General features: G+C 40.0%; 2 protein-coding genes across 4 annotated transcripts in view; both read left to right on the top strand.

Moving 5' to 3' along the window:
• Positions 1 to 11756, top strand: part of LOC139763454 (rhomboid-related protein 3-like) — a 425782-nt gene extending 414026 nt beyond the window's left edge. For all 3 annotated transcript variants that reach the window (XM_071689520.1, XM_071689519.1, XM_071689518.1), the window contains 5 exons: positions 1079 to 1191; positions 2435 to 2552; positions 9510 to 9652; positions 9857 to 10125; positions 10372 to 11756. In XM_071689520.1, the coding sequence (XP_071545621.1) occupies positions 1079 to 1191; positions 2435 to 2552; positions 9510 to 9652; positions 9857 to 10125; positions 10372 to 10640 (912 nt within the window). In that variant the 3' untranslated portion in view covers positions 10641 to 11756. The remainder of the gene's footprint in view (positions 1 to 1078; positions 1192 to 2434; positions 2553 to 9509; positions 9653 to 9856; positions 10126 to 10371) is intronic.
• Positions 11757 to 16909: 5153 nt separating this feature from the next.
• On the top strand, positions 16910 to 63576 carry LOC139763452 (thimet oligopeptidase-like). The gene is made up of 14 exons (XM_071689517.1): positions 16910 to 17099; positions 17762 to 17935; positions 19207 to 19346; positions 20722 to 20840; positions 23968 to 24137; positions 25476 to 25588; positions 29107 to 29326; positions 32637 to 32741; positions 38337 to 38459; positions 39003 to 39140; positions 58555 to 58629; positions 60421 to 60597; positions 62213 to 62473; positions 63136 to 63576. The coding sequence occupies exons 1-14, from the start codon at positions 16959 to 16961 to the stop codon at positions 63334 to 63336; spliced, it is 2157 nt and encodes a 718-aa protein (XP_071545618.1). The 5' UTR covers positions 16910 to 16958; the 3' UTR covers positions 63337 to 63576.
• Positions 63577 to 72089: the final 8513 nt, after the last annotated feature.

Below are 72089 nucleotides of genomic sequence, written 5' to 3'. Positions count from 1 at the left end.
CCTTCTTTTTTTTTTTTTTGTTATAGAATTATGACCTGCTTACGAAAAACGGAAATGGTGTTTGGAATACATTGAAGCTGACGAGAGTTTCCTGGATAGATAATAGACGCTGTTTTATTCTTTACACCGACATAATGCCCATGTTTCATATTTTTTTTCCCTCAGTTACGTACCGGTTTTAAATGGTAACGAGTTCAAGTTCATAATTTCACTTCCGGAGTATTGTCTGCATCATCATAATATGGAAGTAATGCGTAAGGCTTTGTAGAGTTGAAACTGAAATGAAATGTTTACCTTTTCATGTTCAGACGAGGAGGTGGCAGATATGCCTATACAAATCAATCATTTATCTTTTCTTTTTTGGAGGGAAGAACCTGATCAATTTCTCATTTTATGATGGCCTGGGCCTATGGTTTAATATGGTGTAATTGAATTATCAGCTCAAGTCGCAATGCACTCGATTACAGCGCGTGAACTAACCCGTCTGAATATATTGGCTTGCAGACGATGCAGACCCCGCGCGCGAAAATAGTCTCAGTTGGTGTCTGGCAGTGGTTGGGTGTGGACGTTACCCCCCCTTCTTGTTTCTTGTGTTATAGTGTTTGTTAAGTTTGTACAGTTTATTTTGTTCTGTTGCGTTTCTATGTTTTTCTGAGTGGACATGCAAGGAGTGGACAAGTGCTTGACATCGATTAGATATTACTTGACGAAATTATGTAAGACATATCGACAATGCGAGAAGCGAACGACTAATACATTGTCACCGATGGTTGTACTAGGTAAGGAAGGATACCTCCCGTGACTCATGTTTGTTCTATGTCAATGGTATTAGGAGGCATAAGGTAGCTGTTGAATGCGAATATCTGTCGAGTTTGCCGATTTTATTTTTAGCCTGTGTCTAACCTGCTGCTGCTGGTGTTTGAACAGAAACTAGAGCGCTATGGCACGTCTCCCATGTGAACCCTCTTTTCGATTGATGAATTTATGTCTCGCGGTATTGACGGCTGCAGCCGATCAACGTTGTCTCGTGGTTCTGATCGGAGTTTTGACTGTAATTTCTCTCTCTCTTCCTTGGCAGATGAGTGGGAAACGAAGTCGGTCGTTCAAATGTGCCGTACACCATCGAGATCGCCAGGTCAGCTCTGAGACCGATTTCCATCTCCTCCTCCACGAACCTCCGATATTTAACAAGTAAGTAATGTTGTGTTGTAGTGATGACGATGGTTTGTTTTAGTGTGGTGGTGGTAGGAGGCGAACAGGCCTGGTGTGCTGACTTAAAAAGTTTCAGTGAGACTGCTCATATTTTCCCAAGGCATTGGTTTTGTTAGATATAAAAAGTATTTTTCCAAAATGTGTCTCGCTCCGATATGCCACGGGTTTAATGATTTCTGTCCCATGGCACCCCCCCTTTTTTTTTTTTTGTAAGTGAAGTTAAGGTTTAGGGTTACTGTTTTAAAGTAAGCAGCGTCACTCAATTCTCCTGGTCACAGGTGAATACTGTAGTGATGTATCACATAACATGAATCATGATATATGTCTTACTAACTTGACCAAGTCTTAAACATCACGCAATTGAGCAGCCACACTCAACACGCAACCTAGCTCTGACCAGGTCTGCCAACCTCCGTCGATCAATTCTAAGATGGCAGGAGCCTGCCAATTGTCTGCCCACACATCCCGTAACGTCAGCAAGGGTTTTACTTCTCCCTCGATGAACTCCTCGAAGGTTGGAGGTCCAAGACCCATTTTTTACCCAGGGGGCAATAACTCTGAACATTTGACACTTTTGCTTTCATGTTGGCACTCTTGGAATGTTTGGCTCTGGGCTGCCTTGTAAGGTTTGGCAATGTTAGTCGACCACTCACGAGGGAGATAGGAACATGTGTTATCGTGTTTTACAGTGTGCCGGTAGTAGATATGTATTATCTATTGCCTTATTTCCTACTCCGAAGATGTGAAAGAAGTGCCACGGCTGGTGTGAGGTGCTGCCGTAAGAGCTTGCGGTGCGTGGTGTTTTTTTCATGGTTACCAGAGGTCTCGGAATATCATATCATATATACATGTGTGTAGTTATATTGGATCACCTGAGGATTCGCGCGCGCGCGCACCCCCTCTTCCCCCCCTCCTTCAGCGTTCCGCTAAGTTAGGGTAGGTTCGATTTGGTTAAGGGGTCACGACGCACCTCCTGGCCTTTAATTAGATCATCTAACCTAACATGACCTAAAGAACGTTAGTGGAAGGAGGGGCCTAAGGAACGTTAGTGAAAGGGGGGGAGGCTAAAGAACGTTAGTGGAGGGGGGGGGGGCCTAAAGAACGTAAGTGGAGGGGGCGAAAATCAAACTTCCCGATGATCTTTTGTTTTTTTTTTATATTTAGTATGGAATGTAATACTGTATGACCGAGATTGCTAACCCTCGCCTCTTATGTTCCCCAGAATGGTTCGTCTGATCGCCGACGAGTTCTTGACGGAGGAACGCGATCGGAAGTACTACGCTGATCACTACAGGTGCTGGCCGCCGCCCCTCTTCATCATCGCCGTCACCCTCGTGCAGGTCAGTGTTGATGTTGATTGTATCGTGCTCCTGCAGGAGTGCCTGGAGGAGGACTGGTAGGGATGGTACTGGGTGGTAGATTGACGGACTGACCGGGTTCTCTCTGTTGTCGGCTTGTAGGATGGATGGTAGGTCTCTGCAGGCTATGTCGCGAGGACTGAGCTGTGTTCTGTAGGCTTGCAGGATGCCTAGGATGTCTCTGCAAGCCAGGAGAAGGATTGGTAGGTCTCTGTAAGGGTGGTAGAAGGAGTGGTGGGTCTTCGCAGACTGATAGAGGGATTGATGGTTCTCCGCAGACCAATAGGACTGGTTGGTCTCTGTAGGCCAGTAGAAGGACTGGTTGGTCTCTGTAGGCCAGTAGAAGGACTGGTTGGTCTCTGTAGGCCAGTAGAAGGACGGGTTGGTCTCTGTAGGCCAGTAGAAGGACGGGTTGGCCTCTACAGGCCAATGTAAGGACGTAGGTTTATGGGCAAGTAGTGTCTGGATTCTACAATTCGGTGAAAACTGCCAGGTTTCGACAGGTCACTTAGGAAGCCACCAGCTCTTCACTAGCCACTTGGCTGCAACGTCTCTACAGTCTAGTTGTAGAAAGTGCCAGGTCAGAATGGGGTGCCAAGGTCTTCAGGTCAGTGAGGGTGCCTGTGTTGGATCGCTGCTGGCCAGTAGAAGGGGTACCAGGTCCTAAGTGTATGTATATGTATAAGTACGTATAGAAGAATATCAGGTCTAAAGAGCCGTTGTGATGTCATGACAGGTGTCAGTAAAAGGTGACAGAGGTTTTAGGAATAGTACCACGTCTTACAGGTCACATGTAACTTCCAGGTCTTGTACGGGTCGGTACAGGTCATGAGTAATAGTTGTAACTGGTCTTATACATGACTGTGTTCATAATTTCATGGGTCGCACAGGTCATTAGTTCGGTATCCTAAGCACGTGACCTCGAACAGGTCACGTATTGTGTATACCGGATGTCTCTAAGACCCCGTGTCAGTCGTACAATAACTAACATGTGATAGTCAAAAGTTATAGTAAGGAGGATTAATGGGTGACACTAGGGATAATAGTGGGACACAGTAAGGGCCCCCCCTTAGCAATGTCTCGTCATATTCCACGAGAGATGTGCCAGATCTCGTAGATGCAAAGTGCCGTATCACGTCAAGAGCCAGGTCTCATTTAGGTCGGATGCCATCAGCAGGTGGGGTGTGCCAGGTCAACCGCACAGGTTTGAGGAGGGTGGGTGGGTGGGTCGTACCAGGTCCTGTGTACAGGTTAAGGGGGTCCCGCCTTATTTGAAGGGGAGGTTTATTGTCCGTACTCAAAGTCTCTGCGGCTAACGGCTCGGTAAAAGCAGAAGTTACCGTGTTGAGTTTAGTATGTCAGGTCATGTATTTCCTTCTACCCCTGTAGGGGTGGTGTCAGCTTGGCTTGCCCTCGCTAATATGGGTCTTACTCATACGATTGAGCCAGGTGCTGCTGGCTGACATCATCGGGGGAGAGGAGAGAGAGGGGGTGGTTTGGGGACCCATGTTGAACATGTATTGGCTACGTTACACGAACAAGGATGCCCTGTGTTCGCATCCCCCGGCGCCTGCGTGGAAATCAGGATGCCCTACCCGTTGCTCCTCGTTTCGGCCGTCACATACGAGATAACCTTTTACACCACTCCGGTGCGCTGGGAGTTGAGGTAGGTACACATGGCCTTTCAATCGTGTTTACGTTTAGCTTTGGTACTGCGTTCGCTTTTAGCCTTTTAGCCTACTGCTGTGACGTTTGAGGACGGTAGTGTGTGTGAAAGAGAGAGAGAGAAATAATAAGAACCTGCATTTTTTAAAACCAGCTTCCTCCTAGTCGGTCAAGGAGTAGTTCTATTGATCGAGACGGCGTCCAAATATCCCTCCGAGGCGGTTCGTTGCTTGGATACCGAGTGTAAACAAACCAGTGCTTCATTAGCCAGCGAGCGGGATTCGATTAGCGTGTGTCGGACGGGGGGGTTTCGTATGTTGATCTCGCCCCAGTGTGTCGTACAGCTACATAGTAAATGAGTCGCTTCTTTTGAGTTCTTCGGTACCGCCGGACGTGTTCCCCGGGAGAATCACTCCTGCTTCGTTCTCCCATTCATACTTCTCGGCGGCCAGAGAAGTGCACTTTTCCCAGAACTGGCCGAGTATAGAAAACAAAAAAACAAAAGAGGAGCGTGTTAGGTGTGTTGGGGTGGGAGAGGAGGGGGCGCTGGGCTGTGCGTTCTCGTCTGCGTCCTGATAGAAAAGGTCCAAATATTTATCTCACGGTGTAGCGCGTCACTTGGCGAACCCTGCCTCAAGTAGTTGCAATATCTGTGCGTTTTTGGGTGTGTGTTTTTCATTTCCATAGTTACCCATTCTGAAGCCATTGCGCCCCGTGTTGACGCCATGCGAAGATTTCGATATGAATCTCGTTGATTTGATTACATTTATAAATCTTACATGGATTATTATTCATCAGATATGTTTTACCTTCCACATTTATGTTGGTGGGACACACGTCCGCCTTAAATTATCTGTCGGTTTATCAGATGTTGTCTTGGGCGTGTTGTCCGGGGCGACTGTATATGGCATGAAACCTTGCAAGGTCTCCGCCCACCCACCCACCCACCTGCGCCTCCCGCTGTAGCTTGAAAGGTTTCCCCCGTCACCCACCCACCCTACGCCTTAATAGACTCCATTTTCCATTTCATATTTTTTAATGTCATTCGTAGCATAATGAAGTAGGGTTAGGTTCGGATGAAATCTGAGGGAATGTAATGCCTTTCTTTACGTATGAATACGTTTGTAAATTTGGGTTTGTGAGTGCGAGACTTTGTTCATGCGTGTTGGAGGAGGGGATTGATGTGTGACTCCTGGTTTATCAGTGAGGTGAACGGGGGGGGGGAGGGTGGGTGCGCTTTCCTTCCTACATTCCCCCGCCCCGCCCCGCCCCGCCCCCCCTTTACCCGTGTCAGTGTCCCTACGCTTCCGGTAGTTGGTTCCAGGTCGTCATGACATGACCCCCGCCCCCCCCCCTCTACCTGTGTCTCCCTCCCACACTCCCGCTCTTACACACCTCTCTCTCTCTCTGACCCCACACCCCCCCTCTCTGCCATATCCCTCACCCCATCACACCTCTCAGACCCCTTCGTATAAGTTTCAGCCCTACGACCCACCCCTCTTTCTCCCCCCCCATGTCCTTCCCCCTCCCACACACACACACACACTTTTAACCCCCTCCCACACATTGCTCTGACCCCCCTGCCCATGGCACACACCTCCCACGTCACCTGCACACTCCTTTGACCCTCTCCCATATATCTCCCCCAGTACACATCTGGCATCCATGTCTCCCCACACTCCTTTCTGACCCCCCTCCCATGTCTGCCCACCCCCACACTTTTCTGACCCCCCTCCCATGTATATCCCCACCGACGCACCACACAGAGACCCCATGTCTCTCACCTCCACGCACCCCTATGACCCCGTCTCTCACCCCCTTCCTACACACACACACACACACCTCTGACCCCTTTCCATGTCCCCCCGTCCCACACATTTGACCCCTCCCATGCTATCATTACCCAACCACACGCTCCTCTTCAACCCCTGCCCACTTCTCTGTAATCAGGGGTGCGCTCCGTACCAGTACACTACCCCCTCCCTGTATGTCCAACCCCCCAACCCCACTTCAGCGACTGCCGGTCCCCTTTCCTCATGCTTGCGCTCCACCCAGTTCACTTCCGTACATGTACTGCCCTGAACTAGTAACATCGCACACCCTGTACTGTTTTCCCGTGGTCTTGGAATGTGTGTGTGTTTGTGTGTGTGTGTGTGTGTGGTGTGTGTGTGTGGTGTGTGTGTGTGTGTGTGTGTGTGTGTGTGTGTGTGTGTGTGTGTGTAAAGTATTACACTTAGAATGATTATTACGATTATATCCGTTCCTGAGAATCTAAACCATCCCCTCTGAATTGACGACGGGCGTTGTTGATGCGTGGAACGCTTCGTGAAAAGGCGCACGGATGCGTCACAGAAGGACGCGGGCGATGTTGTGTTAGCGAAGCCAAACGCGCACAACAGGCGCAGAGGTTATAACCTAATCCAGCCTGGGCTTATCCCAAATGATCCCCGGCTATCCGGAGCCGTGGTTAATCCAGCATACCAAGGTCCTTTTGGTACCTCCTCTGCGTCAGGTGGTACGCGCGAGCGTGATGCGTGCGTGTGTTAGGGGGGGGGGGAGCTTGGCCGGGGTCCGGCAGGAGTGCGTCTAAACCCAGCTGTTCCGACTCGTACATTCCGTCTTGTAGAAAATACACTAATTATTCAGAAGTACAGGGCTTCCGTCCGCATGTTTGGTGTCGAATGGGTTTAAGGTCGTGTGCGTATATGGTTGACTGTGGCGTGGGTGTCGTGTGGGTAGAGGGAGGGGCGTACCGAGGTGTAGCAATAAAACGGAGTGGGAGGAGCATGGCGTATCACCTGGCAGGGCACGCGCCTCTCACCCCGCGTCCTAGGGTCGTTCACACTGTCATAACCGTCTTTGTTCACCTCCGACGATATGAGATAGGTCCCAAGGCATTTCGGGACGTTGATTAAATCCACATGGTGTCCCGCACTCGGGACGGAATTGTCCCCAGACCGTACGTGGCCCAGCGGGCGCGCGTCTGCCACCCTGCCGTCAGATGGTAGGCGTATGAGGGTGGGTCGGGCTAGCCTAGCAGACACACTCCAGACTTTAACATGCCACCCAGCCATACGGTGTCTCTCTGTCTCTCTCTCTCTAGGTAGGGTGTTGGTGGTCCGGGGGTTGGACGTGCAGTCAGTGTCCAGCCCGTTATGATGAGGCCACCGGTGAGCAGGTCAGTGAGACGTGTTGACGAGCAATAAACACTGGTATTGTAACCACTAGGCCACAGACCCTTCCTCCCTCCCCGCACGTCGCTCCAGCCTACCACGTTCCCATACTGCGAACATGTTATCGCTAGGCTTTATTTGGCCTTATTTCTTTCGATATTTACGATCGAATCTATTTTTTTTCTTGGATCTATTGTTTTCAGTTTATGGTTTTATTGATGGGTAGTGTATTTTTTTTTTCGGGGGGGAAGGGTTTGTTTGGGTTAGGCAGCCACCATGTTCTGTGGTGAGCGGCTGTACCAACCTCGCGCCGCTCCAAGTTGACCACTAAAAGCAATTCGCTCCACTTTGCTTCGGGCGTCTGCTCTAGTTATGCTTTTCTACGATTTCTTTTCACCGCGAGGAAAGTCACAGTTCACGATTTTACGTTTCGGTGTTTCTCGGGTGAATTATGGCGTGTTTTCCCACCCCGAGTTAAATGGAATGTATCACATAACGGTGTTTCTCCGTGTTCCACTGAACGTTAGCGGGATGGGAAGGGGAGGAGGGGAGAGTTGCCGGCACCTGATCGGTGTGAATGTTACGTCACGACCGTGGATGTGATGCTTACGAAGTTTACCCTACGTGGCATTTAGCTAATGACATCGCGCTCTGAATACCTTGCCATCCTGTGTAGGTGTTTTTTTTTTTTTTCTTTCTACGTCCGCAAATAAGCCTCAGAGCATGAATGTTGTCGGTAAATAAACACGTAAACTCTCAACTAATTTTAAATGTAGCTTTTGGATATGTGTGTGTGTGTGTACGTGTTTCACAGCGAATATTTTATAGGTGAGTTTCGTGTTACTCTCAAATGGCAACAGACCAGACGTGGAAAAAAAAAAAAAGGAGGGAGTCGGTTTATCTTGCATAATGACAGCCAGTCGTGGTAAGCACGTCTGGAGCCCGTCTTTACCTCAGTGCCAAACTGAATGTCACCATCAGTCGCAGGGGGGATGTAAGCCCTCGCCATAAATATTCGTTCACCGCTATCCACTCCCTACGTATAGGAGACTTGGCTTGAGGAGGTGGGAGGGAGGGGGGTTGGTTTTCTTTCCCCCTCCCTCCCTCCGTCCCTCCCTCTGTTTCAGAACTTCCGTGTGTGGGAACGGATCGCTCGCCCGTGCCCAGGTCTTTATCCTGTCGTTGTTGCGTTGGCCTGTCGTTTGAAGATGTTAGCCTCCGCCACCGTGAGCGGTAATGGCCCAAGGTTGGAGGGGGAGGTGGTGATGCGAGGGGGGGTTGGTCATCCTTCTGGACAAGGCACACGCGCGCCACCACCAACGGGGGGGGAAAAAAACAGACCTCGACGACGTCACACGCCGTATTGTACTGGGGTATTCCGGCTGGTCCCAGTAGACTTGGCCGACACACGGATGGAGTTTAGTCGGCGACGGCAAGCCTCGCGCGAGACTCGCCCCGCGTGAGGTGGGAGCAAGCGATGGTGCCAGGGCCCCGTGGGTGCCAGCTGTACCCCGCCGCCCATGGTACCCACCCACTGGCACTTCCGCCCATGTTTTGTGCCACTGTTTTACGCCATGACGAATTACGTGCGGGGTTGACCAGCCCTGGGGTCAGGTCAGGAGGGGGCAGGCCAAAAATCCGGTGCCCCGCCCCACACAGCCCCGCAACCCGTCCACTCCGAACTTCTAACTGCATTCGTGTTTATTTCTGGCTGTGACACGTGTTTTGTAGCGTAGCGCCAGGAAATATTGAGTAAACCCGTTTTGCTCCTTTTTGTCATCGAGATGGAGGCTGTGCCTTTCAACAGTGCACGAAACTGGTTGGCAAAAATTGGACGATAACTGTGTGAAAATGGCGACAAATCGTAAGGCTAGTGGCGTGGCGCGCGGCTTGGCAAGGGCTGCTCCTTGTGCATGACATCAGCTGGGTTGGTTGGCGCCATCGGGGGTCACCCAGGTATGCCGGCCGCCATCCTTCCTCAAGCTGCAGACACTCATTTATACACATTTATACACATTCATTTCGGTGTATACATTTGAATGGAACATGTGTAGCGAGTGCGATGACTGACGGAGTGTTTTTTCTTTTTCCTTCGCTTCAGCTCGGGGTGTTCGCGTACTACACCATCACCACGGGGGAGATGAACGTGGCTGGGCCAGTCGCCGTGGATTCCCTTTTCATCTACCGCCCAGACAAACGCCATCACGTCTGGAGGTTTATATTCTACGCCTTTCTACACGCTGGGTAAGTCCTTACCACACCCATGTCTTGGTTCATGATGAGTAATGGCGGGGCAGAATATTGGTATATAGTTTATGAATACATTCCAACACTGGTGATAGACCAGTGCTTGGCTGGGTTTATTTTGCCTTTCGTGTGGGTTTCCAAGTTAATGTGTGAAGTAATATGGCGAGAAGTGTTGACTAACTGGGTTGTTTCGGTTGGCAGATGGGTGCATTTAGCGTTCAACCTCCTGGTGCAGCTGCTGGTAGGCCTCCCGTTGGAGATGGTGCACGGCTCGGCCCGCATCGGGACTGTGTACCTGGCGGGCGTCCTGGCCGGGTCTCTCGGCACCTCGGTCTTCGACGCCGATGTGTACCTGGTGGGGGCGTCGGGTGGGGTGTACGCCCTCCTGGCCGCCCACTTAGCCAACGTCCTCATTAATTACAATAACATGCAGTTCGGCATATTGAGACTCATCGGCGTTTTTTTTGTCGGTAAGCTTCCTGTGGCATTGTTTTTATTTTGTTATATATGGCGATATCTTTTTAATATAGATAATCCTTGCTGCTTTTAGAAAAAAGACTTGGGTAACACCAGGACTCTCTTAGAAATTGATCATAGTGTAACATATACAAAACTATATTGTGTATGTATGTATATATACGTATGTATATTATTATTATAGAAGTATAGGTTTGAATTTTTTTCAATTACGCACTCATCGTTCCTTCCTCCTACAGCGAGCGCCGATGTGGGTTTCGCCATATACGACCGATACGCGCACGAAACGGTGGGATTGCCCGTGTCCTACGTGGCTCACCTTACTGGGGCGTTAGCGGGGCTGACACTCGGCCTGGTCGTCCTCAAGAACTTCGAGCAGCGGCTTCACGAGCAGCTCTTGTGGTGGGTCGCCCTTGGAGTCTACGCGGCGTGCACGCTCTTCGCTGTGTTGTTTAACCTATTCCACCCGTACCCTTACGTAGGCGTCGCCCAAGGACTACTCCTGTAGGTGGGCCTCGAGGGTGTGAGGTGGTGTGGGTCGAGGGTGAGGTTGTTCCGAGTGTGCTGGGTTGGTCGCCCTTCCTCAGAACCTCCAAGTGCTATAACGTGATCTCCCGTGGTTAGGAGATCTTAGGTATTATAGGTCTCAAGGATGAGAGGTTCATACGCTCGAGGTCGGGTCCAACCCCCCCGCTAACCCCATTTATGGTGCTGTGACTGAAGCCAAAGTTAATCCGATCATACTGGTGAAATTGACTAGTGTATGGACTCTATATAAATCCAAGGTATTGAGCCTACCTTTTTTTACTCAGAGAGAGAGAGAGAGAGGAGATTGTTATTTATTAGTGTCATAGATCTGCTTGTACAGTTTTACATTAATTATATTCCATGCTTGTTTTTTTTTTTATATATATTACCTAGTCAAACGAACATTTCCAAAGGAGTTTTTCTTCTCTACCTCTATATAATTCTTATAAAATGGCCGGCCGACTTTTTTTTTTTTTTTTTTTTAAATGTCGTCGCCCGCCGCTACTCTAGTCTCGGATTTTCCCGGGGAGGTGAAACATGTATTGGAGGGGGAGGTACCGTCACCACCACCACCACCACTCCTGCACCAGCAGTGTTGGCGGGGGTGTTGGGGGTGAGGAGGTGGTATCGTACCTCTCGACAATAGTCTCAAGTCATTCTTACCGTTACTAGCCGGTCGTGGGGCGGCCAGGTTGTCGCTTTTCCTCAATCACTATTCCAACGGACGTGTACATAGCCACAAGTGGCGGCTAGGTTTGCCCCGGCCGTGCTGGGAGAAAAAAAAAAGTTTGCTTTTTTGCATTCATAGTCCATTCCTTATATTGTTTGAAACTTTGAATATTTATAGGCTTTGTGAAGGAAATTTTTTCCTTGCTATGTTCATTTGGTTTCTAGTCTATTTTTCATAAAGTCTTGAAAATGTTAAAGTTTTCATATTGTTTCGTATTTCAGTCAGTTTCCTTCAATTTACTGTCATAAATGTATAGACGACATAGATGTATGATGTATATTTTTACGTTTTGTATGTTTCTACATGTCCAAATATTGTGTAAGAAGAATGTTATTTATATCAGTAAATTCTTTCTATAAAACTTAATTTTGTTGTTTCCATATCCCCCAAAAACCTGGTGTTTTTATGATTGGTAAAATGAAACTTAAGTAAATTCTTGATTAGAGAGAGGAATATGAGACATTTGACATCCTAGTAAACTTTAGTAACTTATTGATTACAGTGAGGAACGAGACACTTGATATCCTAGTCAACTTAAGGAAATTCTTGATTACAGAGAGGAATGAGACATTTGACATCCTAGTAAACTTTAGTAACTTCTTGATTACAGAGAGGAATATGAGACATTTGACAACCTAGTCAACTTCAGTAACTTCTTGATTACAGTGAGGAATATGAGACATTTGACATCCTAGTAGACTTAAGTAACTTCTTGATTACAGAGAGGAATATGACACATTTGACATCCTAGTAGACTTAAGTAACTTCTTGATTACAGAGAGGAATATGACACATTTGACATCCTAGTCAACTAAGTACCTTCTTGATTACATTGAGGAATATGAGACATTTGACGTCCTAGTATGATTACAGAGAGGAATATGAGACATTTGGTATCCTAGTATGATTACAGAGAGGAATATGAGACACTTGACATCATAGTAAACTTTAAGTAACTTCTTGATTACAGAGAGGAATATGAGACATTTGACATCCTAGTATTATATATTCAGTATGTATGCTAATTCTTTAGCACAGAAGTAAGTGAACAATGAATATATTATTGAAGTCAATAGAATAAAAAATAGAAAACCTTTCCCTTGACATTTTACTACAAATATTGAGCTATTAATGTCAAAAGTATTTTTGACGGAGATGTATTAAGGTTTGGTACCTAAATTGGGAAGTTGATGTAGCCACTTGCCACAGGGTGGGCGAACAGAACAACTCCTCTATCAATACCTCCCCCCATTATGGTACCGAAACTGGGGTCCGTAAAAACACAGACAGACAGACATGAAAGAGGCGACAATAAGTGGGGGTTGAACATTTACTTTTGATACACTATGAGATATTTATACGAGTCCAAAATGAACCTTTGTCACCTATGCCTTTGGCGTGTCACATCAAGGGTCTCCAGTAGTTTACGAGAGCTGATTAGCGTGGTAATATATAAATACTTTGCACTACAATAATAAGAGATACAAAGATTTGGCTTAAATTATAAGTAGCCATACAATGTCTGGCGTAGCAGCACGTCAAGTACAGGCACAAGGTTAAATACTTTCATTGCTAAACATTACCTACGTAAGCAAGGGCAACAAAAAAGAGCTTCTCACGAAGGTATTATAGCAACACATGGCCCATTCCTGTGGGTTAAAGAAACTCTACCATGTTTACAAAGCTTTGGCCCAACGCTGCCGAAGGGTATGAGGAAGTCGGTGCTTGAAATATCTGCAGAACTATGGAACCCAGCGGAGGATTATGGGGCCAGCAGCAGTGGCAATTTGGCACGGGGGTCTGAGGAATGTCTGGCCACAAGTTCAGCATTTTCTTTGACTGTAAAATGGTTCTTATAAAAGGTTATCCTATTCACCCACACCTACTAACCCTTTATTCATACACGTAAGTCTTATTCTTCATAAATCATGTGAAAACTATTTTCAAACAGCAATTTTTTCAAAGTATGAAATAAAAATATATATATATCTATTCTAGAATTAGCAGTAATGTTCGCAAATAGAATTATATTATCCGTGCATTGAAAATCTACCACGAGGGATATGAAAGTCACCATATGTAAGGCATTGTTGCCATTCCATACGGGAACCAAAACAAGTGCTAGAAATTTTTTAATTAGATAAAAAATGGAACAATATTGAAAATTAAGGTGTAATTTAAATTCTAATTATTAATTGCATTATTCTGGGCTTCATCGGTGTATCAAAAGAGAGATGAACCTTTTCAATTCTGCTTTAACCTTACGTTCGTACCCCTTTGCTATTTGTTGCTGTGACATATTTCCTCGTGTATGCTTGAAGAGTTTTTGTTAACGTCCTCCAACACGTCTGCCCATTTATCTAAGCTGAGACCGAGTGCAAGAATTCCACCAAAGCTAAGGTAAGCATTTAACATTCAAACCCGGCCGTGGAATACTGTCCGATAAGCAAACGAGCCAAGAAGACAAGTTTGGTTTCTCTGGTCGCCATTTCACCCAATGGGCAACCCAGGAATGTTCCAGGGGTCTAATCTCTTTTATCAGCTTTTATCGTATGTAGATTTTGCTGCGGATTGCATATATAACAAGTGGTACAGGTTATTGTTAGTCATAGTTAAGAGATCAAAGTCACACGGGGGGAAAAAAATGGCTTCTGTCATCCTGGCGTTAATGTCTACGGTGGTGAAACATAATTATTCAAAAATACTTCTGGCACGGAGCACGCAACTCTGTCAACAAACATTAAATTGCTTTATTTTCTTTTCGGCTTTGAGAAAAGAAAATGGCTATATTGAAATAGTTTCGAAGGCATATCCTCAGAGTTAAAAGCATGTTATTAAAACTTTCCTTTTCCGTTGTCAACGTATTTGGATTCCTTTGCCAGCTCGAAATTTCGGCCTTTCATGAAATTTGTAAATTTTTGAGTAAATACAAAGGAAAATTACATGACACGTGCTTGAGATGAGTCGCGTTCACCCACTGGATTCATCCTCATAATATGATATACTAATTCGGGGAATTTGATGAAAAACTAGATTTTAAACTTCATCGTGTAGAACATTTGGTCATCAGTAGGCATTATAACTGTAATGATTGGCTAGTGTTAATAGTCCATAGTTTATATGGTTTACCCTCGGTACAATTATGCTTTAAGGATTATGTCATGTAATTTAGCTCTTGATTGCTGGTGACACACGCGGTATTAAATAGATATGCCGTAGATCATACTCATGAAATTCTTGTACACATATAGCTATATTAGATATTCGATTACTATTGATAAGATATATGACCAAGGAACGTTTCCCATTTAGAACTGACCTTTTGAAACCCATCAACACTTTGGTGAAAGTTTAGACGCCAGATATGGTTATGACAGCACCCAAGAGTTGCTTGATTACAAACACCATCTCCCTCCACTCGTAGTAATTGCCGCTGAAACTGACGGGAAATATATAAAAAGTTTTTCTTCTAACATAGATCTCCTCTTATTTGTGATAGAAATAGATACCGTGGAATGTGCTGATATTTTGGGCGACTGCTTTTTTAAAGTTCGGGGTTCCTGGCTTGCTTAGAATCTGGAGATATTTAGAGGACGGGGGGGTTTCAATTCCAACTATTCTGGCTAGAGCCAGATGGTCCAGACGCCTGGCTAACCTCAGCCCGCACAACTGACACCCTCCTGCAGAAGTTGCTACCACGAACACGTAAACACATTCACATTTTCACTCGATAACCAGAAGGATTACCGTCACTCAGCAATGGATTTATCAGCTTTAAAGGAAACGTTAATGCCAAGAGAGAGAGAGAGTGTGTTAAGTTGCCTCCCTTTTCCTGTGGCTAGTGCCATGATTGTACTGTACCTCAAAAAGTTTGGGTGTCGTGTTTGAAAGATAAAGCTTAGCTGTCTTGAAAGTAATTATAGGTATAGGTTTAGCTTCGCGTTATCACTGTCATTATGGCTAAAAATATATGTTCGTAGGTACTCTCCAAGTTGCTACAAGTTTAGTGCAATGAAGGTGTTCGGCAAATGTTGAAAAAGACATTAATTGCTACATCGTGAGCAACAGGTCATATAACCAGCAGTATATTACTACCAAATCTTCGGTCAATCGGGTTATAAGAATTGAGCGGCAGTTCAGCTTCCGATGAAAGGTTATTGCGGGTCACAAGAGACAGAAATTGCCCTTCATCTACACGATATTATAATAAACGCAGCCCCGCGTCTTCTACCATACTCCCAATCATGTGATTCGTATGGTTTAGCGGCCTATTGTGAAGGTTATGCAGGCAGACCCTTGTGACGCACTGGTAAGGAAACTTAGCTCTTTTATTTTACTTGAGAATGCCTGAAGACCACTGTATTTTGTCAGTACACTGAATTAGTTATGTGCCAGACTGGTTGACATTATCAGCCAGAATGTAAAAGTTTTAATCTGGCTGTTGAAGTTGCTTTCTGTGTAAATTTAACTTAAACTTTCTAGTCAACAAAGAATTGAAATAATTTCGTACATTGTACTATGATTCAACAATATAGAGATGGAGGGTCGCTTTTTTTTTTTATGTATACCGAGTTTTAAAATTTTGGGAGCGTTTTTACCGTACGTATGAGCATTATCTCTTATCAGTCCATGAAATAAAACCTCTACCAACGAAAATGACATTGAAGTCAGGGAAACTAAGCAAAGTGGAGTTTTCTGACCACAAAGTCACCTCATGGAGAACTGTCAAATTAACAAAAACTTTCATTTTTTGGTTTTCGTATATTTAATCTCAAGATTGGTATGAAATTGACTTATGTTTGGATCTTGAGCTTCCTCTTCTGCTTTAGTAACAGGTTGATAATACTACATTGATATGTTACAGAAAGCATGACAAGCTGCAAACTTATTTATTGACTGTCAGGGTTAGAATAAGGTCTATGGAGTAAGAATATATATATTGTATTAAGTCATAACGTGAATGAACCTTATCCAAATACATTAATTCAACGCAGCTCAGCGTAACCTGTAAATGAATTATAAAAATCGAGTTGTTTGATGGAGTTTCATGTTAGATGATGACGAAGTTACAGATAAACAGATAAGCATTGTAAGTTGATAATATAATGTCCACTGGCTTGCTAATCATAACATTTCTTATGTATTGCTTTGCCATTTGATACGTTTATTCATTAAAAAGTACACCATTTAGGTGATGAAAATAACTACTATTATGTTTGTCATCCCATTACTTTTGTTAATTAATAGATTAATTATGATGTAAGATATAATCATAGAAAAACGTGCGAGTGCGCATCATCCTCATCTGCTGTCTGTAGACAACATTGTATCGGAATCCCTCCCTCCTCGGTCGACTTTGGCTTCGTAAAATTTAGGTATGCGGGAAGATCTCTCCTTTTAGTGACATTCCGATCATTCCTAGTATGTAAATTAGATTGACAATCTCGTAAATCTAAGGAATTTTCAAGGTGGAGGCTGTGGCAGGAGAATTAAAGGAACTTTCTCTCCTGGACGGATGCTTGAGCCGTGGGATCCCCACCATCACCTGCCAGAGGCTGCCGTGGACAGATGAGTGTTGTGTACAGTGCCTTTCGTAGTATTCCTCTCGTATCTAAGACGGTGAGAGCCTGTCCGTCTACTGCCAATTTTTCAAGGTTACTCAAGGGCAGCAGAAAATCGGAATCCAGTTTCATCTGTAGATTACTTAGTGTAAGTTGAGCACTGTATGGCTCCCCCACAGGCTATCATAAATCCCTCTCGGCAATAACACATGGACTTAATCATCTTGTTCCATATTTTTTTTATTATTGTCCTGATGTATGGAAATGACATTCTATAATTGTGATCACCGTTGCTGTGCGTGTGTAATGAGAACTGTGGATAGAGTGAGTGCGTATTATCCAGTTGGCGGAGAGTGACCAATTGGAGAAACTTGCATTGCGTACACGTAAGAGGTAAGTTTTCTAGTTGACGGATGCCACCTTTGCAGGTGATAGAAATCAACGAAGCTTTCAGTAGTGCATCCTATAGGGGGGGGTGAGATTTTGATGTGTAGTACCTGTAACAACACCAATGTTAAAGTTTTTTGTGAAGTGGGCAGGGCTGTGAAGTGGAGGAAAATCGTGGGGAAAGACACTCAGAATCAAGAATAGACAGTATTTTATATATATATATATATATATATATATATATATATATATATATATAAATTTTTAAAGCTGTCTAATAGTTCTAATATTGTTCTTATTTTTTATGTTGCAGTAGCCTTTTTCGTGATTGCAGGGATGTATCATTCTCCATCACCCTTTAGAAAATTATTGCTCAGAATTTCAAAAGTTATGGCAGCAGTATTTATTCTTATCATTTTACAGATAACTAGCATCATGCCTACACCTCAGGGAATCAATGGGTTGTATGACTTTCGAAAAGTTACTCCAGATGATATAGAGAAGCAGACAGATGCTCTTATTCATAGGCAACGAACAGCTTATGATAGCATTGGTTCAACACCACTTGACAAAGTGACATATGAAAATGTCATAAAGGTAAGGAAAATCCTGAGGAAATGATCTTTTATTTTGAAAGGTGTAAATGTATTTCATAAGATTGTATTTGTGTTTATTAGATGGCCAGTTTGTGTTTTGAGTCAGTCCCATTCCTGCTACACAAATCTTCAAATGAAGACTCCCAGAGATTAAGGGTTCACTGGGTACTTCATGTTTAGTTTTGGAAGGCAGCTTCAAGTTCAAGTTATTCAAGTTATGCCTCATAGGCATCTTTGGTAACTCGTATTAAAGTAGCATTATTAGATTTATTTTTATGCCAAATTGTTTTCTACAGCTTTAGGGAGATAGTATCAGACACAGACAAAACAGTAGGCTCAATTGCACACTCGCATTCTCTCAGTATCTATATCATGCACCAAAAGTAGAGCCTGTTACAGTATTTACAGCCAAGCACCACAGAGTAAATCTGCAGATTGATGACATTAGGCCCTCCTGTGATCCATTATGATCCATTTCATTCTATACAGTGCATTTCATATTCGAGCATAGTGAGTTCCACTTAGAACCAGAGCATACTGGTTTTTCTCAAAAGACACAACACTTATGTAGTATTGATGAATTTCAGATTATTGACTTTATTTTTGTCCCTTTTTATGCTAAAAAGTGATAAATGACAGTCATTTCCAGCACTTTACAAATTCCACAAAATATAGCAATCAATCCAAATGAGCAACTTTTTACTTGTTCTCCTTTGTTTTGAGAGCTATAGACTTTTTTTCCATAATGTGATTAGGGAATCTTTTTAGTTCTTTGTTTGTTCATGATTGTATGCACAAAAGCTTATGTCTAGAGGCAAGTGGATTCTGCTATCTGGACATTGGGCTTAAGACAACAGATCTGTATTTCCCACTCTTCCTCCCACTGATTTTAGATATCTGTAATTTGTTGGTGCAGTTTTTACTAGCAGTATTGATCTAAGTTGGATTTTAGAAAGCAGTTTTCAGAATTATTTGCAGTGTTACTTGAGAATGAATTCACTGCACTTTGTAGCTTCAACATTCCATTTAGCAAAAGTTATTCTCCCCTTTAAAAAAAATGGTTTACTTAGCATATATTGATACATTTTTAATGGAATAGAGTTTCTTTGAAGCAGGATTGATATGCAGTACCTTCTATTCATATCACATGAGGGGCAGCTGTTGGTAAAAGATTTGAAATTTTCTTACACCTTAAATCAGATTTTATTGCAAAACTTTTTGAATGATAATTTTCTGTATACTGATCAGTCACTAACTTCATCCTTGTGACAGCATCTTGCAGACTTAATGGCAGAGAGAGCAACACTAGGGTCTCCATTGGATTTTCCTCAGCATGCAGCAACAGACAAAGCTGTGCGGGAAGCTTCTAGTAAGGCAGAGCAGAAGCTGGAGGAATTTGATGTGGAAATGAGGTATGTTCATTACAATAGAATTTAGGTATGTCACTGTTTCTGTTCAGGTTGATTTGTATATGCAATTGAAGTTCAGCTAGAAAACTGCTGGTAAAGTTAATGATAAGATATCGTTTTCCATGGAAGAAGCAATTATAGATGCATTTAAAGGTTTTTTGAACAGAAAGAATGTAAGTGTGCTCTTGCTGTTTTATTATTGTTGTAACATTATCTGTGTTTTTTATTCTGCATAGAGGGTGGGCCTCAGGTAATTGGCAGCATGTAAAGGTGTCTTGCAGATCCATCATGAAGGAAAGGTTGAAAAGCTGTTTCTGTGGAATGAGAGTAGGTAAATAGCAATTGAATGTGAGGTAGTATGGTAGTGCAGGCAGAGGGTGTTATGAATTGGTTGAAGTCTTTGCTAAAGAGGGGCTGGTAGCTGCAACAGATGCAAACTAAAAGTTCACTCCCAGATATCTAAAACACTTCAATTTTTCTCCATTCAAACTTACATCCCAGTTGATTTGTTTCGTAACCCTGCTGAACATGATAACCTTGCTCTTATTCACATTTACTCTCAACTTTCTCCTTTCACACACTTTTTCAAACTCAGTCACCAACTTTTGCAGTTTCTCACTCGAAACAGCCACTAGAGCTGTATCATCGGCAAACAACAACTGACTCGCTTCCCAGGCCCTCTCATCCCCAACAGAGTGCATACTCACCCCTGTCTCCCCTGTCTCCAACACTCTTGCATTTACCTCCCTAAACACCCAATCCATAAACAAATTAAACAACCATGAGGACATGATAATATTATTTTTATACTTGATTGCCATTTAGATTATTAGTATTTGGGATTTGCTGTGTTTTCAACCAAAATCCATATTTTAATGATTGATATCTATGCAGTTTCATCCATAATATTTTGGCTGATTTACTGCCTGAATGAAATTTTTGCAGAAGCCAAGAATGCTGTTGTTAACAAAACACTCTAGTTCAACCTAAAGTAGAACAGTAAAGATATATGGAGTAAATGGGTCATACTGAAATGATCTGAAGGTGCTGTTTTGAGGTCCAGTGTTAACAGATTGATAGTTTTAACTTTTGTCAAAATTCTTTTCTATTATGGATAGTTCCAGTTTTTTCTTTTTTTTACAAAATGATTTGGCGTCAAAACATTTTATATAAAATATACTTGGGAAACTGTTAACTATCATATTCATTTATCCATCTCTGCCTGAGTGTGGCAAGTGCAGGATACTAAAGATTTTTCCTGTTTTTATGCGATAGTATGTCGGTTAGCTTTGTATTTAGTACTTAGGGTTTCTAGATAAACCACCAAAATTGCAGTTACTAATGAGCAGTACCTTCATTTGAGATTTTAATGTTTCAGTATGCGGAAGGATATCTTTGACCGTGTGGTGGCCTTCAGAGATACCGTTAACATGGAAGGCTTCAGTGATGAACAGAAGAGGCTAATTGAAAAGCTCATCCTTCATGGAAAACGAAATGGTAAGTATATTGGAAAACATGATTCCTCATGTCTGATGAAGGTGGTAAATCTTGAGATTGAAAGTAGTGTAGAATTGAAAGAAAAAGTTGTCTCGTCATTTATGAACTGAAAGTAGTGATGTAGGTAGATAGTGTATATATTATTGTTAGGATTCAGAAAATAGTTTAAAGAATGAAGAGTTTAGGAAAGTATATAGCACAAGGAAATTATTAGAAAGATACATGAACAAAAGATTTTATGTGATATGGCTTTTTAAGTTGCATGGTAGATCATAGGCTGGTGGAGAAAACATATGTTACTGTAATTAGAAAAACAAGAGGAGGTAAACCACAAAAGAGATAAATGCAGTGAGTTAACTGTTAGGAAGTACAGGTAGTTTAGATAAGATCCTTGTTGAATTTCTTATTGTGTGATGGAGGTTCACTAATATCAAATACATTGCTAGTGGACTTCAGTGCATATTAAAGCATTTGGGTAATAAAAGATTATAGAGCATAGATATAAAATGTTTGGGAAGCCATTATTAGAAGTACAAGAAAAATACCTTAGAGGGATAACCAGCAATGACCTAAGATATGCAAAGCAGTGCCTATCTGCATACAATGGATCACACAAAGTTATGTTTCATAGCCAGATATGCAAAATATAAAATGAAATACGCAGGACTAACTCTTTGCAGTACTCTAGTCTGACCTCATTTAGAGTATTGTAGTCTGTTCACTTTTGATCACCAGACTTGATAGAAGATGAAAAAAAATAGAGCAGATACAAATAAAAGTGAAAAAGGTAAATTTGGTACTCAGAAATAAACCTGACTTTGAGAACTTATAGAAATTTTCAAATTACTAGATGATTTTGACAAACTAAATCATAGCAGTGTCCCCACATTAAAAATGTAGTGACCGAAAATATCGATATGAAGGGGAGGATATGTAATGCAAACTTAGGCAAAGGTGTTTTCAGCTGTAGATAAAACATTGGAAAAACAACTGGCAGATGTTGTCAAGGCAAGAACTGTCAATACATTCAGGTAATGATGAGGCAAATGTTTAATGATATTATTTATCATATGAATAAGCCTTCTCAAGAAGGGACAATTTGATGCATGCATATTTTTACTTACTGTATTAAGAAATAGACTTCTTTTCTCCAAAGTGCACTGTTAACTGTATTAAAATGGAATGTGATTACTATTCTGATTTTCCTTAGGAAGTCCTTTAGCATGGTACGCTATCTATACTGCAGTCCTTTAGCATGATGCTGTATCTGTACTGCATGGCTCTCCATATCTGTATTCCTGTAGGATGATGTGACAGAAGTAACAGTGGGTGGGAAGGAGCCTTCTTTTCTAAACTGTTTCTGACTGCTTGTAGTTCTCACAACTCTTTAATTGAGATTTTCTATTTCTTGAAATGAAAAATCCAGGAAGTACACATTTAATGATGTTCTGGCTCCACTTGCCGAGTAGATGAGACAGTGTTCAGAGCCATCTTGACCGTCATGAAGCAGTTGGGACCCACTTCATACCTTCTGACTCTGCTGCTAGACCTGTGTCTTTCTCTTTCTTGTTCTTTCAGTATTCTTTGTCTCTTTTTCATTAAGTAGAATGCCATCTTCCTGCATCTTTCCATGATGATCTTTATCTCTAAAACCCATTTGTCCAAAGTTGCTTCTCCTTTATGATATCAAGTTTCCGTATATGATCTCAGCCATTTTTTCCACTTTAAGAGCATTGTTTGCCCCTGCTGCATTACAAAAACACCTGTTGCCTACTCTTGAATCTTGTCGCTTCCAAAATTCTCTTCTATTTATAACTTTTCTTTTATATTTAATATATTTACCTATGAAATTAATAACCCCATAGATAATAATTTCTCACTTTCATGCACTGAATTCCTCAGTTCAAGAGATTTCAGTATATACCTCAAGGATTGGTAAGGCTCTGCCTAGAATGATCCCATTTGAGTTGAGGTCCTTTCATTTTCCTTGATAGTGATCTTGAAAAAGAGTAAATGATTAAAGACACAACTAATTACTGACTATCATGACCATTCTTTCAACACACTTGACCTCTTTTGTACCTGTTATCTCACCCAGCATGCTTTTACTATTTCTGAGCCCTCTGGGTCTTCCGACCAATGTCATAATTCTTTTACATCCAGTTTGGCATTTCCACCCCTTATTCCCTTCTCAGAATGTAACCTCTGGCACTGGTAGAGCTCAACAGTCATCTTTTTGCACCTTTCCTACTGACTTTGGGATAGGCATTTCTCTACAAATTTACTTAATAGTAAAATTTATGGATAGAGATGATGTGAACAGAGATATTGGTTGCGCTTGTATCATCTAGTGTATATAGTGTAAAAGTAAGAAGCTTATTTTTTTTAATAGATATGGAAGTTCATTTTTCAGTTTAATGCTGGACTTAGGGATGTGTAAAAATATGGTAATTTCATGGGTTTTATTATACTTGATCCATACCCGAGTGGTAATGAAGAAAGATAATCGCCATATTGTTTTATAGAAAGTTATATACAGTGCAAATGTGTTTTGTGAAGTTGTGAATTTACAGTAACCATGTTTGCACAGACTCTTTTAAGAGTGTGCTACAGACACTTTGACTAATTTAGATCCTCACTACTCTTAGAAACCAGTGCCTGAGGGAAGATTTGTGATCTGGGTCATTATACCAATTTTTTTATGGGAAGGTGGTGTAAATGAAGACATCAGTTTCTTATGACATTAAATTCGAGTATAGAGTGATAAAGTAAAAGGCCTTTGTATAACAAGAGAAGTAAGTGTTTCTCCCTAGTGAACTAAGTATTGGTTAAGGCTGTGAGCTGAGAGGCTTTATGCACCCAATCCTCCCCATCTAGATAGGAACAGATAGATGAAGTAATTTTTTTATATTAATATCATTTGCAGTAGACATCCCATATTAAGTATGGTAACATTCTTAATGCATATCTCAAAGGTTTGAGTTTACAGAAGAGGTCATTTTCATAAAAGGGAGTTATATATATTGAAAAGGTTAGTTTGATCACCTTACAAAGCTTAGAAAAGGCATGGACATTTTTTAAGATATTGTATTGAAATAGCACTGCTCTAAAAGTTCTTCAACTTCAGGTCTCCACCTCTCTGAAGAAATTCAAGTAGAGGTGAAAAAGATAAAGAAGCGTATGTCAGAATTAAGCATACAGTTTCAGCGTAACCTGAATGAGGACAATACCAAGTTGTTCTTCACTCAAGAGGAGCTTGCTGGCATGCCTGATGACTTTATTAATGAACTTTCTCAGGTACACTAACTATTTGGTTTACCTTTCTGTTTTATTGACTTTGCAGTGTTAGAAAATCAATTATTGGGTGTTGATGGAGTAATGAGCATGATTGTAAGGATATGTTTTCTGTTAGTCTTTACCACAAGTCACCAGTTTGGTATGTCACAGTTATAACTTTCGAGAATTAGGGTTCAGGGTTAAATAACATATAAGAATTTGTAGCTGTGACAGATTCAGAGAAAAAATTTGCCTCAATATAGGTTCTGGTAAACTCCCCTTCTTATATTTTAGTTTAAAAAGACGAAACAGAAAAAGCCATGCAGGGAGTACCCATCCTCCTCAAAGGCTCATTTTAGGGTGTCTAAATGTGTGTGGATGTAACCAAGATGAGAAAAGAGGAGGGAGTAGTAGTATGTTTGAAGAAAGAAGCTTAGATGTCCTTGCTCTGAGTGAAAGAGAACTCAAGAGGAGAGGGGAAGGATGGTTTGGAAATGTCATAGGAGTAAAGTCAGGAGTTGGAAAAAGAAGAGCTAAGGAAGAAGTAGCACTACTGATGCAGGAGTTGTGGGAGTCCATGAAACAGTGTAAAGAAGTAAATTCTAAAGTGATGCAGGTATGAAAATGAAAGTGGGTGGCAAGAGATGAGTGGTTATTAGTGTTTGTGCACTTGGCAATGAGAAGAAAGATCATAAAAAGCAATTGTTTTGGGAGCAGCTAAGTATCTCAGCACTTTTGATGTAAGATACTGGGGCATTAGTTATGGGTGATTTGAATGTGAAGGTGGGTATTGTGGCATAATTGGGGAGCATGGGATACTCATTATTATGAATGGAAAGAGAACTGAGTACAGGGAAATACTAGAATCCTCGTATTTGACAACCATGGAAGAGTGAAGTGTGACCTCATCACAACCTTTAAGTTTTTAAACCAGATTGACGATGTAGATTTTGAACAGGATTTCAGAAGGTGTCAGGATAGAAAAACTAGAGTGTTTAGCCTGAAATTAAGCAATAAGCTTGCTTTAAAAGAATGCACAGAAGTACCGTTATGATATAGGAGTGATGGATAGTAGACTTAAGAGAATATCGTAAATGAAGGGCCCCACAATAAAATTCCTTCCCTTTACAGTACAAAGTATTAAATTACATAAAGATAGATAATTACGCAGAGAACTGATCTTTTGTTGGTTAGTGTCCCATCGCTTTTGGCTCATGAAAGACAGATTTAGATAGAAGAGTGAAATTTGCTAATGATGTACTTTCATTGACAGCACAGTATATATAGAGAAATTGATTTAAGTCTATCTTGATATTGTGAGAAATTGATTTAAGTCTATCTTGATATTCTTTCATACAGGGAGAGGACGGCAAACTGGAAGTAACGATGAAGTATCCTCACTTATTCCCTATCACCAAGAAGTGCCGAGTACCTGATACAAGAAGACTCATGGTCACTGCTAGTCAGTCCAAGTAGGTATAGTTCTGCTTTCTGCATACTTTTTAGAAACTTATAATAGGCAATCATGCTCAGCAAAGTAAATATTTGTATATGGAATAATGGTGTATCCTTTTATTCCCCATCTCCAAGAAGTGCCAAGTTCCAGACACAAGGTTACTTATGGTTACTAATAGTCATTTTTTTAGGCAGTTATGGATGGTATTGCAATGGAATTTATTAAAGAAGGGGGTGACTGTATTGTTGACTGGTTGGTAAGGTTATTTAATGTATATATGATTCATGGTGAGGTGCCTGAGGATTGGCGGAATGCTTGCATAGTGCCATTGTACAAAGGCAAAGGGAACAAAGGTGAGAGCTCAAATTACAGAGGTATAGGTTTGTTGAGTATTCCTGGGAAATTATATGGGAGGGTATTGATTGAGAGGGTGAAGGCATGTACAGAGCATCAGATTGGGGAAGAGCAGTGTGGTTTCAGAAGTGGTAGAGGATGTAGGGATCAGGTGTTTGCTTTGAAGAATGTATGTGAGACATACTTAGAAAAGCAAATGGATTTGTATGTAGCATTTATGGATCTGGAGAAGGCATATGATAGAGTTGATAGAGATGCTCTGTGGAAGGTATTGAAAATATATGGTGTGGGAGGCAAGTTGTTAGAAGCAGTGAAAAGTTTTTATCGAGGATGTAAGGCATGTGTACGTGTAGGAACAGAGGAAAGTGATTGGTTCTCAGTGAATGTAGGTTTGCAGCAGTGGTGTGTGATGTCTCCATGGTTGTTTAATTTGTTTATGGATGGGGTTGTTAGGGAGGTGAATGCAAGAGTTTTGGAAAGAGGGGCAAGTATGCAGTCTGTTGTGGATGAGAGAGCTTGGGAAGTGAGTCAGTTGTTGTTCGCTGATGATACAGCGCTGGTGGCTGATTCATGTGAGAAACTGCAGAAGCTGGTGACTGAGTTTGGTAAAGTGTGTGAAAGAAAAAAGTTGAGAGTAAATGTGAATAAGAGCAAGGTTGTTAGGTACAGTAGGGTTGAGGGTCAGGTCAATTGGGAGGTGAGTTTGAATGGAGAAAAACTGGAGGAAATGAAGTGTTTTAGATATCTGGGAGTGGATTTGGCAGCGGATAGAACCATGGAAGCGGAAGTGAATCATAGGGTGGGGGAGGGGGCGAAAATTCTGGGAGCCTTGAAGAATGTGTGGAAGTCGAGAACATTATCTCCGAAAGCAAAAATGGGTATGTTTGAAGGAATAGTGGTTCCAACAATGTTGTATGGTTGTGAGGCGTGGGCTATGGATAGAGTTGTGCGCAGGAGGGTGGATGTGCTGGAAATGAGATGTTTGAGGACAATATGTGGTGTGAGGTGGTTTGATCGAGTAAGTAATGTAAGGGTAAGAGAAATGTGTGGTAATAAAAAGTGTGGTTGAGAGAGCAGAAGAGGGTGTTTTGAAATGGTTTGGTCACATGGAGAGAATGAGTGAGGAAAGATTGACCAAGAGGATATATGTGTCAGAGGTGGAGGGAACAAGGAGAAAAGGGAGACCAAATTGGAGGTGGAAAGATGGAGTGAAAAAGATTTTGTGTGATCGGGGCCTGAACATGCAGGAGGGTGAAAAGCTTGCAAGGAATAGAGTGAATTGGAACGATGTGGTATACTGGGGTCGACGTGCTGTTAATGGATTGAACCAGGGCATGTCAAGCATCTGGGGTAAACCATGGAAAGTTGTGTGGGGCCTGGATGTGGGAAGGGAGCTGTGGTTTCGGTGCATTGTTACATGACAACTAGAGACTGAGTGTGAACGAATGGGGCCTTTGTTGTCTTTTCCTAGTGCTACCTCACACATGAGGGGGGAGGGGGTTGTTATTTCATGTGTGGCGAGGTGGCGATGGGAATGAATAAAGGCAGACAGTATGAATTATGTACATGTGTATATATGTATATGTCTGTGTGTGTATATATATATATGTATACATTGAGATGTATGGTATGTATATTTGCGTGTGTGGACGTATTTGTATATACATGTATATGTGGGTGGGCTGGGCCATTTCTTTCGTCTGTTTCCTTGCACGTCCTCGCTAATGCGGGAGACAGCGACAAAGCAAAATTAAAAAAAAAAAGAAATGAAATATTAAGTCACTCATCAAAGTAAATAGATATGAATTAATCATAACCCCTGAAAGTGAAGGATGAGATCAAACCCAACTAAAAGATGGCATTTTTAAATGCAGTAAGTTGTTATATTTTCCTTTATTCTTAAGTAGAATTATTGATTTTAGTGGAATGGTATTGATTAATTAATTAGCTAATCATATAAACCCTGACCCCCTTTTTTTTGGACTCCTGGAGGTACAAGGCTGCACTACAATTGGTTGTAGGGAATTGATAAACTCTTTGAAGTGAGAAATTCTTTGACAGGATTGTACTCCTTCTGTCCATTGGCAGTGATACAACTTAGCCTAAAGTGACTGTACAGGAGGTTACACCTCTTTTAATTGGAGTCTGGTAATAATGTGGAGAGGTATCATCCCACCAAAACACTGCAAGTTGCCAGTTTACATTGATTCTATTTTCTGTGGTACAATGGTACAACATTAACACAAGGGAACACTGTGATAGAAAGAGGGTGTACAAATCTGTGTGATTGTGTTAGGATTTGAAAGTCTGTGAATTGTTTACGTCCGATGAGTGGGATTTTTTCCGTCAAACATGTTGTGTTTTGTTAAGTTTCATTAAAGAAAATTATCTAAACTCCTACTGGAGTATGATTACTCCTTCAGGGATATTATTAGACTTGTGGACGTGGAAGGATGGAGTGAAAAGGATTTTAAGCGATCTAGGCTTGAACATGTAGGAGGGTGAGAGGCGTGCAAGGAATAGTGTATCAGATCATGTGGTATACCGGGGTCGACGTGCTATCAATGGGGTAAACCATGGAGATGTCTGTGGGGCCTGGAAGTGGATAGGTAGTTGTGGTTTTGGTGTATTACACGTGACAGCTAGAGACTGAGTGTGAACAAATGTGGCCTTTTTTGTTTGTCTTCCTGGTGCTACCTCACTGATGCAGGGGATGGCGATGTTATTTCCTGTGGGGCAGGGTGGCACCGGGAATGGATAGGGGAGAAAGAATTTTGAGTAGATGACATTATTTGTACTTTTGTGTGTCATATATAACATTAGGGAGCCTGTAAGAGTAGAGTATCAATGTTTGGTAGTTGCTTCTCAAACTGTACTGATTACCTTCAGTGGTTGGGAATTAGTTGTTTTTAGACTGTACTGCTTTTCCATTATAGTCATGTGATTCAATAACCCCCTTTTTTTGTGTATGTGTTTGATTATCTGTTTGTACTGTATGGGAAGGATGTTTTACTCGTGTGTGTGTAAACATATTTTCTCCCCAAAGCAGCGACTCTGGCAAGTCTACAGGTAGTCTGAGCTTTGTAAGTATCATATTGTTTAGCTATTGATATATAGTGAACCATTTTTAGTGAAATTACATATTTTTGTTTGTAAATTGTTATTCCCGTTGTTCATCAGGTGTATGGAAGAAAATACCCCAATTCTTGAGGAACTGATTACTCTGAGGCAAAAGCAAGCAGACTTGTTAGGTTATAAAAATCATGCAGCATACATTGTAGAAGAGCGTATGGCCAAAACTCCCAAGACTGTAGCTCAGTTCCTTTCTAGTCTCTCCGAAAAGCTCCAGCCTTTGTGGCAACAAGAGAAGGCTGTTATGCTCAATCTCAAGAAAGAGGAGGTAATTGTGACTTGTCTTTTCTTGTTATAAGGATATAGTAAAAGTCTCGATATACTTGGTGACACTTCAGTTGTCAAAAAAATTCAGACTGTAAAAGGAAAAGATATTTTGATTTTGGCACAGGATATCCTGCTGTGTCCCATTATACACTAGTATGTCTTTGCTGTTAAAACTTTTTTCTTTGCCTTTTCCACTTATTTCATTTCCCTTATGCATAGCTTTCTAGCTAATTCAATGTGTAGTCATTGATGGAGCAGTCCCCAAGGTCTGTTGGCAGTGGTGTCATTTACTCTCATTATTAATCTCACCATAAATGATCTTGGCTCTTCAACATCTAATTAACCACATTCACTGATATGCATATGAATCTTCTTAAGTACTTCAACTCATTTATTTTCCTCTCCTAACTTTAATACTCATTCTGTATCTCATACACAATACATCTCTCTTAATTTGGACCTGTGCAATATCTGAATGGGGAAGCAAAAACCTGGTTAAATCTTTTGGTTCTAGCATGCATTTTTTCCCTACATTTCTTTCTAAATGTCATTTTTTTCTCCCTGTTGATTTTCAAAACAACTCAATTCATCCCAGAAATAACAGAATGTTAGGCATAATGATATTCACCAATCTTTCCTAGATACCCTATCTATCTATGTCTCTGACACCTGTTCCCAACTGGAATCCCTAATCCCTTAGAGGGGTGGCCACAACAGTTGTCTCCATAAATAGTGAACTCCAGTACTGCTTCATAGCCTTTAGTGCCTCACCTTTAACAGGTCACTGGCTGAGGGCAACTCTAGCGCAGTGTTTGCAGATGCTCCTTCCTGTTGTTCCTTTTGACTACTTCTATCTAATGCTCCTGCCTGTTGCTCCTACTGACTACTTCTATCAAATGTTTCTTCATCATGCTCCCACAGAATCAGTACAACAAAATTTGCTTCCCAAAAACACCTTAAGAGGCCTGATTGATTTGTTTATTCTTTTTCTTACTCTATTTCCCTCTCATCTGAGATGGCCATTACTCTATTTCCCTTTCATCTGAGATGGCCATAACTGGGACATGTTTTGCCCTTGCCATGTTGGTCATTGAAAGACGTAACAATCTAGAAAGATGTACATGCACAATATGTGACATTGTATTGATTTTGATGACATAACCCCAGGACCCCTTTTACAGAACTCCTACTGCTTCAAGGCTGCTCCACATCCAGTAGCAGAGAAATAATGGACTCCTTTGGAGTGAGAAGTACTTCAATGAGTGTGTACTCTTTTTTGTCTGTTGATGAGTATACAGCTTCACTAAAGTAACTTTCTACTTATGGCATGCCATCATGTAGGTAGACTTTGGTAATGCCAGAATATTATACCTATATTTTTTCTTTCATACGTGTGTGCCATTTCCCATGTTAGCAAGGTAGTGTCAGGAACAGACAAAGAATAGGACTCATTCTCTCACATCCATTCTCTAGCTGTCATGTTCAATGCACTTTCAACCACAGTTAGTCAGTGAAATGGGTATATGTAAATAATGAGATGGCCTTGATTATGGTATTCAGTTGCCCTTGCAGTTTCAGGTAACATAAAAAAAAAAAAGGCCTCCGTCACTACCCACCCCATCCAAACAGAAAAAACAACCATGGTGACATCGCACACCCATGCCACAGACCCACCTTCACCTGGAACCACTCATCTTCCTCTTTAGATACTCACACACATGCTTTACCTCTCTTGATGAAAACTCCTCTCTGCTTCTATTAGCATCCGTCCCACACTATATTTTTTTGTAAAATTCCCTCAAAACATCTCTATCAGCACTATCATGTGCTTTCTTTGGGTCCATAAATGCCACAAACAAATCCTGCTGTATGTTTACATATTTCTCACTTTTTCTTAAAAGCAAACGCTTGATCCACACATCCTTTACCATCCCTGAAACCACTGTGTGATGCTGTATATATCCCTTCATCCTTTCAATCACTGCTTTTCAGTACAGCTTACAAAGTACATTTGGGGAAAGAGCCACTTGAAGAAATGTTACAGTATGCTGATATTTAACATAGGTTGATCGTGATTGATTTGAGATTGGAGAGCTATATTACAAAGTAAAACTAGTATATACAGAGGAAAAGTATGATCTTTTCATTTTCAAAAAAAAAGAAAGCAGAAATGTAGATGGCAGTGCAGAGAAGTGATTAAAAGGATATGTTACAAGAATGTTGGTATCATGATTAAAGAAAATATTGGTAACATTATAAATGCAAAAGCAGTATTGTGTTAAAAAAACGACTATTGAATAGCAAGTAAACCATCAAAAGGCAGATTGTTATCTTTGAATTTCTGAACTCTGGGATCTGGGGATCAAGGAATTCAAATAGAGACTTGAAGGGTATGAAGGAATGGGTGACCGAGAAATATTGTATGAATTGAAGATGGTCATAGGTGCAGTATTAGTGCATATCTTTGTGGTTGGCATTCTGTTTGAAGAGGGAGTATGAAAATTGGAGAGAAGACAAGGGAATCTTTGTGTTAGATGAATTGAGCCGACTGTTAAAAGCAGGTAGATGTTGACTGATTTGTTCAGAGAAAATATGGGAAAGAAGACCACTTTGCTTGAGAGACTGACCATTGCCCATGATAGTCATTGAATAAAAAATTTACGATTTTCTTAACCCCCTTAAGCAGGCATAGGCATGTTTTTGAATAATGAATGTCAAGAAAAGGAAAACAGTGTCTCTTATGAAATGAAAGAATTTCATATAAGAATGAGAAAGCAACAGAACAAAGTGAAATAGGCTTCCGTTTTCCCCAGGATAATGGTGAGAGTGTATTGCTAAGATAGCTCTCAAGAACTACACAGCCTGATGTCTATATATTCCTGTGTCAGGGGCCTTCCTCTGCCCACCTATTTACTCATCCTTATTTAGATATTCTTGTATTTTGATGCATTTCATGTTTTACATCATCTTCAGTCAGATAATTATCAGCAGATTAATCATCATCTGGATTGCTTGACTCCCCATTGTCATTTGCATATACCAGCTTATTGTAACATTTTCCCAATGCCATGGTTGAAAAACTTGTGTAATTGTTATATAATGGGCCACCTCATGCCACCACTTTAGATCACCTGAAATGTAATTGGTGCAAAAGCACAGATTGTAGATCTGTGTAGAGCCCCAACCCACCCATCCACCCACCAGACAACAGAAATTTATGTGAGGTTTAGTCATTGGGTTAAAATGATTGGTAATTTTGATGCATCACCCAAATTGGATTTTTTTTTTGATTAATTTCCTTTTTCCATCAGTGTGAAAAGTACAACTATGAATACTCTGGTAAACTGGATTTCTGGGACTTCCGTTATTATATGAACCAGGTGGAAGAAAAGATGTATGCTGTTGACCAGAATGAGGTAAGGAACAGATTATTTTTATTTGTATTATAATAGGTGTCTCTGCACAGTCATCTTTTTCCAGCTCTTTGACTTTCAACACTTTGACACATAACGGTTTCATTTTTCCCCAAAACTACTACAAACTTTCATACTCATCACCTAAGAAATGATTAGATGGTCCATTGCCAACCCTTTCTGCACAGTCATATTTAGCAGCCTCTTCTTTCCATGCCTTTATTTTTATAATCCAATAATGCCAATTGATTCATTCACCTACATACAATATATTATGTATACCCCATTTTAAACCTGATATTTTCAACTAGATTTTATTAATAGTTTCCTTATCTCCCTCTGCACACAATTGTACAAGCTTCTTCCCATTTTCCTTTATGCTAAGGACCCCATAACCTCGAATTGAGCCCTTATTTGCTGCATAACCCACTCTTATAATCAATTCCCCTCGCACCAGGATATAATCCCATGCAAAGAGAAAGAGTAGATGAAGCAGGGGTGGAACGTAGTAAGGGAAAGAGTTCCTACGTGTGTGGATGAAGTGTGTAGCTTATAGAAGATGGGCTGTGGACTTAGGAGAATGAGTGGCAAAAGGATTTGAATTAGCGGTGAAAAAGTAGAGAGGAGTCTGGACATTATCAGCAGGGAAGGAGTGTGAATAATTGTTCGAAGTAAAAGAGAAAGGTATATTTATATTTATTTATTATTTATTATACTTTGTTGCTGTCTCTCGTGTTAGCGAGGCAGCGCAAGGAAACAGACGAAAGAATGGCCCAACCCTCCCACATACACATGTATATACATACACGTCCACACACCCACATATGCATACCTATACATTTCAACATATACATATATATATACATACACAGACGTACATATATACACAGGTATATACATATATACACAGGTATGAGAGCTTAAAGATTATGCAGATGAGAGCCAGGGTGAGAACAGAAATATGTGTAGGAAGGAGGTGAATAGCATGAGGAGAATGAGAAAATGAATGGGAGTGACAGTAAGGGGAGTGAATGGGGAAGTGATAACAGGCAAGAAGAGGTGTATTACAAACAAAGAAATGGCCTCATTTGCTCACATGCATTCTTTAGCTGTCATGTGTAATGCACTGAAACCACACCCACCTATCCACAATTAGACCATGCAGACCTTTGCACGGTTACCCCTGGTTGCTTCATATTTCTTGGTTCTGTCCATTGACAGCATGTCACCCCTTGTATACCACATCCTCTCAGGTTACTCTATCCCATGCATTCCAGTCACTCTACTGCATATTGATACCCTGAACACTTAAAATCTTATTCGCTCCATCCTTCCATCTCCAGTTTGGTCTTCCCTTTCTCCTTTTTCCCTCCCCTTCTTTGTCAACCTCTCCTAATGCATTTTGTATGACGAAGAAGGGCCACATTTATTCACAGCCATTACCTTGCTTTCATGTGTAATGCACTGAAACCACAGCTCCTTCACCACCACCAGGCCTCACATACATTTCCATGGTTTACCCAGGATGCTTCACATACCTGGTTCAGCTCATTGACAGCTTGTTGATCTCAGTATACCATATTGTCCCTGTTCTCTCATTCCTATACATGCCTTTCACCCCCCTTTTATGTTCAGACTCCAATCGGTCAAAATCTTCTTCATTCTATCCTTCCATCCCCAGCTTTTCCCCTCATATCTGACACATATATCCTCTTTGTCTACCTTTCCTTTCTTTTTTTCTCCATATGTCCAAACTATTTCAGTGCTCCTTCTTATGCTCTTGCAGCCACACTCTTTTTACTACCACACCACTAACTTACTCTTTCATTACTTACTCGATCAAACCACCTCACACCACATGTTGTCCTCAAACATTACATTTCCTGTTGGAAAGGATCACAATTTTTCGTGTGATCAAATATATTCGTATGAGTCCCATACATCCACCCTCTTCCGTGCAGCCTTATCTATAGCCCATGCCTTGCATCTATATGATATTATTAGGACTACTGTACCTTCAAACATACCCATTTTGCCCTTCCAGATAAAGTTCTCTTTCCACATATTCTTCAGCACTCCCAGAACCTTTGTCCCCTCTCCCACACTATAGCTCACCCTCTTCTGCTCTCTCAACCACACTCTTTTTATTTCCACACATCTCTCTTACCCTTACATTACTTACTCGATCAAACCATCTCACACCACACATTGTCCTCAAACATCTCATTTCCAGCACATCCACCCTCCTGCGCACAACTCTATCCATAGCCCACGCCTCGCAACCATACAACATTGTTGGAACCACTATTCCTTCAAACATAGCCATTTTTGCTTTCAGAGATAATGTTCTCGACTTCCACACATTCTTCAAGGCTCCCAGGATTTTCGCCCCCTCCCCCACCCTATGATTCACTTCCGCTTCCATGGTTCCATCTGCTGCCAGATCCACTCCCAGATATCTAAAACACTTTACTTCCTCCAGTTTTTCTCCATTCAAACTTACCTCCCAATTGACTTGACCCTCAACCCTACTGTACCTAATAACCTTGCTCTTATTCACATTTACTCTTAACTTTCTTCTTTCACACACTTTACCAAACTCAGTTACCAGTTTCTGCAGTTTCTCACATGAATCAGCCACCAGCGCTGTATCATCAGCGAACAACAACTGACTCACTTCCCAAGCTCTCTCATCCCCAACAGACTGCATACTTGCCCCTCTTTCCAAAACTCTTGCATTCTCCTCCCTAACAACGCCATCCATAAACAAATTAAACAACCACGGAGACATCACACACCCCTGCTGCAAACGTACATTCACTGAGAACCAATCACTTTCCTCTCTTCCTACATGTACACATGCCTTACATCCTCGATAAAAACTTTTCACTGCTTCTAGCAACTTGCCTCCCACACCATATATTCTTAATACCTTCCATAGAGCATCTCTATCAACTCTATCATATGCCTTCTCCAGATCCATAAATGCTACATACAAATCCATTTGCTTTTCTGTCTCACATACATTCTTCAAAGCAAACACCTGATCCACACATCCTCTACCACTTCTGAAACCACACTGCTCTTCCCCAATCTGATGCTCTGTACATGCCTTCACCCTCTCAATCAATACCCTCTCATATAATTTACCAGGAATACTCAACAAACTTATTATTATTATTATTTCTTCTTCTTTCTTTCATACTATTCGCCATTTCCCGTGTCAGCGAGGTAGCGTTAAGAACAGAGGACTGGGCCTCTGAGGAAACATCCTCATCCAGCCCCCTTCTCTGTTCCTTCCTTTGGGGGGAGAGAGAGAGAGAGAGAGAGAGAGAGAGAGGGGAGGATTTCCAGCCCCCCGCTCCCTTCCCTTTTAGTCGCCTTCTATGACACGCAGGGAATACGTGGGAAGTATTCTTATTATTATTATTATTATTGTTATTATTATTAGTATTTTTTTTTTTTCATACTATTCGCCATTTCCCGCAATAGCGAGGTAGCGTTAAGAACAGAGGACTGGGCCTTTGAGGGAATACCCTCACCTGGCCCCCTTCTCTGTTCCTTCTTATGGAAAATTAAAAAAAAAACGAGAGGGGATGATTGTGTGAAAGAAGAAAGTTAAGAGTAAATGTGAATAAGAGCAAGGTTATTAGGTACAGTAGGGTTGAGGGTCAAGTCAATTGGGAGGTAAGTTTGAATGGAGAAAAACTGGAGAAAGTAAAGTGTTTTAGATATCTGGGAGTGGATCTGCCAGCGGATGGAACCATGGAAGCGGAAGTGGATCATAGGGTGGGGGAGGGGGCGAAAATTCTGGGAGCCTTGAAGAATGTGTGGAAGTCGAGAACATTATCTTGGAAAGCAAAAATGGGTATGTTTGAAGGAATAGTGGTTCCAACAATGTTGTATGGTTGCGAGGCGTGGGCTATGGATAGAGTTGTGCGCAGGAGGATGGATGTGCTGGAAATGAGATGTTTGAGGACAATGTGTGGTGTGAGGTGGTTTGATCGAGTACGTAACGTAAGGGTAAGAGAGATGTGTGGAAATAAAAAGAGCGTGGTTGAGAGAGCAGAAGAGGGTGTTTTGAAATGGTTTGGGCACATGGAGAGAATGAGTGAGGAAAGATTGACCAAGAGGATATATGTGTCGGAGGTGGAGGGAACGAGGAGAAGTGGGAGACCAAATTGGAGGTGGAAAGATGGAGTGAAAAAGATTTTGTGTGATCGGGGCCTGAACATGCAGGAGGGTGAAAGGAGGGCAAGGAATAGAGTGAATTGGATCGATGTGGTATACCGGGGTTGACGTGCTGTCAGTGGATTGAATCAAGGCATGTGAAGCGTCTGGGGTAAACCATGGAAAGCTGTGTAGGTATGTATATTTGCATGTGTGGACGTATGTATATACATGTGTATGGGGGTGGGTTGGGCCATTTCTTTCGTCTGTTTCCTTGCGCTACCTCGCAAACGCGGGAGACAGCGACAAAGCAAAAAAAAAAAAAAAAATTATTATTATTATTATTATTATTATTCTATTTATTTTTTTTTACTATACTTAATCACTGTTTCCTGCATCAGCGAGGTAACGCCAGGAAAGAGACGAAGAGTGGCCTATCCACTCCTGTACATACATATTATACATATCAACATATACATACATATACATGCACAGACATATACAAAGTTACACATATACATATTCCTACTATTATTATTATTATTGTAGTAATTATAATGATAAGTATTAATCGTTTCCTTTGTAGAAGTCTTCTTCAGGAACTGATGAATGGCCTCATTACCTCACAGCTCTCTCACTGTTATGTATAATCCATTGAAAGCAGAGCCATCTATCTACAGGCAAGCCCCACAGACCTTTACATGGTTTCCTATAACTGACTCATAAGTCTTGGTCCAGCCCATTGACAGCATGTTTCCCATGCTTGCCTCACGTGAACCTTCCTGCATTTTCAAACCTTGAGCCCTCAAGTGTTTTTCATTTTATCCTACCACTTCCACAGTTCCCCCTTCTCCTTGTTCCTTCTGCATCTGACATGCATACCCTCATAGTCACACTCTTCTTACTCATCCTTTCCATATGTCCAAACTGTTTTAGCACATCTTTTTCTGCTCTCATACATTCTCAGATTACTCCATCACCTCTCTGTTGCTGTACCATTGGGACTACTTATCTTTGCCCTTGCAGACAGTGACCTCTCATTCCACACATAGCTTATTGCACCTTAGACCTTCATCCCTCACCCATTCAGTGGCTTATTTCAGCTCCCATGGTCCCATATCCATGTCCTCTCCTTTAAAATTCACAATCTGACCATCCTGTCTCTCACCACTGCTGAACTTCAAAAACCTACCTCCTATTTACTATAAGTCTCAGCTGTCTCCTTTAAAAACAGACTTCCCAACCTCCGAAACCAGCTTCTGTAGTTTCCCATTCAAATCTGCCCACACCAGAGCTGTGCCATGACATAAGTAAAAGCCATCTGCTTTCTTCCCTGGAACCAAGCACTTTTCTCTGCAAGTATATGGATGTGGTACTTTGCAAGTGAATGTTTAATAGAGAAGCATTTCTTTAAATTAATTTCAACAGGTGCGGCAATATTTCCCCTTAGAGCAAGTTACATCTGGTTTGCTGGATATTTATCAAACACTGCTGGGACTCCAGTTTACTCAGGAATCTGATGCAGATACATGGCATGAAGATGTTAAATTGGTAAGTTGAATCTTGGTTATACAATTAAAAAAATTTTTGTGCTGTATGCTAATGAAGCCACAAATAGGTTTCTGATTGGCTACGTGTTTTTGTAGGAGATTTTTTTGTTTTATTACATTTGACTCTGTTTTGAGAACAAAATAAGAAACATGCATGAGGTAAGGATATAGAAATTTAAGAGAAAAGTAATTAATGGATGAAAAACACCCCTATTAACCCATGGTTAGAAATTATATAATGCACATGGCATGGGAGATAAACAGTATCATTAAACAAACTAGATGTGATGAGCACTATATGCTGTCCCTGGCTTTCGTCAAAGTCTCATCACAGGTGCTCTTAGGCTGATACTCTCTCTTGGTTATTAAACAAATAAAGCCATGAATTTGCCTGGTAGTTTCATTTTTCAGAGAATAGTTGAATCTCATAAGAGTATGAAGGGAAGCCTCATTTGCCCAGTAGTTTCATTTTTCAGTGATAAGTTCTATTTCATAAGATTATGAAGGGAAGGGTCATGAAACTTCTTTTATTGTTTCTTTTCAGTATCGTGTGAATGATACTAAGACTGGGGAACACATGGGTTATTTCTTTTTAGACCTTTACCCTCGTGATGGTAAGTTTGGACATGCTGCCATCTTTCCCCTCCAGCCTTCATGTATTGCAGCAAATGGTGAACGACAGGTGAGAAAATGTCTCGTATTTTTACCTCAGTAACACTAGAAATTAGGTAAGACACTTGATGTATTAGGATTTTCAAGTCCATAGATTGTTATTTTTTTTTCTTAAATGTTATTTTTTTTCTGAAACCTTAATGAGCTTTGAATTCTTTTTGCTTTTTGCTGTGTCCCACATTAGTTGATTTTTTATTTATTTATTTTTTTTCATACATACTCTCCTTATCCCTCATTAGTGAGGTAGTGTTGAGAACAGAGGAGTGAGCCTTAGAGGGTATATCCTCACTTAGCCCACCTCTCTGTTCCTTCTTTTGGAAAATTATAAATGGGAAGGGAGGTTTTCCAGCCCCCTGCTCCCTTCCCTTTTAGTCGCCATCTATGACATGCAGGGAATATGTGGGAAATATTCTTTCTCCCCTATCCCCAGGGATAATTAGTTGAAATAGCACCAGAAATAGTTAAATTTTTAGAAGAAAAATCTGTTGGCTCCTTCCTCTGTTCCTTCTTTTCAAAAGTGATGGTTCAGTTGGGTATAGTTTTCAGTTCCTGATCCCTCCCTTCTTAGTCATGTTCTACAATATGTGGTTCAGTTGGGTATAGTTTTCAGTTCCTGATCCCTCCCTTCTTAGTCATGTTCTACAATATGTGGTTCAGTTGGGTATAGTTTTCAGTTCCTGATCCCTCCCTTCTTAGTCATGTTCTACAATATGTGGTTCAGTTGGGTATAGTTTTCAGTTCCTGATCCCTCCCTTCTTAGTCATGTTCTACAATATGTGGTTCAGTTGGGTATAGTTTTCAGTTCCTGATCCCTCCCTTCTTAGTCATGTTCTACAATATGTGGTTCAGTTGGGTATAGTTTTCAGTTCCTGATCCCTCCCTTCTTAGTCATGTTCTACAATATGTGGTTCAGTTGGGTATAGTTTTCAGTTCCTGATCCCTCCCTTCTTAGTCATGTTCTACAATATGTGGTTCAGTTGGGTATAGTTTTCAGTTCCTGATCCCTCCCTTCTTAGTCATGTTCTACAATATGTGGTTCAGTTGGGTATAGTTTTCAGTTCCTGATCCCTCCCTTCTTAGTCATGTTCTACAATATGTGGTTCAGTTGGGTATAGTTTTCAGTTCCTGATCCTCCCTTCTTAGTCATGTTCTACAATATGTGGTTCAGTTGGGTATAGTTTTCAGTTCCTGATCCCTCCCTTCTTAGTCATGTTCTACAATATGTGGTTCAGTTGGGTATAGTTTTCAGTTCCTGATCCCTCCCTTCTTAGTCATGTTCTACAATATGTGGTTCAGTTGGGTATAGTTTTCAGTTCCTGATCCCTCCCTTCTTAGTCATGTTCTACAATATGTGGTTCAGTTGGGTATAGTTTTCAGTTCCTGATCCCTCCCTTCTTAGTCATGTTCTACAATATGTGGTTCAGTTGGGTATAGTTTTCAGTTCCTGATCCCTCCCTTCTTAGTCATGTTCTACAATATGTGGTTCAGTTGGGTATAGTTTTCAGTTCCTGATCCCTCCCTTCTTAGTCATGTTCTACAATATGTGGTTCAGTTGGGTATAGTTTTCAGTTCCTGATCCCTCCCTTCTTAGTCATGTTCTACAATATGTGGTTCAGTTGGGTATAGTTTTCAGTTCCTGATCCCTCCCTTCTTAGTCATGTTCTACAATATGTGGTTCAGTTGGGTATAGTTTTCAGTTCCTGATCCCTCCCTTCTTAGTCATGTTCTACAATATGTGGTTCAGTTGGGTATAGTTTTCAGTTCCTGATCCCTCCCTTCTTAGTCATGTTCTACAATATGTGGTTCAGTTGGGTATAGTTTTCAGTTCCTGATCCCTCCCTTCTTAGTCATGTTCTACAATATGTGGTTCAGTTGGGTATAGTTTTCAGTTCCTGATCCCTCCCTTCTTAGTCATGTTCTACAATATGTGGTTCAGTTGGGTATAGTTTTCAGTTCCTGATCCCTCCCTTCTTAGTCATGTTCTACAATATGTGGTTCAGTTGGGTATAGTTTTCAGTTCCTGATCCCTCCCTTCTTAGTCATGTTCTACAATATGTGGTTCAGTTGGGTATAGTTTTCAGTTCCTGATCCCTCCCTTCTTAGTCATGTTCTACAATATGTGGTTCAGTTGGGTATAGTTTTCAGTTCCTGATCCCTCCCTTCTTAGTCATGTTCTACAATATGTGGTTCAGTTGGGTATAGTTTTCAGTTCCTGATCCCTCCCTTCTTAGTCATGTTCTACAATATGCAGGAGATAATATGAGTTGTATTATTTTTGCCATATTGTAAGGGATAGTTTGATATTAAAGGGCTGAACCAGGACATATGGAGCAGTCAAGAGAAACCACAGAAAGGTTTGTGGGGCCTGGTTGTGCATATGGGGCAGTAATTTTGGAGCAGTGCACATGACAGTTAAGAGAACAGATGTGTGTGAATGTGGCCATTTTCATCATTTGTTCCTGGTAGGAAATGGCACACACATATGAACGAAATAAGTCCAGCCACCACATATCATAAAAGTTCTCTACTCAGCAGCATGAGTTGCATATTTTTTATATCCAGTACCTCACAGATCATGTTATCTAGGCTCATTATAACATTCAGTGGTTTCTCTTTCATACAAGTTCTTTTGGAAAGAAAATACAGTATAACCTTTGAGTTCAGATTTCAACAGCTCAGAAACCTCAAAAATTCAAATAATATCAGGTATTATTACATAACTCCAAAACTCAGAATCTCCAAAAATTTAAGAATTTGTATCACTGCAGGTGACAATCTTGTCAATCATATGAGCTTTTCATTATAGTTTACCGTATTCATTTATTTATTTATTTTTTTTTACTATACTTAATCACTGTTTCCTGCATCAGCGAGGTAACGCCAGGAAAGAGACGAAGAGTGGCCTATCCACTCCTGTACATACATATTATACATATCAACATATACATACATATACATGCACAGACATATACATATATACCCGTGTACATAATTCATACTGTCTGCCTTTATTATTCCCATTCGCCACCCCGCCACACATGGAATAACAACACCCTTCCCCTCATGTGTGCGAGATAGCGCTAGGAAAAGACAACAAAGGCCCCATTCGTTCACGCTCAGTCCTCTAGCTGTCATGTAATAATGCACCGAAACCACAGCTCCCTTTCCACATCCAGCCCCACAGAACTTTCCATGGTTTACCCCAGACGCTTCACATGCCCTGGTTCAATCCATTGACAGCACGTTGACCCGGTATACCACATCATTCCAGTTCACTCTATTCCTTGCACGCCTTTCACCCTCCAGCATGTTCAGGCCCCGATCACTCAAAATCTTTTTCACCCCATCTTTCCACCTCCAATTTGGTCTCCCACTTCTCCTCGTTCCCTCCACCTCTGACACATATATCCTCTTTTCAATCTTTCATCCCTCATTGTCTCCATGTGACCAAACCATTTCAAATCACCCTCTTCTGCTCTCTCAACCACACTCTTTTTATTTCCACACATCTCTCTTACCCTTACATTACTTACTCGATCAAACCATCTCACACCACACATTGTCCTCAAACATCTCATTTCCATCACATCCACCCTCCTGCACACAACTCTATCCATAGCCCACGCCTCGCAACCATACAACATTGTTGGAACCACTATTCCTTCAAACATAGCCATTTTTGCTTTCGGAGATAATGTTCTCGACTTCCACACATTCTTCAAGGCTCCCAGAATTTTCGCCCCCTCCCCCACCCTATGATTCACTTCCACTTCCATGGTTCCATCTGCTGCCAGATCCACTCCCAGATATCTAAAACACTTTACTTCCTCCAGTTTTTCTCCATTCAAACTTACCTCCCAATTGACTTGACCCTCAACCATACTGTACCTAATAACCTTGCTCTTATTCACATTTACTCTTAACTTTCTTCTTTCACACACTTTACCAAACTCAGTTACCAGTTTCTGCAGTTTCTCACATGAATCAGCCACCAGCGCTGTATCATCAGCGAACAACAACTGACTCACTTCCCAACTCTCTCATCCCCAACAGACTGCATACTTGCCCCTCTTTCCAAAACTCTTGCATTCTCCTCCCTAACAACGCCATCCATAAACAAATTAAACAACCACGGAGACATCACACACCCCTGCTGCAAACGTACATTCACTGAGAACCAATCACTTTCCTCTCTTCCTACATGTACACATGCCTTACATCCTCGATAAAAACTTTTCACTGCTTCTAGCAACTTGCCTCCCACACCATATATTCTTAATACCTTCCATAGAGCATCTCTATCAACTCTATCATATGCCTTCTCCAGATCCATAAATGCTACATACAAATCCATTTGCTTTTCTGTCTCACATACATTCTTCAAAGCAAACACCTGATCCACACATCCTCTACCACTTCTGAAACCACACTGCTCTTCCCCAATCTGATGCTCTGTACATCCTTCACCTCTCAATCAATACCCTCTCATATAATTTACCAGGAATACTCAACAAACTTATTATTATTATTATTATTATTATTATTATTATTATTATTATTGTAGTAATTATAATGATAAGTATTATCGTTTCCTTTGTAGAAGTCTTCTTCAGGAACTGATGAATGGCCTCATTACCTCACAGCTCTCTCACTGTTATGTATAATCCATTGAAAGCAGAGCCATCTATCTACAGGCAAGCCCCACAGACCTTTACATGGTTTCCTATAACTGACTCATAAGTCTTGGTCCAGCCCATTGACAGCATGTTTCCCATGCTTGCCTCACGTGAACCTTCCTGCATTTTCAAACCTTGAGCCCTCTAGTGTTTTTTTCATTTTATCCTACCACTTCCACAGTTCCCCCTTCTCCTTGTTCCTTCTGCATCTGACATGCATACCCTCATAGTCACACTCTTCTTACTCATCCTTTCCATATGTCCAAACTGTTTTAGCACATCTTTTTCTGCTCTCATACATTCTCAGATTACTCCATCACCTCTCTGTTGCTGTACCATTGGGACTACTTATCTTTGCCCTTGCAGACAGTGACCTCTCATTCCACACATAGCTTATTGCACCTTAGACCTTCATCCCTCACCCATTCAGTGGCTTATTTCAGCTCCCATGGTCCCATATCCATGTCCTCTCCTTTAAAATTCACAATCTGACCATCCTGTCTCTCACCACTGCTGAACTTCAAAAACCTACCTCCTATTTACTATAAGTCTCAGCTGTCTCCTTTAAAAACAGACTTCCCAACCTCCGAAACCAGCTTCTGTAGTTTCCCATTCAAATCTGCCCACACCAGAGCTGTGCCATGACATAAGTAAAAGCCATCTGCTTTCTTCCCTGGAACCAAGCACTTTTCTCTGCAAGTATATGGATGTGGTACTTTGCAAGTGAATGTTTAATAGAGAAGCATTTCTTTAAATTAATTTCAACAGGTGCGGCAATATTTCCCCTTAGAGCAAGTTACATCTGGTTTGCTGGATATTTATCAAACACTGCTGGGACTCCAGTTTACTCAGGAATCTGATGCAGATACAAGGCATGAAGATGTTAAATTGGTAAGTTGAATCTTGGTTATACAATTAAAAAAATTTTTGTGCTGTATGCTAATGAAGCCACAAATAGGTTTCTGATTGGCTACGTGTTTTTTGTAGGAGATTTTTTTGTTTTATTACATTTGACTCTGTTTTGAGAACAAAATAAGAAACATGCATGAGGTAAGGATATAGAAATTTAAGAGAAAAGTAATTAATGGATGAAAAACACCCTATTAACCCATGGTTAGAAATTATATAATGCACATGGCATGGGAGATAAACAGTATCATTAAACAAACTAGATGTGATGAGCACTATTGCTGTCCCTGGCTTTCGTCAAAGTCTCATCACAGGTGCTCTTAGGCTGATACTCTCTCTTGGTTATTAAACAAATAAAGCCATGAATTTGCCTGGTAGTTTCATTTTTCAGAGAATAGTTGAATCTCATAAGAGTATGAAGGGAAGCCTCATTTGCCCAGTAGTTTTCATTTTTCAGTGATAAGTTCTATTTCATAAGATTATGAAGGGAAGGGTCATGAAACTTCTTTTATTGTTTCTTTTCAGTATCGTGTGAATGATACTAAGACTGGGGAACACATGGGTTATTTCTTTTTAGACCTTTACCCTCGTTGATGGTAAGTTTGGACATGCTGCCATCTTTCCCCTCCAGCCTTCATGTATTGCAGCAAATGGTGAACGACAGGTGAGAAAATGTCTCGTATTTTTACCTCAGTAACACTAGAAATTAGGTAAGACACTTGATGTATTAGGATTTTCAAGTCCATAGATTGTTATTTTTTTTTCTTAAATGTTATTTTTTTTCTGAAACCTTAATGAGCTTTGAATTCTTTTTGCTTTTTGCTGTGTCCCACATTAGTTGATTTTTTATTTATTTATTTATTTATTTTTTTTCATACATACTCTCCTTATCCCTCATTAGTGAGGTAGTGTTGAGAACAGAGGAGTGAGCCTTAGAGGGTATATCCTCACTTAGCCCACCTCTCTGTTCCTTCTTTTGAAAATTATAAATGGGAAGGGAGGTTTTCCAGCCCCCTGCTCCCTTCCCTTTTAGTCGCCATCTATGACATGCCAGGGAATATGTGGGAAATATTCTTTCTCCCCTATCCCCAGGGATAATTAGTTGAAATAGCACCAGAAATAGTTAAATTTTTAGAAGAAAAATCTGTTGGCTCCTTCCTCTGTTCCTTCTTTTCAAAAGTGATGGTTCAGTTGGGTATAGTTTTCAGTTCCTGATCCCTCCCTTCTTAGTCATGTTCTACAATATGTGGTTCAGTTGGGTATAGTTTTCAGTTCCTGATCCCTCCCTTCTTAGTCATGTTCTACAATATGCAGGAGATAATATGAGTTGTATTATTTTTGCCATATTGTAAGGGATAGTTTGATATTAAAGGGCTGAACCAGGACATATGGAGCAGTCAAGAGAAACCACAGAAAGGTTTGTGGGGCCTGGTTGTGCATATGGGGCAGTAATTTTGGAGCAGTGCACATGACAGTTAAGAGAACAGATGTGTGTGAATGTGGCCATTTTCATCATTTGTTCCTGGTAGGAAATGGCACACACATATGAACGAAATAAGTCCAGCCACCACATATCATAAAAGTTCTCTACTCAGCAGCATGAGTTGCATATTTTTTATATCCAGTACCTCACAGATCATGTTATCTAGGCTCATTATAACATTCAGTGGTTTCTCTTTCATACAAGTTCTTTTGGAAAGAAAATACAGTATAACCTTTGAGTTCAGATTTCAACAGCTCAGAAACCTCAAAAATTCAAATAATATCAGGTATTATTACATAACTCCAAAACTCAGAATCTCCAAAAATTTAAGAATTTGTATCACTGCAGGTGACAATCTTGTCAATCATATGAGCTTTTCATTATAGTTTACCGTATTCATTTATTTATTTATTTATTTATTTATTTAGCTTTGTCGCTGTCTCCCGCATTAGCAAGGTAGCGCAAGGAAACAGACGAAAGAATGGCCCAACCCACCCACATACACATGTATATACATACACGTCCACACACAGCTTATATACATACCTCTACATCTCAATGTATACATATATATATACACACAGACATATACATATATACCCGTGTACATAATTCATACTGTCTGCCTTTATTCATTCCCATCGCCACCGCCGCCACACATGGAATAACAACACCCTTCCCCTCATGTGTGCGAGATAGCGCTAGGAAAAGACAACAAAGGCCCCATTCGTTCACGCTCAGTTGTCTAGCTGTCATGGTAATAATGCACCGAAACCACAGCTCCCTTTCCACATCCAGGCCCCACAGAACTTTCCATGGTTTACCCCAGACGCTTCACATGCCCTGGTTCAATCCATTGACAGCACGTTGACCCGGTATACCACATCATTCCAGTTCACTCTATTCCTTGCACGCCTTTCACCCTCCAGCATGTTCAGGCCCCGATCACTCAAAATCTTTTTCACCCCATCTTTCCACCTCCAATTTGGTCTCCCACTTCTCCTCGTTCCCTCCACCTCTGACACATATATCCTCTTTTCAATCTTTCATCCCTCATTGTCTCCATGTGACCAAACCATTTCAAATCACCCTCTTCTGCTCTCTCAACCACACTCTTTTTATTTCCACACATCTCTCTTACCCTTACATTACTTACTCGATCAAACCATCTCACACCACACATTGTCCTCAAACATCTCATTTCCAGCACATCCACCCTCCTGCGCACAACTCTATCCATAGCCCACGCCTCGCAACCATACAACATTGTTGGAACCACTATTCCTTCAAACATAGCCATTTTTGCTTTCAGAGATAATGTTCTCGACTTCCACACATTCTTCAAGGCTCCCAGGATTTTCGCCCCCTCCCCCACCCTATGATTCACTTCCGCTTCCATGGTTCCATCTGCTGCCAGATCCACTCCCAGATATCTAAAACACTTTACTTCCTCCAGTTTTTCTCCATTCAAACTTACCTCCCAATTGACTTGACCCTCAACCCTACTGTACCTAATAACCTTGCTCTTATTCACATTTACTCTTAACTTTCTTCTTTCACACACTTTACCAAACTCAGTTACCAGTTTCTGCAGTTTCTCACATGAATCAGCCACCAGCGCTGTATCATCAGCGAACAACAACTGACTCACTTCCCAAGCTCTCTCATCCCCAACAGACTGCATACTTGCCCCTCTTTCCAAAACTCTTGCATTCTCCTCCCTAACAACGCCATCCATAAACAAATTAAACAACCACGGAGACATCACACACCCCTGCTGCAAACGTACATTCACTGAGAACCAATCACTTTCCTCTCTTCCTACATGTACACATGCCTTACATCCTCGATAAAAACTTTTCACTGCTTCTAGCAACTTGCCTCCCACACCATATATTCTTAATACCTTCCATAGAGCATCTCTATCAACTCTATCATATGCCTTCTCCAGATCCATAAATGCTACATACAAATCCATTTGCTTTTCTGTCTCACATACATTCTTCAAAGCAAACTCCTGATCCACACATCCTCTACCACTTCTGAAACCACACTGCTCTTCCCCAATCTGATGCTCTGTACATGCCTTCACCCTCTCAATCAATACCCTCTCATATAATTTACCAGGAATACTCAACAAACTTATTATTATTATTATTTCTTCTTCTTTCTTTCATACTATTCGCCATTTCCCGTGTCAGCGAGGTAGCGTTAAGAACAGAGGACTGGGCCTCTGAGGAAACATCCTCATCCAGCCCCCTTCTCTGTTCCTTCCTTTGGGGGGAGAGAGAGAGAGAGAGAGAGAGGGGAGGATTTCCAGCCCCCCGCTCCCTTCCCTTTTAGTCGCCTTCTATGACACGCAGGGAATACGTGGGAAGTATTCTTATTATTATTATTATTATTGTTATTATTATTAGTATTTTTTTTTTTTCATACTATTCGCCATTTCCCGCAATAGCGAGGTAGCGTTAAGAACAGAGGACTGGGCCTTTGAGGGAATACCCTCACCTGGCCCCCTTCTCTGTTCCTTCTTATGGAAAATTAAAAAAAAAACGAAAGGGGATGATTGTGTGAAAGAAGAAAGTTAAGAGTAAATGTGAATAAGAGCAAGGTTATTAGGTACAGTAGGGTTGAGGGTCAAGTCAATTGGGAGGTAAGTTTGAATGGAGAAAAACTGGAGAAAGTAAAGTGTTTTAGATATCTGGGAGTGGATCTGCCAGCGGATGGAACCATGGAAGCGGAAGTGGATCATAGGGTGGGGGAGGGGGCGAAAATTCTGGGAGCCTTGAAGAATGTGTGGAAGTCGAGAACATTATCTCGGAAAGCAAAAATGGGTATGTTTGAAGGAATAGTGGTTCCAACAATGTTGTATGGTTGCGAGGCGTGGGCTATGGATAGAGTTGTGCGCAGGAGGATGGATGTGCTGGAAATGAGATGTTTGAGGACAATGTGTGGTGTGAGGTGGTTTGATCGAGTACGTAACGTAAGGGTAAGAGAGATGTGTGGAAATAAAAAGAGCGTGGTTGAGAGAGCAGAAGAGGGTGTTTTGAAATGGTTTGGGCACATGGAGAGAATGAGTGAGGAAAGATTGACCAAGAGGATATATGTGTCGGAGGTGGAGGGAACGAGGAGAAGTGGGAGACCAAATTGGAGGTGGAAAGATGGAGTGAAAAAGATTTTGTGTGATCGGGGCCTGAACATGCAGGAGGGTGAAAGGAGGGCAAGGAATAGAGTGAATTGGATCGATGTGGTATACCGGGGTTGACGTGCTGTCAGTGGATTGAATCAAGGCATGTGAAGCGTCTGGGGTAAACCATGGAAAGCTGTGTAGGTATGTATATTTGCATGTGTGGACGTATGTATATACATGTGTATGGGGGTGGGTTGGGCCATTTCTTTCGTCTGTTTCCTTGCGCTACCTCGCAAACGCGGGAGACAGCGACAAAGCAAAAAAAAAAAAAAAAATTATTATTATTATTATTATTATTATTATTCTATTTATTTTTTTTTACTATACTTAATCACTGTTTCCTGCATCAGCGAGGTAACGCCAGGAAAGAGACGAAGAGTGGCCTATCCACTCCTGTACATACATATTATACATATCAACATATACATACATATACATGCACAGACATATACAAAGTTACACATATACATATTCCTACTATTATTATTATTATTGTAGTAATTATAATGATAAGTATTAATCGTTTCCTTTGTAGAAGTCTTCTTCAGGAACTGATGAATGGCCTCATTACCTCACAGCTCTCTCACTGTTATGTATAATCCATTGAAAGCAGAGCCATCTATCTACAGGCAAGCCCCACAGACCTTTACATGGTTTCCTATAACTGACTCATAAGTCTTGGTCCAGCCCATTGACAGCATGTTTCCCATGCTTGCCTCACGTGAACCTTCCTGCATTTTCAAACCTTGAGCCCTCAAGTGTTTTTCATTTTATCCTACCACTTCCACAGTTCCCCCTTCTCCTTGTTCCTTCTGCATCTGACATGCATACCCTCATAGTCACACTCTTCTTACTCATCCTTTCCATATGTCCAAACTGTTTTAGCACATCTTTTTCTGCTCTCATACATTCTCAGATTACTCCATCACCTCTCTGTTGCTGTACCATTGGGACTACTTATCTTTGCCCTTGCAGACAGTGACCTCTCATTCCACACATAGCTTATTGCACCTTAGACCTTCATCCCTCACCCATTCAGTGGCTTATTTCAGCTCCCATGGTCCCATATCCATGTCCTCTCCTTTAAAATTCACAATCTGACCATCCTGTCTCTCACCACTGCTGAACTTCAAAAACCTACCTCCTATTTACTATAAGTCTCAGCTGTCTCCTTTAAAAACAGACTTCCCAACCTCCGAAACCAGCTTCTGTAGTTTCCCATTCAAATCTGCCCACACCAGAGCTGTGCCATGACATAAGTAAAAGCCATCTGCTTTCTTCCCTGGAACCAAGCACTTTTCTCTGCAAGTATATGGATGTGGTACTTTGCAAGTGAATGTTTAATAGAGAAGCATTTCTTTAAATTAATTTCAACAGGTGCGGCAATATTTCCCCTTAGAGCAAGTTACATCTGGTTTGCTGGATATTTATCAAACACTGCTGGGACTCCAGTTTACTCAGGAATCTGATGCAGATACATGGCATGAAGATGTTAAATTGGTAAGTTGAATCTTGGTTATACAATTAAAAAAATTTTTGTGCTGTATGCTAATGAAGCCACAAATAGGTTTCTGATTGGCTACGTGTTTTTGTAGGAGATTTTTTTGTTTTATTACATTTGACTCTGTTTTGAGAACAAAATAAGAAACATGCATGAGGTAAGGATATAGAAATTTAAGAGAAAAGTAATTAATGGATGAAAAACACCCCTATTAACCCATGGTTAGAAATTATATAATGCACATGGCATGGGAGATAAACAGTATCATTAAACAAACTAGATGTGATGAGCACTATATGCTGTCCCTGGCTTTCGTCAAAGTCTCATCACAGGTGCTCTTAGGCTGATACTCTCTCTTGGTTATTAAACAAATAAAGCCATGAATTTGCCTGGTAGTTTCATTTTTCAGAGAATAGTTGAATCTCATAAGAGTATGAAGGGAAGCCTCATTTGCCCAGTAGTTTCATTTTTCAGTGATAAGTTCTATTTCATAAGATTATGAAGGGAAGGGTCATGAAACTTCTTTTATTGTTTCTTTTCAGTATCGTGTGAATGATACTAAGACTGGGGAACACATGGGTTATTTCTTTTTAGACCTTTACCCTCGTGATGGTAAGTTTGGACATGCTGCCATCTTTCCCCTCCAGCCTTCATGTATTGCAGCAAATGGTGAACGACAGGTGAGAAAATGTCTCGTATTTTTACCTCAGTAACACTAGAAATTAGGTAAGACACTTGATGTATTAGGATTTTCAAGTCCATAGATTGTTATTTTTTTTTCTTAAATGTTATTTTTTTTCTGAAACCTTAATGAGCTTTGAATTCTTTTTGCTTTTTGCTGTGTCCCACATTAGTTGATTTTTTATTTATTTATTTTTTTTCATACATACTCTCCTTATCCCTCATTAGTGAGGTAGTGTTGAGAACAGAGGAGTGAGCCTTAGAGGGTATATCCTCACTTAGCCCACCTCTCTGTTCCTTCTTTTGGAAAATTATAAATGGGAAGGGAGGTTTTCCAGCCCCCTGCTCCCTTCCCTTTTAGTCGCCATCTATGACATGCAGGGAATATGTGGGAAATATTCTTTCTCCCCTATCCCCAGGGATAATTAGTTGAAATAGCACCAGAAATAGTTAAATTTTTAGAAGAAAAATCTGTTGGCTCCTTCCTCTGTTCCTTCTTTTCAAAAGTGATGGTTCAGTTGGGTATAGTTTTCAGTTCCTGATCCCTCCCTTCTTAGTCATGTTCTACAATATGTGGTTCAGTTGGGTATAGTTTTCAGTTCCTGATCCCTCCCTTCTTAGTCATGTTCTACAATATGCAGGAGATAATATGAGTTGTATTATTTTTGCCATATTGTAAGGGATAGTTTGATATTAAAGGGCTGAACCAGGACATATGGAGCAGTCAAGAGAAACCACAGAAAGGTTTGTGGGGCCTGGTTGTGCATATGGGGCAGTAATTTTGGAGCAGTGCACATGACAGTTAAGAGAACAGATGTGTGTGAATGTGGCCATTTTCATCATTTGTTCCTGGTAGGAAATGGCACACACATATGAACGAAATAAGTCCAGCCACCACATATCATAAAAGTTCTCTACTCAGCAGCATGAGTTGCATATTTTTTATATCCAGTACCTCACAGATCATGTTATCTAGGCTCATTATAACATTCAGTGGTTTCTCTTTCATACAAGTTCTTTTGGAAAGAAAATACAGTATAACCTTTGAGTTCAGATTTCAACAGCTCAGAAACCTCAAAAATTCAAATAATATCAGGTATTATTACATAACTCCAAAACTCAGAATCTCCAAAAATTTAAGAATTTGTATCACTGCAGGTGACAATCTTGTCAATCATATGAGCTTTTCATTATAGTTTACCGTATTCATTTATTTATTTATTTATTTATTTAGCTTTGTCGCTGTCTCCCGCATTAGCAAGGTAGCGCAAGGAAACAGACGAAAGAATGGCCCAACCCACCCACATACACATGTATATACATACACGTCCACACACAGCTTATATACATACCTCTACATCTCAATGTATACATATATATATACACACAGACATATACATATATACCCGTGTACATAATTCATACTGTCTGCCTTTATTAATTCCCATCGCCACCCCGCCACACATGGAATAACAACACCCTTCCCCTCATGTGTGCGAGGTAGCGCTAGGAAAAGACAACAAAGGCCCCATTCGTTCACGCTCAGTCTCTAGCTGTCATGTAATAATGCACCGAAACCACAGCTCCCTTTCCACATCCAGGCCCCACAGAACTTTCCATGGTTTACCCCAGACGCTTCACATGCCCTGGTTCAATCCATTGACAGCACGTTGACCCCGGTATACCACATCATTCCAGTTCACTCTATTCCTTGCACGCCTTTCACCCTCCAGCATGTTCAGGCCCCGATCACTCAAAATCTTTTTCACCCCATCTTTCCACCTCCAATTTGGTCTCCCACTTCTCCTCGTTCCCTCCACCTCTGACACATATATCCTCTTTTCAATCTTTCATCCCTCATTGTCTCCATGTGACCAAACCATTTCAAATCACCCTCTTCTGCTCTCTCAACCACGCTCTTTTTATTACCACACATTTCTCTTACCCTTACATTCCTTACTCGATCAAACCACCTCACACCACATATTGTCCTCAAACATCTCATTTCCATCACATCCACCCTCCTGCACACAACTCTATCCATAGCCCATGCCTCGCAACCATACAACATTGTTGGAACCACTATTCCTTCAAACATAGCCATTTTTGCTTTCGGAGATAATGTTCTCGACTTCCACACATTCTTCAAGGCTCCCAGAATTTTCGCCCCCTCCCCCACCCTATGATTCACTTCCACTTCCATGGTTCCATCCACTGCCAAATCCACTCCCAGATATCTAAAACACTTTACTTCCTCCAGTTTTTCTCCATTCAAACTTACCTCCCAATTGACTTGACCCTCAACCATACTGTACCTAATAACCTCACTCTTATTCACATTTACTCTCAACTTTCTTCTTTCACACACTTGAAAGAAGAAAGTTGAGAGTAAATGTGAATAAGAGTAAGGTTATTACCATTATCCCTGGGGATAGGGGAGAAAGAATACTTCCCACGCATTCCTCACGTGTCATAGAAGGCGACTAAAGGGGATGGGAGCGGGGACTAGAAACCCTCCCCTCCTTGTATTTTAACTTTCTAAAAGGGGAAACAGAAGAAGGAGTTTACCGTATTCATGTACTGTATAATTTTTTTTTTTTTTAGATTTTTAGGCTTTTGTATTACCTTAGATTGTGCCATGTATGCTGTACACATTTTTGATTTCATTCCAAAATTCAGAAAGTCAGAAAAGGCCACATACCAAGAAATCCATATTTTAGTGGTTGTTCATTACTAGTTTTTCACACATTCCCACAACTCCTACTTCAGCAGAAATGCTACCCCTTCTTTAGTTCTCACCCTTATACTAACCCCTAAGACATTCTCAAAACACCCTTCCCCCTTATGCCTGAACTTTTTGTCACTCGTTGTTAAAACATCCTGGTATCTCTCGTCAAACATATTACACATTTCTCTGTTCTTATTACCTTGGTTACATCTGCACGCATTCAGACACCCCAACCTAGGCTTTCAAAGAGAATGAGCCATGGTGTAAAGGCAAGGGGGACATAGGCATGTGGTCAGATTAGAAAGGTATAAGTTTTGGAGCATCCTTAGACTAGGGATATAGGCATGTGTTCAGATTAGAAAGGTATAAGTTTTGGGGCATCCCTAGACTAGGGACATAGGCATGTGTTCAGATTAGAAAGGTATAAATTTTGGAGCATCCCTAGTGAGTTGCATGGAAGAGTGGTGATTGAGAGGATGTTGGAATGCACAGAGCATCAGATTGGTGAGGAACAATGTAGTTTCAGGGTTGTAGATAGTTTGTGGATCAGGTGTTTGCTTTAAAAGATGTGTGTGAGAAGTACTATGAGAAGCAGAAGGATTTATATGTGGAATGTATGGAGATGGAGAAAGCATATGATATTGTTGATGGAGATGCTTTTGGAAAGTCTCATGAATGTATGGTATGGTATGGGTGGAAAGCTGTTAAAAGCAGAGATTTTTTTTTGAGAGAGTAAAGTGTATACGTATGCAAGTAGGAAGAGAGGAGAGTAAATGGTTCCAGGTGAAGGTTGGTCTCTACAGGTGGGATATGCGATGTCACCATGGATGTGCAATTTGTTTATGGATTGGGTGTGAGTGAGATAAATGCAAGGAGAGGGGCAGGTATGCAGTTTATAGGATGTGTTGAGACCTAGAAAGTGAGTCAGTTGTTTGCTGATGACGCAACACTGACAGCAGATTTGAAGGAGGACTTGCAGAAGTTTTTTCTGAATTTGGGAGAGTGTGGAAGTAGAAACTTTAGTGTAAATGTCAATAAAAGCAAGGTTATTAGGTTTAGCCAAGCAGAGAGATAAGATAATGAGGTTGTGAGTTTAAATGAAAAAAAATCAGAGGAAGTGAAGTGTTTTAGATACCTGGAAGTGGAGATGGCAGCTAATGGAACCATGGAAGCAGAGGTAAGCATAGGTTGCATGATGGGATGAAGGATTTGGGAGCATAAAGGAATGTGTGGAAAGAGAGGTCACTATCTGGGAGAATGAAAATGGGTGTTTAAAGGTATGGTAGTCCCAGCAATTTTGTATCGATGTGAAGCATGGGCTGTAGACGAGAATGTATGGAAGAGGATGGATATGTTAGAAATTAAATGTGGGAGGACAATATATGGTGTGAGGAGGATTAAGTAAGTAATGATCACTAAGAGAGAGGAATAGTAATAGGAAAAGGACATTTGAGAGCTGAAGATAGAGTGCTAAAACAGTTTGAACATTTGGAGATGTGTGTGGAGATGTTAACAAACAGGATAATCGTGTCAGAAGTCGAGAGGAAAGGGAGAATGGTAGTCCAAACTGGTGACAGAATGAAACAAATTTTGAGTGCTAGGAACCTGAACATGATGAAGGGTGATGAGCATATATGGAACACAGTGAATTAGAGCGATATGGTATACAGAGGTCAGTGTTCTGTTAGTGGATTTAACCAGGGCCTCTGAAGCAGCTTCAGAAGACCTTGGAAAGGCTTGGTTGTGGATAGGGGGCCTGTAGTATCGATGCTTTACAAATGACATTTAGAGAATGGATGTAAGCAAATTAAGCCTTTTCCTCATCTGTTCCTGATGCTACTTCACTAATGTAGGAAACAGTGAATGGGCATTAAGGAAAGAAAAAAATAAATTGAAATACTGCTTTGCTGTATAGTCACCGGTAAAACAGATTGGATTACACAGGATAGATTACAGAAACATTTATGAAGTAAGATGAATGGAATGGAGCTCATGAATTACCATGAACAGTTAGAATCTAAAGCTTTATAGTCTCACACATTAAGGGGAAGAGATATATGATGATACGTGTCTCTCAACAAGTAGAGGAAATAAAGAACAATGTTTTGGAATTGAAAGTAACGATAAGAACATTACAGTCAAGAGTAATTTCTGGAAACACCAAAGATACATAAGGCAAAGATACATGAATGACCAACAAGGTAGCTGGAATGATTATTTAATATAATACTGGGAGAACTAAGAAATTTGAATGGAGTGACAACAGAAACATTCAGAAGATGATTAAACTCATGGTTGAAGACATTACTAAATGAATCTAGAATAGATGACTGTGCCAGGCAAGTGGCTTCAGGAAAAAAGGCATTATACAACAAGACAAGTGAGGGGACAAGGCAAGGTGGTCAAGAGAAATGATGTATGTCAACATACAAGTCAAGTGGTGATTTCAACGTGCTAGCCATGTCACCATGGTAGAATTTAATTGTACTTGTAGGTAGGTACCCTAAAAGGCTGCAGACTCTCCCCGAAATTCTCTCGTACAATTTCTTCACCATATTCATAAACAGGTTAAACAGCCTTGGTGACATGAAAGATCCATGTTGGAGACATCTTCACATGGAACCACTCAACTTCCTCTCTGTCTGCTTCCATAAATGTCGTACTCCTGGGTAAAAACTTTATGCTTCTAATATCTGAATTCCAACACCTTCCATAAAGTGTCTTTAATAGTAAGAGAAAAATAAGAGAACAAATGGGAGCACCGGTGAAGGGGAGGTAGATGGGGAAATGTTAACAGATAGAGTTGTGATGAAGAGATTGAGTTTTTTTAACGACTATTGAATTGTGTTCAGTGATAGGGTGGTAGATGTTGGTTGTTTTAGATTTAATGGTATGGAAGGTGAGAGAGTCTGGTAGGTTGTCTGGTAAAAAGAAAAAAGATGGTCAAATACTCATGTGAAATGAAGTGTGACATAGTGGCTGGAGTGGATGGGATAGCATTTAAATGTCACAAGAGAGAGACTATGTTGTTTGACTAGTTATTAAGGAATTTCATCGTGGTGAGGTCCCTAAGGATTGGCAGAATGTCTCTGTAGTGCCATTGTAAAAGGCAAGGTGAACAAAGATGAGTGTCCAGATTTAAGAGGTGACAGTTTGTTGAGTGTACTTTGTAAGTTATATGGGAGCATGAGACTAAGGAGAAACATTATGGTTTCAAGAGTGGTAAAGGATATGTAGATCAGAGTTAATTTTGATATATATTTAAAGACATTATCAATCAGTTTTATACTTTGTCTTCCCTCAAAGATTTGGATGCTTCTTACACATCAGAATCTTTTGTTTACAATACTGCTCTTTTTTTAGCCTTTTTCATGATAAAGACGAGGCTAACACTACTAATGCCTCATATAAGAGTGCATTACTGGGACTATTTTTTATATAAACCTGTGTGAATTTATTAACTTAAAACTTTTCTGGTCTTTTTTTTTATAAGACATATTGTCTTCCAATTGCAACCTAATTGGGTGTTGTCAAGACACTAGACCAGTGAGAGTCACATGATTTTTCTGGATATATAGTGAATCGGTGCCTCTTCATGGAAATTCCCTTCTTGATGGCCATTGTTTCTGGGAGAAATTAGTGAGATACATTGTGTTCATACAAGAAACTTCATTTTCTGTGATGGCATGTCTTGGGTTGAGATGAATCCAAGCACTGGATTTTTTGCCAAAAAATGAAATGAGTGAATTTGGAAGTTCACTAAATTTTATGTATTCTCCGAAGACTGCAGCTAGAGAACATCATTCCATATGCCCAGGTAAATATCTAAGAGAAATTGCAGAGATCACCAGACACTATTGAGGAGAACATCTATATGTTCATCCAGGAATCTTAGAATTTCTTACAGCACAAAGCATCTCTTCCTGGATTGAAATTTGTTTCATTGTCCCAGCTTGTCCTGTATCTTAAGAGTCCATGGTGTTAGCCACTATAGGTATCATGCATATGTAATCAAATTATATTTAGCATAATCTTCATGTAATAGAAAATAAGCCAATTCTTTTAATGCCGCAGTGTTTCATGACTTTTTTAACACGATTTTTAGAGAAGCATCTAAAAATGAAATATGAAAGACCTATCCTATGACATAAACTCATTGTGCTGTAAGGAAGTACTTTTGTTCAATTGAAAGTTTATAGTGGAAGTGCAAAATAGGTTTTGTAATTGCTGTAAAATACTCATATTTTGCACTGCAGGTAGCAGTATGTGCAATGATGTGCAACTTCACCAAACCCACCAAAGATAAGCCAGCGTTACTGGACCACTCGGAGGTAAGGAAACACAGTTTTTTTTTGTAAATGTTTGTGTTATAGGCTCCAGCCATGGACAGAAGGCCTCTTTGAAGGCTGCCCTTAAATGATGAATATTGTAGGTGCTGGGAGAGATAAAAAAGTAAAGAAAGAAGAGGAAAAAACCTCGTAAGAATTTTGGAGGGGAAGTTGATAATCGTCTTTTAAAAAGGTTCAGATTGTAGCTATTTAGTAAGTTGGAATAGACCCCAGTCATTACAGCAAATCACCTTTGAATTGACAGCAGCTGCATAAGAATCACTTGATATAGCAGCTTGCTAAGCATAAGTTGGTTCAGTAGTGGTGAGGGCACACAGTCAGCCATTTTTTGGAGTAAAAGCCAAAAAAATATCTTTTGAAGAGGGATAGAGAAGTTGATGATCGGCTTTTAAAAAGGTTCAGTTTGAAGCTATTTAGTAAGTTGGAATAGACCCCAGTCATCACAACGAATCACCCTTGAATTGACAGCAGCTGCATAAGGATCACTTGACATAGCAGCTTGCTAAGCATTAGTTGGTTCAGTAGTGGTGAGGGCACACAGTCAGCCATTTTTTGGAATAAAAGCCAAAAAAATATCTTTTGAAGAGGGATAGAGAACCAAAACTTCAGCATTGGATAACCATGTCTAGTTTTGAAATATGATGAGAGCTCATAAGTTAGATTACTTTGGACGCAACATTCTCAGGGTAAGGGATGTGTTCCCTGGACAAGGATACAAGGATGAATTATCCAATTTACTGTAATTGTATCAAGTTTTTCAGGAGAGAAGAATTTTTGATATCTGAAGAGGACTTTCAGAGGAATTCTAAGCTACTTGTATGATATGGAGTTTCTATGTAAGGATATATATATGTTTTATTCATGTGACAGTAACCTCTCCTATACGCTCAGTAGAAACAGAAACATCACCCAAGAAAAGCCTTTTTTTCATGTCAAAAAAGAATTTTTTTTAAAGTTAGCACAGTTACCTCAGTACAATGATGCCAGTATTGATGTTCACAGAGGGTAGCACATGAGATATTGCAGTTGTAAGATTTTTACAAAATATAGTTAGTTGAACTGATCAAGACTGTGTAGCAATAGCATAAAGGATTGGTGATGGGAAGCAGAACCATAGTGTAGGAGAGGGAAGGAGGCATTATGATGGTCAGTCTTCGTTGCTGTTTTTCGTGTGGTAAGTCTGAGGATTAGCAGCTAAATACAATTCAGAGGTGCTATCCTTGGTGGCAGGGACGCTCATCAGCATAAGAGTTAATAAGGGTGAATATTAAGAAAATATATTTATGGAGAGAAAGAAAAAATAGAGTAGTGATAGGAAAGTGTATGGTGGGAACTCCACTGTTGATTGCAAATGAATAAGATTGAAAGTCACTCCATCAACCACTGCTATGGTAGCATTTATCATAAGTGCAGGAGGACTGACAGATTCATCTCAAGAGTCCCTGGGCTGGCTAAACATTCCTACTTTGGCCATTTATAACTCATGAAAATAGGTTAAAGCTTGAAGGATATGGATGTAAACTTGCGTATGTTATATAATCAAGGATAACTTAATAACGATAGTTTATATATATTCTTTCATGAAATGATATACATTTAACTTGTGAGGGTAGAAGTATTCTTGCTGTAGCTAGTTTTCGTAGGTGCCTTTAATTCATTTAGAGCTTTATTATTCACTTGTAATTGATGAGAAAAAAGTTGTAGCAAAGAGTTGTTTTTTTATTGTAATCATTACATTTTCTTATAAGAGTGTAGTTATTTCATTTGTCCTAGGTAGAAACGTACTTTCACGAGTTTGGTCACGTGATGCACCATATCTGTTCCCGAGCTGCCTTCGCCATGTTTGCTGGAACACGAGTAGAGCGGGATTTTCTTGAAGCACCTTCACAGATGCTGGAGAACTGGGTGTGGGAGAAGGAACCTCTTACTCTCATGTCTGGACACTATCAGGTATATTTTCATTTTCTTAGATACTTTAATCTTGTATACCTTACCCAATCGGAAGGAAAGTTGTTACTGGACCCTGCCTGTACAAGGTTTCACCACAACTGAAAAGTCACCTTTTGCATAGCTCTATCATTGAGAGCACAGTCTCTTCAAAGAACCTCTCACTCAAAAGGAGTCCTTTCAACTAGTAATGGTGCAGCCTTGTAGCTGCAGTAGCTCCTGGAAAGAGGTCTTGGGGCAGTTATAGAAAAATAGATAAATTTTCCAGGAATTGACTGTAGTCAAGGTTTAGATGCAGTAGTGCAAAGTTATAGGCAAGGTATCATCCAAATGATAATATGATGATTATTTTTTGTGAGGCATGGACTATTGATAGGGTTTTACAGCATTATTTTTTTTGAGGCATGAACTATAGATAGGGTTGTACGGAGGAAGGTGGATGCGTTGGAAATGAAATGTTTGAGGACAATATGGGGTGAGGTGGTTTGATTGAGTAAGTAATGAAAGGGTAAGAGAGATGTGTGGTAATAAAAAGAGTGTGGTTGAGAGAGCAGAAGAGGTTGTTGAAATGGTTTGGACATATGGAGAGAATGAGTGAGGAAAAGTTGACAAAGAGGATACATGTGTCAGAGTTGGAAGGAACAAGGAGACGCAGGAGACCAAATTGGAGATGGAAGGATGGAGTGAAAAAGATTTTGTGCGATTAAGGCCTGAACATACAGGAGGGTGAGAGGCTTGCAAGGAATAGAGTGAATTGGAACAATGTGGTATACCAGGGTCAAGGTGTTGTCAATGGAATGAACCAGGGCATGTGAAACATCTGGGGTAAACCATGGAATGGTCTGTGGGGCCTGGATGTGGATTGGGAGGTGTGGTTTTGGTGCATTACACATGACAGCTAGTGACTGAGTTTTAACGAATTTGGCCTTTTATGTCTGTTTTCATGGTGTTACCTTGCTGACGCTGGGAGTGGCAATTCTGTTTCCTGTGGGGCGAGGTAGCCCCAGGAATGGATGAAGGCAAGCAAGTTTTATTATGCACAAGTGTATGTATGTATATGTCTGTGTATGTATATGTGTATATGTTGATATGTATATGAGCATGTATGGGTATATATATATATATATATATATATATATATATATATATATATATATATATATATATATATGTGTGTGTGTGTGTGTGTGTGTATATGAGTGGATGGGCCATTCTTCATCTGTTTCCTGGTGCTACTTCGCTGATGTAGGAAACAGCGATTAAGTATAACAGATGAATAAAATGTATAATGATTGAATTAAAAAGTACTGTCAGAGGGACATGATTGAATTAAGAAGTACTGTCAGAGGGACATGGCTTCAATTAACAGTTTACATAGGACTTGAGAATACATTGAAGATGTGATAAAGGTGCAGCATAGTATCAGCTCATGGCCTTGATGGGAGAGTGAAATATGAGGATGCGTTGGAAATGGTGCATAAGGCAACTAATTACATATGAATATGTGAGGGATGCTGAGATGAGCAAGATGTTATAGAATAATCTGTATTAAGATTCAGTTTTGAAAGTTTTATATTTCGGTATAAGTGATTTGCATGTAATTCTTTTTGTTTTTCAGACTGGTGTTAAACTTCCTGATGAATTAGTTGTAAAACTAGCAAAATCTCGCAAGGCAAATGCTGGAGGGTTCAACTTAAGACAGATCATCCTTGGAACATTTGATCAAACCATTCATACTAGAGGACAGGCTGATACTAAGTCCCTTTTTGCTCAGACATACCTTGACATCATAGGCATTGAACCAATACCGAACACTAACATGCCAGCAAACTTTGGACATCTTGCTGGTGGATATGATGCTCAGTATTATGGCTATTTGGTAAGTCACTGTTTTTTGACCTTGAAATACTTTAGAAGTTCATCTTTTATTTGTTGCACCTAATTGCCAGTTTCACCTTAGAAAGGCAGCATTAGGGTCAAATTAAGAATGGCCTCATATCCACACATCCTGTCTTTAGCTGTTATGTATTATATATCAAAACCAGAGCTTAGCACCCACAACCAAGCCATCACAGACTACTACTTGGTTTACCTTGTGTATATCACATGCCCTTTTTGTTTCATAATAAAATCCTTTTCCAATTTTCTGAGGTGGATCAAGTACATATATCCTCTGGAATTATTCATGCACATCCTAAGACCATGCCTAATGCATTTGCGGAAAAATCACACAAAGATCTTGTGATTTATACATTAATATCAGTGACTGAGTGTGAATGAATGGCCTTTTTTGTCTGTTTTCTTGGTGCTACCTTGTTGATGTAGGGGGTAGTGGTACTGATTCCTATGGGGCAGGGTGATGCCAGGAATGGATGAAGGCTAATTCTTTCTATTTGTGTATTATCTTTACTCCACATTACTTTTGAAGAGGTTGGATTAGATGTATTATATGTTTATTGAATGCTTTAAATGGCACTTGCTGAAGTTTTATATGATGTTGTGTAATATGCCATATTTTTACATTGGAGATTTTGCCCACAGTGGAGTGAGGTGTTCTCGATGGACATGTATGAAAGCTGCTTCAAGAAAGAAGGAATTCTTAATCCTGTGGTTGGAGCTGAATATCGCAAGCTTATCCTACAACCAGGTGGATCAAAAGATGCTGCTGTTTTGTTAAGAGATTTTCTAGGACGTGATCCCACTCATGATGCCTTCCTCCGCAGCAAAGGACTTCAAGCATGAAAAGATGATGCATTTGAATTACTAGAGATTTTTTGGAAGGTTAGAATGATTGCTTCCGATTAGGTGTTTTTTGCAACACTTGTTTTTGTTTTTGTCTTTTCAAGAAGGGATATATTAAATTGTGAATAGATTTAGAAAATTTTGAAGATATATGAATTAAAAAGATTGCTGATGTAGATAAGTGTTTGACAAAACCAGATTTTCAAAAGCTTATAAATGAAAATACAAGAGTGAAACTTGCATATAGTTTTAATACCAAAATGACAGCAAAACTGGGGTCAGATTTAAGGGTATTTTTTATCAGGTAGTTGATGGTAGGCAACCAACAACTAGAGAGGGATATTACCATTACTACCCACTTGGTTATCAGGAGGGTTAGTGATGGCTGCATAGTGAGCCAGCACTTCAGTGGTTTTCATGTTGCACTGCTCTGACTCGGGTAGCTGTCTTTGTGCCTCACCCACATGTGGACTACTGGCATTTTGTCTACAAACGTACAATCTCTCCTAGTCATACATAACATTTTACTCGCACAGCTTATTCTTCTTTACTCAAGATTTTCCTTCAGTTAGCACAATGCGCTAGTCCAAACTTTTGGTAAAATGGTAGGAGCAGCAGATAGAAGTAATAGGCAGGAACATTTAGGTAGGAGCATTAAGTAGAAGTAATTGGTAGGAACATTAGGCAGGAGCATTAAGTAGAAGTAGTTGGTAGGAACATTAGGTAGGAGCTTCAGTAAACACTGCTGAGGCTGAGGTTGTAAAGGCAAAGAAGCGGCACTGAAGTTCACTTGTCATGGAGACTATTGATGTGGCCACCCCCTTCAGGGAATTCCAGTTGGGAACAGGGGTCAGAGATGTAGATAGACTGATACATATTGGAAAGATTAAACAAAAGAAAGCTGGTAAATTTTTTGCCCACAGAGAGTGCTGAAATCAAGGATTTGTTCTTTTCCTTGCTTGTCATTTTTGTACAAACAACCATTGGCCTTGGTATGCCATGCTATGGTAACTCTCAACCTTCTGACCAAGAATATGTGGGCATGAGGGTTGAAGGTGTCACTTAACCAAATATTTATAAATTGAAACTTATCCTATAGATTTTCCACATTACAAGTGTACTTTACAAGGGCAGCACATTTGGATAAGTGTGTGAAAGGAGGAAGTTGAGAGTAGATGTGAATAAGAGTAAGATTATTAGGTTCAGTAGGGTTGAGGGACAAGTTAATTGGGATGTAAGTTTGAATGGAGAAAAACTGGAGGAAGTGAAGTGTTTTAGATGTCTGGAAGTGGACTTAGCAGTAGATGAAACCATGGAAGTGAAGTGAGTCACAGGGTGGGGGAGGGGACGAAGGTTCTGGGAGTGATGAAGAATGTGTGGAAGTAGAGAACGTTACCTTGGAGGGCAAAAATAGGTATATTTGAAGGAATAGTAGCTCTAGCAATGTTATATGGTTGCGAAGCAAGGGCTGTAGGTAGGGTTGTACAAAGGAGCGTGGATGTGTTGGAAATGAAATGTTTGAGGACAACATGTGGTGTGAGATGGTTTGATATGTGGAAATAAAAAAGAGTGTGGTTGAGAGAGAGCAGAAGAGGGTGTGTTGAAATGGTTTGGACATATGGATAGAATGAGTGTAGAAAGACTGACAAAGAGGATATATGTGTTAGAGGTGGAGGGAACAAGGAGAAGCAGGAGACCAAATTGGAGGTGGAAGGATGGAGTGAAAAAGATTTTGAGTAATCGGGGCCTGAACATACAAGAGGGCGAGAGGTGTGCAAGAAATAGAGTGAATTGGAATGATGTGGTATACTGGGGTCGATGAGCTGTCAGTGGACTGAATCAGGGCATGTGAAGCATGTGAGGTAAACCATGAAAAGGTTTGTGGGGCCTGGATGTGGATGGGGAGCTGTGGTTTTGGTGGTTTATGCATGACAGCTAGAGAGTGAGTGTGAATGTGGTCTTTTTTGTCTGTTTTCCTGGCACTACTTCGCTGAAGCAGGGGGTAGCAATGCTATTTCCTGTGTTCCTGGTTCACTCCACTGACAGCATATTGTCCCCTGAATGCCGCATCACTCCAATTCACTCTATCCGATGCATTCCTTTCACCCTCCTACATCAGTGAAGTAGTGCTGGGATCAGATGAAGAAATGATCTCATTTGCTCACATCTCTCTTGTCACAGGTGCACCAAAACTAGACCTCCCATCCACAACTAGGCCCCACACACCTTTCTATGGTTTCCTCTAAATGTTTCATATTACCTGGTTCAGCTCAAGAGCATTGTCATCCACTGTATAACACTTCACAATGTCCCATGCATAACTCACACCCTCCTGCATGGTCAAGCCCTTGTCACTCAAAGCATCTTTCACTCCATCCTGTTTTAGAAATTGTGTTACTAGAATATGTGCGTTTGTGGATAGTCAGTGAGCAAAAAACTCATCTTCATTGAGGGTCTACTGTTCTTAGTTGACAAAGGGAAAACAGGACATGTCAAGGAAATTTTTGTCCTGTCATTTCTCTGCCTCTAATGGTAGTGCAGGCATGATGATGAACAACGAACAACCCTGTATGAAGGGTTTTGGAGTTATATATGAATATGATTATAATTTTTGAAGAACGTAAAAGATTTGCTTCAAATATTTTGTCTGGAGAACCGTGTTTCTTTTCTTGTTAAAAAGCTTTCATGACATGTTTCCTCTGCTGAGTTTTAGCAGATAGCATTACATCATTGACTTCCTCTTTGTATCTACCTACCTTCCTAGTTGTCTATATCTCAGTCTGTTTATTTATTTGTATATCTCTGTCTTTTATTTTAGCTGTCTGTTAGTTTGTCTGTCCATCTCTATGTCTTTGTATTTATCATAAATTTGTCTCTCATGTTTGGGTTGGATCGCATAATGACAGCCTTTCAAATCACTCATATGTATCCCACACAATGGCTTTTGTGTTAGAGAGATTTATGAATTTGTACATTAGTCTTTTTTTTTTTTACTCTAAGTACCAAGTTTATTTATAAATTGGGGAACCATCTTGTGCATAAAGAATTTCCATTGCTTCCAAGCCTAGATTATTATTCTGGTTTCTTATTTGAAATGTTTTTTTGCTTGGTCACTGACAGCATCAGTGTCCTTCCCTTATACCCATAAGTCTCCTTGTACATACCATCTTCATCAGCCATACATCTGCATGATCATAACATCGTAAAAGATTGTCATCTAATGATATCTAGACATTGCATATACTTTTTCATGCTTCATTTTTATGTCTTTTCGATTCTGTGTTATGGATTTTTTTTCATATGTCCCCACTTATACCAATCAAGGTAAGAATTATAGAATTATTTTCAGAAACAGAATCACCAAAGTCAAGCTGTGTTGAGAAATGAACAAATTGTTTAGTCCAGAATCACACCACCATTAGTGATAAGTGAAAGTGGTCTGTTATCTTGAATGATATTGGGTGAGGCTTCTTGGTTCGGCTTAAAGCAGTCAACTTGTTAGTTAAATCTCCAGTTTGTTGGGATATTTTGCACAAACTAACTGTAAGTATTGCATTTTGTATCAGTCTCTGATAAATAAGTAGCTCTGCATTTGTAAACCTGTCATTGAAAAATGTGAGAATATCAGTGGGTGAAAACATGTATGAAAGTGAATCAAAAAGGATCCAGCTTCTTTCATACAAATCTTTTGTAGGTAAATTTTTGTCTACAAGGTGTTGGGATGAATGTCATAGTTTATGTACCTGCAAAGAATTATTTTTTCATAGTTATCTCTGTAAAACACTGCTATTATAACAAGTGATAAATGGCAGTTAGATGGCCAGTACAGGGAAGGTAAATTACCTTAACAAAATAAAATAGCTGAACCCTCCTTGAGGAACCAAACATTAAAATTTTCATGTCAAAAGGGCTCTGAAATACTTTTGATCCTTGCTTTTCTGTTGTTATCTGTTCAATCTGTGATGCCCATTCCCTTTGGAAACTCCCTCAAGGGGATGGCCACGGCAAAAGAGAGTCCATAGCTTTTGTACTCCAGTGCTGCTTCTTAAGCCTTTAGTGCCTCACCCATAACAGGCCACCGGCTAAGGGAAACTCTAGCATAGTGTTTTTAGAGGCTTCTACCTAATGTTCCTGCCAACTACTACTGCTTAATGTGTTTACCTAATGTTTCCTATTCCATGTCTTTCAAAAGCTCAGACTTTTCTCTTTGGAAGCATATCTGATGCAGCCCATCCCTATGAAAGGAGACAGTTCTAAGCTTCCATGAGTGTTCATTTTATTGCTTTCATTGCTGTCATCTTCAAAGTCTTTGAAACTCTCCCCAGCTCTTACCTTCTCAAACATATATCTTTATTTTTCTGATCACCAGTATGGCTTTCACACATCAAGGTTTATTGGGGACCTTCACTGAATGATTCATATCTGCTCCTCCTCTATCAGTAACTTCCATGTCCTATTTATCTATCTGTCTGTCGATAGAGAGATGGATAGATGTCAAGACGTCCTTCAACGTCCTCTTGGTGTTTGACAGGGTTTGGCAAGATTTCAGTTTTTAAACTTGCCACAGTTAGCCTCTTTGCATCTAATTGTTCTGTATTGCATGGTATCTTCTCTATATAGTCTATTGCAGTAGTTGGTAATGAACAGTATTAGTACCCTTATCTTCTTCACATTCTCTCTCTCTCTCTCTCTCTCTCTCTCTCTCTCTCTCTCTCTCTCTCTCTCTCTCTCTCTCTCTCTCTCTCTCTCTCTCTCTTAGGCGGATAATAACATTCTACTTCAACTCACTTCCCCTGCCTTCCTCGCTCTACCTCTTATTCACTTTCTCATGTTAAGCACGTCTCATCCATTATTATAGAAATATGCATTAGATCAGAGAAAGGAAATGGTAACATTGAATAGTGCTAAATGAGAGTTATTACTGTTTTAAAAAAAACATAGTTCATCCCTGCTGTAACACATAAATATGTTGGGCATAACCATATCCTTCACTCTCTCTTGGAATCCTTATTTAATAAACTTAACAAATCTTCATTGCCAGAGATGGGGGGCATCACATAGATGCTATAATTATCCATTTTCCTCAAATGCATCTGTTTGATATCAAATGCTGAGGTTTAATATGCTACAATATGGAGTATTGCATGCATGTTTTAGGTGGAGTTTCTATGTCTATGTCTGTTGTGATGTTTTTGCCTTCTCTCTGTTGTACAGGTATAATTTTGACCTTTTGCTTTCGTTGGTAGTTTGCATTTGTCCCAGGCACCATAGCGCAAACCTCACTTTTGCTTCCCTTAGTTTTTGTAAGGAGACCAATCACAGATATTTCTTCCTTTTGTCTTTCCTTCTTACAATAAACTTATATACATGTGACACTGACATCTGCAAACACCTTAAGGAGCAGTGAATTCCAAGGCCTTGGATTTTACTCAGATTTTCAACTTCCTCAGATTTTAATGAAAATAAGTGTATAGATGTTATTCTATGTGGTGATTAAGTATTTAGAGACAAATGTCTGCATTTTGCAATATTGAACATTTAATTAGCACTTGGATTAATTATAATAATATTCACATGCTAATTTCTAACTAATTATACAAATATTTAGGTTTTGACCACAGATTCTTACTCAGCATACTTAAAATGTCTATGCTGAAATTTTGAAGGAAATCTAATTTTACCAAAAAATCAAGAAAAATCCAATGCTGTAGCCTTGGATTTTTCTTGAAGTTTTCAACTTCCTCAGATTTTAATGAAAATCTGTGTATGGATGTTATTCTATATGTTGATTAAGTGTTTGGAGACAAAAGACTGCATTTCATAATATAAAGTGTTTACTTAGCACCTGGATTAATTATAATAATATTCACATGCTAATTGCTCAAATAATGATCTGAATCTTTAGGTTTTGACCACAGATTCTTATTCAGCATACTTGAAATCATCTTTCCAGAAATTTTCAAAGAAATTAAATTTTTCAAGAAATCAAGATTTTACTCAGATTTTCAACTTCCTCAGATTTTAATGAAAATCTATGTATTTATGTTATTTTCTATGGTGATTAGTATTTGAGGCAAAAGACTGCATTTCGTGATAAGCGATGAGCACTTAGATTAATTATGATAATGTTCACATGATAATTACTCGACTACTTTTATGAATTTTTAGGTTTTGACCACAAATTCATATTCAGCATACCTAAAATCGTCTATGCTGAAATTTTGAGAAAAAATCCATTTTTTCAAAAAAATGAATAGCCTTAGATTTTACTCAGATTTTCAACTTCCTCAGATTTTAAGGAAAATCTGTGTATAGATGTTATTCTATATGGTGATTAAGTATTTGTAGACAAAAGACTGCATTTGGTAATATTAGGCATTTAATTAACACTTGGATTAATTATGATAATATTCACATGCTAATTACTCGACTAAAATTATGCGAATTTTTAGGTTTCGACCACAGATTCGTATTTAGCATATCCAAAATCGTCTATGCTGAAATTTGCAAGAAAATCCATGTTTTCAAAAAAATCAAGAAAAACCCAAGGCAATAGCCTTGGATTTTAATCAGGTTTTCAGTTTCCTCAGATTTTAATGAAAATCTGTGTATAGATATTATTCTATATGGTGATTAAGTATTTGTAGACAAAAAGACTGTATTTCATAATATTAGGCATTTAATTAACACTTGGATTGATTATGATTATATTCATATGCTAATTACTCAGCTAATTATGCTAATTTTTAGGTTTTGACCACAGATTCGTATAGAACATACCTAAAATCGTCTATGCTGAAATTTTCAAGAAAAACCATTTTTTTTTTCAAAAACAAGAGAAATCCTTGGATTTTACTCAGATTTTCAGCTTCCTCAGATTTTAATGAAAATCTGTGTATGTAGGTTATTTTCTATGGTGATTAAGTATTTCGAGGCAGAAGACTGCATTTCGTGATATGAAGCGTTTAATTAGCACTTAGATGAATTATAATATTCACATGCTAATTACTCGACTAATTATAGGAATTTCTAGGTTTTGACCATAATATTCACATGCTAATTACTCGACTAATTATAGGAATTTCTAGGTTTTGACCACAGATTCGTATTCAGCATACCTAAAATCATCTATGGTGAAATTTTGAAGAAAATCCATTTTTTTTCAAAATGAAAAATGCAGATTTTCAACTTCCTCAGATTTTAATGAAAATCTGTGAAAATGTGTTATTTTCAATGGTGATTAAGTATTTGGAAACAAAAGACTGCATTTCGTTGTATTAAGCATTTGATTAACACTTGGATTAATTATGATAATATTCACATGCTAATTACTCGACTAATTATACGGATTTTTAGGTTTTGACCACAGATTCATATTCAGCATACCTAAAATCGTCTATGATGAAATTTTGAAAATAATAATTTTTTCAAAAAAATGAAGAAAAATCCGAGGCTATACCCTAGGATTTTACTCAGATTTTCAGCTTCCTCTGATTTTAATGAAAATCTGTGTATATATGTTATTTTCTATGGTGATTAAGTATTTCGAGGCAAAAGACTGCATTTTGTGATATTAAGTGTTTAATATGCACATAAATTAATTATAATATTCACTTGCTAATTACTAGACTGATTATACGAATTTTTAGGTTTTAACCACAGATTTGTATTCAGCATACCTAAAATCGTCTATGCTAAAAAATTTTTAAAGGAAATCCATTTTTTCAAAAAAATCAAGAAAAGTCCAAGGCTATAGCCTTGGATTTTACTCAGATTTTTAATTTCCTCAGATTTTAATGAAAATCTGTGATAATATGTTATTTTCTATGGAGATTAAGTATTTGAGGGCAAAAGACTGCATTTCGTAGTATTAAGCATTTAATTAACACTTGCATTAATTATAGTAATATTCACATGCTAATCACTCGACTAATTATACGAATTTTTAGGTTTTGACCACATATTCATATTCAGCACACCTTAAATTGTCCATGCTGGAATTTTCAAGAAAATCCATTTTTGTCAAAAAAATTAAAAATCCAAGGCCTTGGATTTACTCAGATTTTCAACTTCCTCTGATTTTAATGAAAATCTGTGTATATATGTTATTTTCTATAGTGATTAAGTATTTCCAGGCAAAAGACTGCATTTCGTGATATTAAGCGTTTAATTAGCACTTAGATTAATTATGATAATATTCACATGCTAATGACCCGACCAATTATAGGAATTTTTAGGATTTGACCACAGATCCGTATTCAGCATACCTAGAATCGTCTATGCTGAAATTCTGAAGAAAATCCATATTTTCAAAAAAATCAAGAATTTTCAGCTTCCTCAGATTTTAATGAAAATCTATGAAAATATGTTATTTTCTATGGTGATTAAATATTTCGAGGCAAAAGACTGCATTTCGTGATATTAAGCATTTAATTACCACTTAGATTAATTATGACAATATTCATATGCTAATTACTCGACTAATTATAGGAATTTGTAGGTTTTGACCACAGATTCATATTCAGCATACGTAAAATCGTATATGCTAAAATTTTGAAGAAAATCCATTTAAAAAAAAATCAAGAAAAATCCAGTATAGCCTTGGATTTTACTCATATTTTCAACTTCCTCAGATTATAATGAAAATCTGTGTATATGTATTATTTTCTATAGTTATAAAGTATTTTGAAGGTTTGTTGAATGTGTTTGATGATAGAGTGGCAGATATAGGGTGTTTTGGTCGAGGTGGTGTG

This window comes from Panulirus ornatus, chromosome 47 (assembly GCF_036320965.1).
Source record: "Panulirus ornatus isolate Po-2019 chromosome 47, ASM3632096v1, whole genome shotgun sequence".
Lineage (NCBI taxonomy): Eukaryota > Metazoa > Arthropoda > Malacostraca > Decapoda > Palinuridae > Panulirus > Panulirus ornatus.
The sequence above is the reverse complement of the archived record's forward strand: the minus strand, read 5'-3'. Positions and strand labels throughout refer to the sequence as shown.

What these genes read in the sequence shown, in the direction of transcription:
- LOC139763452 (XM_071689517.1), top strand. Translation starts at nt 16,959, where the DNA reads ATGAGTGTTGTGTACAGTGCCTTTCGTAGTATTCCTCTCGTATCTAAG. An exon ending in CAGCAAATGGTGAACGACAG is followed by an intron (nt 39,141 to 58,554) that starts GTGAGAAAATGT and finishes TTTGCACTGCAG; the next exon opens with GTAGCAGTATGTGCAATGAT. An exon ending in CGTTACTGGACCACTCGGAG is followed by an intron (nt 58,630 to 60,420) that starts GTAAGGAAACAC and finishes CATTTGTCCTAG; the next exon opens with GTAGAAACGTACTTTCACGA.